The following is a 72089-nucleotide window of genomic DNA, read 5'->3' on the forward strand; positions in this document are numbered from 1 at the left end:
TAACTCAGGATCAGTAATGTATGTACACAGTGACTACACCAGCAGAATAGTGAGTGCAGCTCTGGGGTATAATACAGGAGGTAACTCAGGATCAGTAATGTATGTACACAGTGACTACACCAGCAGAATAGTGAGTGCAGCTCTGGGGTATAATACAGGATTTAACTCAGGATCAGTAATGTAATGTATGTACACAGTGACTGCACCAGCAGAATAGTGAGTGCAGCTCTGGAGTATAATACAGGATGTAACTCAGGATCAGTAATGTAATGTATGTACACAGTGACTGCACCAGCAAAATAGTGAGTGCAGCTCTGGAGTATAATACAGGATGTAACTCAGGATCAGTAATGTAATGTATGTACACAGTGACTGCACCAGCAGAATAGTGAGTGCAGCTCTGGAGTATAATACAGGATGTAACTCAGGATCAGTAATGTAATATATGTACACAGTGACTGCACCAGCAGAATAGTGAGTGCAGCTCTGAAGTATAATACAGGAGGTAACTCAGGATCAGTAATGTAATGTATGTACACAGTGACTACACCAGCAGAATAGTGAGTGCAGCTCTGGGGTATAATACAGGAGGTAACTCAGGATCAGTAATGTAATGTATGTACACAGTGACTGCACCAGCAGAATAGTGATTGCAGCTCTGGGGTATAATACAGGAGGTAACTCAGGATCAGTAATGTAATGTATGTACACAGTGACTGCACCAGCAGAAGAGTGAGTGCAGCTCTGGAGTATAATACAGGATGTAACTCAGGATCAGTAATGTATGTACACAGTGACTGCACCAGCAGAATAGTGAGTGCAGCTCTGGAGTATAATACAGGATGTAACTCAGGATCAGTAGTGTAATGTATGTACACAGTGACTGCACCAGCAGAATAGTGAGTGCTGCTCTGGAGTATAATACAGGATGTAACTCAGGATCAGTAATGTAATGTATGTACACAGTGACTGCACCAGCAGAATAGTGAGTGCAGCTCTGGAGTATAATACAGGATGTAACTCAGGATCAGTAATGTAATGTATGTACACAGTGACTGCACCAGCAGAATAGTGAGTGCAGCTCTGGAGTATAATACAGGAGGTAACTCAGGATCAGTAATATAGGATATACTCCATGACTGAGTCTGTGAAATGTTGTTTATTCCAAGTGTGAACATTAAATTACAAGTTTACTGATAGTTACTTTGTAGTATAAGGTTCATCTATGGGTCGTCATCTGAATCCTTGTATACAGATATATACAGATATCCGCAGCTTGCGGTCTATATCTTCTCACACATTAATTCTTTATTGTAATAACAGAGTCAACAATGGCTGAAGAATTTTGGCATTTATTGAAAGGTTTTTTTTTTTTGTTTGTTAACAAGAGATACAAAGTCCCACATCGTATGTATCAGGCGTCGGCCCGGGGGTATCTAGGTGGGATCGCTCAGCAATAGCACGCAGCCCCCCCGGACATCGGACATTATATAACACATACGCTTCTGTGGCTGTTGTAGTTTAGAATGAAAAAAAAAATGGAAAGAACATAATTCAAAAGGAAGAAATTCAACAATATCAGAACTGTACAAACACCAGACCCCACAATCTTACAAGTCCGTTCATAGGGGATACATCGTCCATTTGGGTTTAGGTGCGGTGACGCCCCCCCATACAGCCCCTTACGTCTGTCACTCCGCACATACCTGGTCGGTACCACTAATACACAGGACCTTGGACGCCTATTGCTACAATGAATTTTAGCTTAATCATCTCCGCCACTTTGTAGCAGATGCAAACTCAAAGACGGCCAAATGCATCAGATTAAGACTGAAGAGGAAAACTCTCCACAAAACAGATAAAGGTCTTACATTCTCCAGTGTCCGTCTACACAGATTGGATTTTACATCCAGATTTTTCACTTTTTTTTTTTGCAATACCACCGTATACACTAGGTGGCGCTGGTGCACGGTCAATGGGTTTTTCCTTCTATCCGAGAAGGAACATTCATCCGTCTGCAGGAAAAACGTCTCCAATATTAATACACATGGGGGATTCTTGTTCTAAATGTCTTATGGAAGTCACAGGAGCCAATGGCATCTATCCCCAGTCCTATCTTATTCCTATGCACCTTAGGCTTGTGAGTGCATGGGGGGGCTTGTTCCGTGCTCTTGGGGTCCTTAGCACCTCCCATCTCTGTGGTGTCATACAGGACATCCTCAGTCTCCGCAGTCCATCATGAGGAGCAGAGGACCCCACCAGCGCGGATCGATGCACCCACCCATTGTCTGGGCACAGACTCGCTGCTGAGTAACCATCTATAACTCCTTGGACATGGTTTACCTTGCGCCACCTCTGGTTTCCTAGTGAAATTACACCTGATTCCCTTGAAGAGTGAACGTTTTGATCTTATGGAGACGCAGCCGGGAGGAATACTGAACAAAATCGGATTTTAAAATTATTTATTTAATTTTTTTTTTTTTTTTTCCTTTTTAAAAAAAAAAGTTTTGTTAATAAAAATAGAATATACAGATATTTTAGTTTATAAATAGATACAATGAATCTCCCCAGACTACAGATACCCATCACATCCTCTTCTACTTCTTCTATAGCCAAAGCACTGCTCGTAGCATGCAAAATAAGACCCTCCGCCACCCAGACCCTATATATCCCCAGGAGGGGGGAGACCCAACATTAACCTCTAGAAATAGTGGGGATTTTTTTAAACAGACAAGTAATTCTTTCAGGGGGATACAAACTTAATGAAACTTTTAAAGGGGCACCAGTCACCCCTATAAGGCCTGGCGTCTATCCCCCCGGCGTCGGTGATTCCTGTGACTATTTTCTGACTCCATTGGTGCCAGTTCTGCCAGCCTTACTCATGACTGGGTCCCTTTAAATACATTTAAATCAAAACTTACTCATGACTGGGTCCCTTTAAATACATTTAAATCAAAACTATCACCAATATATAACTAATATGGCTGCGGTGCCGTCACCATGGGCGCCAACTGGCTTTAATAAAGTGCGCTACACCTATCGGAGCAAACTCAGCTTCTGATTGAAAGTCAGTAACCAGTCTTAAGGAATTGGTTATTTGCAATAAATACCCATTGGGATATTTCCCTTTTAAATAATAATAAAAAAAAAAAAAAAGTTTAGGCGGAAACTTTCGGGCCTATAATTAAGTTTTTATCGGCTTCACGTCTATCTGGCGTCCAACTCTTTAATTCTTTTTACGGTTGTCGGAAGAACCCATCCTGCCCCTATAAAAAAGTGTAATAAAACAGTCCTTACAATAGTCTATAAAATGTGTCAATGTGACACGACTATTCCGATAGGAAATACAAAAAGAAGTATATACATCTGCTGATACAGGAGAAGGTCTGCAGCATAATGACTCCTAACCCAGCAGGTATTTGGTACGACGAGGATCCCGGGGTAGGTAGAAAAGACGACACTGTATGTACAGAGGCGCGGTGTATATCAGAGCCTCCAGCAGGGGGCAGCGGAGTCATGATGCAATGCAACAACTCACCACCGGATGGCGCCGTCTCTACAGAACTAAATGCAGCTCTGGAGGAGATGAGAGGACGAGTGATAAAGGAGCATTAGATGTGATCTATATAGACAGAGCGCCGCTCGCAGGTCAGATCGCTGCACTGCGTCTTAACAGAAAATCGTCCTTCGCCTCCGGCAGCCGCGGACGGGCAGAACACAAAGGTGCGAAATACAAAGCTTCATTCTGTAATACTCGGTTATATCATCGGCAAAACTAAGGCAAATCCTAGAAAACAAGAAGGCCACCGAGGTAAGAATAAATTATAAGACGTGTCTATATACAGAAATATGCCACATAGCAGCTGTGAAGGGAGCGGGGACAGTCATAGGGCCAAACAGCACCCCGCTGTGCTGGGGTCATCCTGAACTCTGGCTTATCAGCTGCTGTGGAACCACAAGTCCCAGAAGAAGACTCGAGACGAGCGCATTACTGCTCCGGAGACATTGTGACAGCGCACCGGCCACTCCGGGGGATAAGTGACGTGTGGTCCCCAAAGAAGAGGTCTTCAAGTACAACCATCAGCATGGCAGGGGAGTGCTGGGAGTTGTAGTTTCACACCTCTACGCTACAGTAAATGGCGATGTATACAGTGATACAGACGGGCGGCCCCTCGTCAGGGCGAAAGGTTCATAGTATGACAACTATCGGCCCCCTCCAGCGTGCCAAGAAGGGTGGTCACCAGTGGAAAAATCAAAGGTGGAAACTCCAGACAAGAAAACATTCAGCCGATTCTGCAATAAACACGGGGAAGTCTGCTCCCCTGATGCACAGGCCAGGCTCTGTATGGTCTATAGCCCCCTGCCTAGTAAGTGATCTGCTCTCCCGATGCACCGGCCAGGCTCTGTATGGTCTATAGCCCCCGCTGCCCAGTAAGTGATCTGCTCCCCTGATGCACAGGCCAGGCTCTGTATGGTCTATAGCCCCCTGCCTAGTAAGTGATCTGCTCTCCCGATGCACAGGCCAGGTCCTGTATGGTCTATAGCCCCCTGCCTAGTAAGTGATCTGCTCTCCCGATGCACCGGCCAGGCTCTGTATGGTCTATAGCCCCCGCTGCCCAGTAAGTGATCTGCTCCCCTGATGCACAGGCCAGGCTCTGTATGGTCTATAGCCCCCGCTGCCCAGTAAGTGATCTGCTCCCCTGATGCACAGGCCAGGCTCTGTATGGTCTATAGCCCCCGCTGCCCAGTAAGTGATCTGCTCCCCTGATGCACCGGCCAGGCTCTGTATGGTCTATAGCCCCCGCTGCCTAGTAGGTGATCTGCTCTCCCGATGCACCGGCCAGGCTCTGTATGGTCTATAGCCCCCGCTGCCCAGTAAGTGATCTGCTCCCCTGATGCACAGGCCAGGCTCTTTATGGTCTATAGCCCCCGCTGCCCAGTAAGTGATCTGCTCCCCTGATGCACAGGCCAGGCTCTGTATGGTCTATAGCCCCCGCTGCCTAGTAAGTGATCTGCTCTCCCGATGCACCAGCCAGGCCCTTTATGGTCTATAGTCCCCCCTGCCCAGTAAGTGATCTGCTCCCCCAAAGCACCAACCAGGCTCTATATGGTCTATAGCCCCCCCTGCCCAGTAAGTTATCTGCTCTCCCGATGCACCGGCCAGGCCCTTTATGGTCTATAGCCCCCCCTGCCCAGTAAGTTATCTGCTCCCCCGATGCACCGGCCAGGCCCTTTATGGTCTATAGCCCCCCTGCCCAGTAAGTTATCTGCTCCCCCGATGCACCGGCCAGGCCCTTTATGGTCTATAGCCCCCCCTGCCCAGTAAGTGATCTGCTCCCCCCAATACACCGGCCAGGCTCTGTATGGTCTATAGCCCCCCCCCAGCCCAGTAAGTGATCTGCTCCCCCCAATACACCGGCCAGGCCCTGTATGGTCTATAGCCCCCCCTGCCCAGTAATTAATCTGCTCCCCCAATGCACCAGCCAGGCGCAGTAACATTCATTCTAAATAAGGCAAACTTATTGCATAGTCCCTCACACGGTGCCGCGTTCACCCCGGTGACTGTCCAGCCGCCATCTTCACCAGCGTTATAACTAATACGATTATTTTGGTTTGTTGCTCAATTTTAACAAGTGCTTTAAATTAATCCCTAGAGCTGAATGTAGTAAAGTCCGTGACTGCGGCTCCGGAGAGGGAACCGTGACCCTATTCATTTATTTGCTGCCGTAAGTGCTGTGAATCAAAGTGCACCTCAATCTCGACACAGGAGACGGCGGAGGGTCAGACGCCGGCCCCAGCGTGTGGGCAATGGGTGCAGCCAGGCCAGGATGCTTTATCCGTGGCATCATCCGGGCGGCTCAGAAGCGGGGAAGGCACATGTCATACAGCACGGGTGGTCGTTTTTTGTCTTCAAGAATTATTTTTTTTGTTCCTCTTCTAATTTACAGGGTTTTGTGTAGAAGAATAGACATTTACAGCACCAAATCATGAAGAAGGGGGGGGAGATCCGGAAGGGGGGGGGGGGGGGATCCGGAAGGGGCTATGGAACCCTCCCATCAAGGTCTCTGATTTTTCCAAATAAAAAAAAAAGGTCCATCTGCTGCCACTTATCAACTGATGGCGCTGTCTCCGTCTGCATCTTTCTCAAACTCGTCCGGCATCTCGTCCGAGTTCCCCGAGTCGCTGCTGGCCACGGAGCTGGTGGACGGAGAGTTCCTGCAAGAAACAAGGAGAGAATGGAGATCCGGGATAGGATACGGAGTTATCCAAAGACTTCTGACTTGTCTCGTCTCTCCGCAGCTCTGGCTTATTCTGAGCCCCCCAATCAGCGGAGGTAGGGATGACCCCTCCACTGCTAAACCGGCACAATATGTGGCAGCGGGTGAAATCCCTAATAAATGGACGAGCTGCGAATCTGCAGATATTGTACATGTAGCAATGGGGAATATATCAGCCCCCTCCAGTGACCCACCTGCCGGCCGACCCCTTTATGAGCCTTCGACACGTCTCCATCTGCACGTCCAGACCCCTCTTCATGCTGCACATCTCCATGTACTCGTGCAGATGCCGGTTCATGTCGCTCTTTGCATTCGCCAATTCCAACTGTAAAGGACGGAGATCAGGAGACGTCACACTGCTGATGTTTAGCCAGAAAAATTACATTTTGTGCATTTTTTTTTAATCAGATGCTACAGATTGTTTCAGAATTGCATGAAGACATCTATGAGCCTAGGTGCAGAGTGACATTCTCACAATGCAGAAAATAAGAGGCGTAAAAAGATGAAAAAAAACTCTGCAAAAAAAAACCCTGAAAGGTTGTAATTACCAGGTGGCGCTGTACACTACGGCTGAATCATCCTCCCTGCAGCAGGTGCTATACTGATATTATGGCCGGAGGAATGTCTGCGCTTTGCATTGGATAATTAATCAGAAAATTACGGCCGACTTCAATATTACAGACAAAGCGATTATTCCATTATAGACTGCAGTAAAGTGAATCTTCTGCTTGCTCTCAGGTTTACCATGGTAACAGCAGTGGGTGTGAATCTTCTGCTTGCTCTGGGGTTACCATGGTAACAGCAGTGGGATACCTCGATGCGTATTTGGTGCTGGATGTCCTTCATTGGGGAAGTCGAGGCCACAGCACAGGTAGTCCGTGGGGAGGATCCGACTGAAGCTACACGGTAACCCCGAGACACAGGAGAGCGAGGCGAGCGATGAGCGGCCATTACAGGGTCTCTTATGCAACATCCCAAAACCTCTCATTCGGACGAGAAGCAGACGTCCTCCTACCTCAATCTGGTCGATGGTTTCCTGATATTCTTTGTCTCTCGTCTTTAGAAAAGTTTCTGTCTCCTGGATCAAACTGCCCAAACTTTCCTCCTGTAAAAGACGGACAATGAGGGAGCGAGGAGGAGCGAGCGAGGGAGCGAGCGAGCGAGCTAGGGAGCGAGCGAGCTAGGAGCGAGCTAGGAGGGAGGGAGGGAGCGAGCGAGCTAGGAGGGAGGGAGGGAGCGAGCGAGCTAGGAGGGAGGGAGGGAGCGAGCGAGCTAGGAGGGAGGGAGGGAGCGAGCGAGCTAGGAGGGAGGGAGGGAGCGAGCGAGCTAGGAGGGAGGGAGGGAGCGAGCGAGCTAGGAGGGAGGGAGGGAGCGAGCGAGCTAGGAGGGAGGGAGGGAGCGAGCGAGCTAGGAGGGAGGGAGGGAGCGAGCGAGCTAGGAGGGAGGGAGGGAGCGAGCGAGCTAGGAGGGAGGGAGCGAGCGAGCTAGGAGGGAGGGAGCGAGCGAGCTAGGAGGGAGGGAGCGAGCGAGCTAGGAGGGAGGGAGCGAGCGAGCTAGGAGGGAGGGAGCGAGCGAGCTAGGAGGGAGGGAGCGAGCGAGCTAGGAGGGAGGGAGCGAGCGAGCTAGGAGGGAGGGAGCGAGCGAGCTAGGAGGGAGGGAGCGAGCGAGCTAGGAGGGAGGGAGCGAGCGAGCTAGGAGGGAGGGAGCGAGCGAGCTAGGAGGGAGGGAGCGAGCGAGCTAGGAGGGAGGGAGCGAGCGAGCTAGGAGGGAGGGAGCGAGCGAGCTAGGAGGGAGGGAGCGAGCGAGCTAGGAGGGAGGGAGCGAGCGAGCTAGGAGGGAGGGAGCGAGCGAGCGAGCTAGGAGGGAGGGAGCGAGCGAGCGAGCTAGGAGGGAGGGAGCGAGCGAGCGAGCTAGGAGGGAGGGAGCGAGCGAGCGAGCTAGGAGGGAGGGAGCGAGCGAGCGAGCTAGGAGGGAGGGAGGGAGCGAGCGAGCTAGGAGGGAGGGAGGGAGCGAGCGAGCTAGGAGGGAGGGAGGGAGCGAGCGAGCTAGGAGGGAGGGAGCGAGCGAGCTAGGAGGGAGGGAGCGAGCGAGCTAGGAGGGAGGGAGCGAGCGAGCTAGGAGGGAGGGAGCGAGCGAGCTAGGAGGGAGGGAGCGAGCGAGCTAGGAGGGAGGGAGCGAGCGAGCTAGGAGGGAGGGAGCGAGCGAGCTAGGAGGGAGGGAGCGAGCGAGCTAGGAGGGAGGGAGCGAGCGAGCTAGGAGGGAGGGAGCGAGCGAGCTAGGAGGGAGGGAGCGAGCGAGCTAGGAGGGAGGGAGCGAGCGAGCTAGGAGGGAGGGAGCGAGCGAGCTAGGAGGGAGGGAGCGAGCGAGCTAGGAGGGAGGGAGCGAGCGAGCTAGGAGGGAGGGAGCGAGCGAGCTAGGAGGGAGGGAGCGAGCGAGCTAGGAGGGAGGGAGCGAGCGAGCTAGGAGGGAGGGAGCGAGCGAGCTAGGAGGGAGGGAGCGAGCGAGCTAGGAGGGAGGGAGCGAGCGAGCTAGGAGGGAGGGAGCGAGCGAGCTAGGAGGGAGGGAGCGAGCGAGCTAGGAGGGAGGGAGCGAGCGAGCTAGGAGGGAGGGAGCGAGCGAGCTAGGAGGGAGGGAGCGAGCGAGCTAGGAGGGAGGGAGCGAGCGAGCTAGGAGGGAGGGAGCGAGCGAGCTAGGAGGGAGGGAGCGAGCGAGCTAGGAGGGAGGGAGCGAGCGAGCTAGGAGGGAGGGAGCGAGCGAGCTAGGAGGGAGGGAGCGAGCGAGCTAGGAGGGAGGGAGCGAGCGAGCTAGGAGGGAGGGAGCGAGCGAGCTAGGAGGGAGGGAGCGAGCGAGCTAGGAGGGAGGGAGCGAGCGAGCTAGGAGGGAGGGAGCGAGCGAGCTAGGAGGGAGGGAGCGAGCGAGCTAGGAGGGAGGGAGCGAGCGAGCTAGGAGGGAGGGAGCGAGCGAGCTAGGAGGGAGGGAGCGAGCGAGCTAGGAGGGAGGGAGCGAGCGAGCTAGGAGGGAGGGAGCGAGCGAGCTAGGAGGGAGGGAGCGAGCGAGCTAGGAGGGAGGGAGCGAGCGAGCTAGGAGGGAGGGAGCGAGCGAGCTAGGAGGGAGGGAGCGAGCGAGCTAGGAGGGAGGGAGCGAGCGAGCTGGGAGGGAGCGAGCGAGCTGGGAGGGAGCGAGCGAGCTGGGAGGGAGCGAGCGAGCTGGGAGGGAGCGAGCTAGGAGGGAGCGAGCTAGGAGGGAGCGAGCTAGGAGGGAGCGAGCTAGGAGGGAGCGAGCTAGGAGGGAGCGAGCTAGGAGGGAGCGAGCGAGCTAGGAGGGAGCGAGCGAGCTAGGAGGGAGGGAGCGAGCTAGGAGGGAGGGAGCGAGCTAGGAGGGAGGGAGCGAGCTAGGAGGGAGCGAGCTAGGAGGGAGCGAGCTAGGAGGGAGCGAGCTAGGAGGGAGCGAGCTAGGAGGGAGCGAGCTAGGAGGGAGCGAGCTAGGAGGGAGCGAGCTAGGAGGGAGCGAGCTAGGAGGGAGCCAGGAGGGAGCCAGGAGGGAGCCAGGAGGGAGCCAGGAGGGAGCCAGGAGGGATCAACGGAGGCAGGTGCGGCGGCAGCAACTGTGCAGAACATAACTCAATACTGGAAAAGGTGATCGCACCCGATGGGGGCCGGACTAGCAAACGCCGGACCTGACGGAGGGGGCCGGACTAGCAAACGCCGGACCTGACGGAGGGGGCTGGACTAGCAAACGCCGGACCTGACGGAGGGGGCCGGACTAGCAAACGCCGGACCTGACGGAGGGGGCCGGACTAGCAAACGCTGGACCTGACGGAGGGGGCCGGACTAGCAAACGCCAGACCTAACGGAGGGGGCCGGACTAGCAAACGCCGGACCTGACGGAGGGGGCCGGACTAGCAAACGCCAGACCCGACGGAGGAGGCTGGACTAAATGTCAATGCAGTCACGCTCGTACTGACCTCTCCGCCCTGGACCTCGATGGACGGGTTGCAGTTGGTGAAATCTTCCCACAGTAACAACGTGTCCTCGTTTTCTTCCCAGGTCAGACTGTCACAATCGTCGTCAAAGTCGTACGTCTCCCGCCTGTTCGAGACAACGAAGCAGAATGAAGGAAAAGATCTGTACAAGGATCACAGTCAGCAAGGTTTGAGAGTCCTCAGTGGTTGATACATCTTAAAGAATAATGCAATAGATGAGACAAGTGACGTAAAGCAGAACTATCAGTATGGGAGAGGGATAAACAGTTGTGGCCGTAAATATTGGAGCAGTTCATAGATAATTAGTAGGAAATCTTTATTGTCCCGTACAATAATATATATTTTTCCTGACTGCAAAGTGAAAAGCGTCTGACCTCTGCCTGCTCCTGATCTGGCCACCGGGTGGCGCTATAGCACTAATCCTGTACAAAAATGGAGGGCGATGTGTCCCCAGGAGAAATATCTGGGGGATTCTTGTGTTTTCTCAGCTAAAGTCGATGTGTCCTGGGTGGGATGTAACACGGAGGAGCCGGGAATGTGATGACTCCAGCGAGGAGCTCTGCATCCTGCTTTACGATGCTGACATTACAGTAATCTGCACGTTCCTCCTCCTGCTCACAGCAGATGTGGCGTTACAATGTCATCAGGCTCATCCATCTCCAGCGAGACACCCCTGCTCTGAGTTATCAGCATGAGACGACCGGTGACATCACAGCGTTACACCAGTGATGTCATCCGGGACCTGCCGTGCGGACCGTTGCTGGATGCACAGCGGGTTATTTTAGGTGGTCTTCCAGCTTTGCTCAGCGTACTTCATATTCGCCCCCTCCCCCTCCAGACTTGGCCCAGACCTCTAGGACGTCCGCCAGTCATATCCTTTTCCCAGGAAAACAATCTGACAGTCTGGGATTGTGCTAATCACAGGAAGCGGCGCTGCGTAACACGGGGAACGCAGGGGAGAATAGAGGACGCTCTCATCGCCGGACCTGATGACTATCTGGGGATTCGGGTCTATTTCGGACATCCCGGATTCTCAATATTAGGGCGCAGTCAGGCAGCCATATAATAATTCGGATTGCAGTGCACAGACTGGCCGGCAACTCTCCTGACCCGTGAGTGACAGTTGCATAGAAATCTATGATGACGCCCAGGTCATGAGAGCCACCGGCCAGTCCGTGCTCTGTGGTCTGATATATATATGGCCGCCTGAACGATACCAGAGCACCAATCCTGGTCAATGCAGACTGACGATAGGGGGCCACAGATATTGGGGAGGACATTATCACCCGCACACATATAACCCCCCCATCACACGCACACATATAACCCCCCCCATCACACGCACACATATAACCCCCCCCATCACACGCACACATATAACCCCCCCCATCACACGCACACATATAACCCCCCCCATCACACGCACACATATAACCCCCCCCATCACACGCACACATATAACCCCCCCCATCACACGCACACATATAACCCCCCCCCATCACACGCACACATATAACCCCCCCCCATCACACGCACACATATAACCCCCCCCCATCACACGCACACATAACCCCCCCCCCATCACACGCACACATAACCCCCCCCCCATCACACGCACACATAACCCCCCCCCCATCACACGCACACATAACCCCCCCCCCATCACACGCACACATAGCCCCCCCATCACACGCACACATAGCCCCCCCATCACACGCACACATAGCCCCCCCATCACACGCACACATAGCCCCCCCATCACACGCACACATAGCCCCCCCATCACACGCACACATAGCCCCCCCATCACACGCACACATAAAGCCCCCCCATCACATGCACACATAAAGCCCCCCATCACATGCACACATAGCCCCCCCATCACATGCACACATAGCCCCCCCATCACATGCACACATAGCCCCCCCATCACATGCACACATAAAGCCCCCCATCACATGCACACATAGCCCCCCCATCACATGCACACATAGCCCCCCCATCACATGCACACATAGCCCCCCCATCACATGCACACATAAATCCCCCCATCACACGCACATATAGCCCCCCCATCACATGCACATATAGCCCCCCGTGGGTGACCTTGGACTTACAGTTGGTTGAACATGCACATATAGCCCCCCCCCCCCATCACATGCACACATAGCCCCCCATCACATGCACACATAGCCCCCCATCACATGCACATATAAGCCCCCCCATCACATGCACACATAAACCCCCCATCACATGCACACACAGCCCCCCCCCCATCACACGCACATATAGCCCCCCCATCACATGCACACATAGCCCCCCCATCACATGCACACATAGCCCCCCCATCACATGCACACACAGCCCCCCCCCCCCCAATCACACGCACATATAGCCCCCCCATCACATGCACATATAGCCCCCCGTGGGTGACCTTGGACTTACAGTTGGTTGAACATGCACATATAGCCCCCCCCCCCCCATCACATGCACACATAAACCCCCCATCACATGCACACATAAACCCCCCATCACATGCACACATAAACCCCCCATCACATGCACATATAGCCCCCCCATCACATGCACACACAGCCCCCCCCCCCATCACACGCACATATAGCCCCCCCATCACACGCACACATAGCCCCCCCATCACACGCACACATAGCCCCCCCCCCATCACACGCACATATAGCCCCCCCCCCCATCACACGCACATATAGCCCCCCCCCCCCATCACACGCACATATAGCCCCCCCCCATCACACGCACATATAGCCCCCCCCCCCATCACACGCACATATAGCCCCCCCCCCCCATCACACGCACATATAGCCCCCCCCATCACACGCACATATAGCCCCCCCCCCATCACATGCACATATAGCCCCCCCATCACACGCACATATAGCCCCCCCCATCACACGCACATATAGCCCCCCCATCACATGCACACACAGCCCCCCCCCCCCCCAATCACACGCACATATAGCCCCCCCATCACATGCACATATAGCCCCCCGTGGGTGACCTTGGACTTACAGTTGGTTGAACATGCACATATAGCCCCCCCCCCCCCATCACATGCACACATAAACCCCCCATCACATGCACACATAAACCCCCCATCACATGCACACATAGCCCCCCCATCACATGCACACATAAACCCCCCATCACATGCACACACAGCCCCCCCCATCACATGCACACATAGCCCCCCCATCACATGCACACATAGCCCCCCCCCATCACACGCACATATAGCCCCCCCATCACATGCACACATAGCCCCCCCATCACATGCACACATAGCCCCCCCATCACACGCACATATAGCCCCCCCCCATCACACGCACATATAGCCCCCCCCCATCACACGCACATATAGCCCCCCCATCACACGCACATATAGCCCCCCCCCATCACACGCACATATAGCCCCCCCCCATCACATGCACACACAGCCCCCCCATCACACGCACATATAGCCCCCCCATCACATGCACACATAGCCCCCCCCATCACATGCACACATAGCCCCCCCCCATCACACGCACATATAGCCCCCCCCCCCATCACACGCACATATAGCCCCCCCATCACATGCACACATAGCCCCCCGTGGGTGACCTTGGACTTACAGTTGGTTGAACATGCACATATAGCCCCCCCCCCATCACATGCACACATAAACCCCCCCATCACATGCACACACAGCCCCCCCCCCAAAACACGCACATATAGCCCCCCCCATCACATGCACATATAGCCCCCCCATCACATGCACACACAGCCCCCCGTGGGTGACCTTGGACTTACAGTTGGTTGAACATGCACATATAGCTCCCCCATCACATGCACACATAGCCCCCCCATCACATGCACACATAAACCCCCCATCACATGCACACACAGCCCCCCCCCCATCACATGCACATATAGCCCCCCCATCACATGCACATATAGCTCCCCCATCACATGCACACATAGCCCCCCGTGGGTGGCCTTGGACTTAGTTGGTTGAACATGCACACATAGCCCCCCATCACATGCACATATAAGCCCCCCCATCACATGCACATATAGCCCCCCCCCCATCACATGCACACACAGCCCCCCCCCCCATCACATGCACATATAGCCCCCCCCCATCACATGCACATATAGCCCCCCGTGGGTGGCCTTGGACTTAGTTGGTTGAACATGCACATATAGCCCCCCCCCATCACATGCACACATAGCCCCCCCATCACATGCACACATAGCCCCCCCATCACATGCACACATAGCCCCCCCATCACATGCACACATAGCCCCCCCATCACATGCACACATAGCCCCCCCATCACATGCACACATAGCCCCCCCATCACATGCACACATAGCCCCCCCATCACATGCACATATAGCCCCCCCATCACATGCACATATAGCCCCCCGTGGGTGGCCTTGGACTTACAGTTGGTTGAACATGCACATATAGCCCCCATCACATGCACATATAGCCCCCCCATCACATGCACACATAGCCCCCCGTGGGTGGCCTTGGACTTACAGTTGGTTGAACATGCACATATAGCCCCCCCATCACATGCACATATAGCCCCCCCCATCACATGCACATATAGCTCCCCCATCACATGCACATATAGCCCCCCCATCACATGCACACATAGCCCCCCGTGGGTGACCTTGGACTTACAGTTGGTTGAACATGCACATATAGCCCCCCCCCCCATCACATGCACATATAGCCCCCCCATCACATGCACATATAGCCCCCCCATCACATGCACACATAGCCCCCCGTGGGTGACCTTGGACTTACAGTTGGTTGAACATGCACATATAGCCCCCCCATCACATGCACACATAGCCCCCCGTGGGTGACCTTGGACTTACAGTTGGTTGAACATGCACATATAGCCCCCCCCATCACATGCACATATAGCCCCCCCATCACATGCACACATAGCCCCCCGTGGGTGACCTTGGACTTACAGTTGGTTGAACATGCACATATAGCCCCCCCATCACATGCACACATAGCCCCCCGTGGGTGACCTTGGACTTACAGTTGGTTGAACATGCACATATAGCCCCCCCATCACATGCACACATAGCCCCCCGTGGGTGGCCTTGGACTTACAGTTGGTTGAACATGCGCATATAGCCCCCCCATCACATGCACACATAGCCCCCCGTGGGTGGCCTTGGACTTACAGTTGGTTGAACATGCGCATATAGCCCCCCATCACATGCACACATAGCCCCCCGTGGGTGGCCTTGGACTTACAGTTGGTTGAACATGCGCTTCATCTCATCCGTTATGTTGAGGGAGCAGCTGACTTCATCATCAGAGAATCGCCCGGCGTCCGCGTCCTGCTCGGAGAGCTCCTCGTCTGGCGTCAGCTTCCGCTCTCTCTTTTTGGACACCGTTCCCACCTTCAGGAGTAGAAAATGTAGGGTCTCACAGTTCATAATGAGCGACCTTGGTGTGGAGACCCCCCACATGTAACGGTGCAGCAGAATAATGCATGAAGCTGCGGGGGGGCACACAGCACATTCAGGGGCAGCCAGCAGCCTGGGCTATGCATGCAGTGTACAGCAGAATGCATGAGAGAGCAAGCCCTGCCTGCCGGGACCACCTGCCTGCCGGGACCACCACTACCCAAGAGACACAGACAAGGAGGACAGACGCCAGAAGAAGCAGCCCTAGAACAGAGGCCACAGAGAGCTCGCTGAAGAGAAGAGCGGAGTCCATCCACCACCATGAGGTCTGGGGTCATGTGCTATAAGAAGTATATGGGGGGCTGCATGAGAAGATCGGGGGGGATAGAGAAGCAGAGCCGAGGCTCGGTCACCTGAAACATCTTGGATACGTCTTCAGAATTGCGCTGCTGTGCTACATCACACAGCTTGGCAGTAATATCAATCCGCCGGCAGATATCCATGTCCACCTTCATGGCTTTTTCCTGGATCTTTGAGTCGAGATCAGTCATCGGCTGCGGGGGGGACATTGTACATTATCTTCTCCAGTAATAAAGGCATCATACACATCTCCCCCCTCATACTCTACAGACCCCAAAGCTTCTCCCGGATCAACCACCACCAGATATTCCTCTAGAATTAGGACCACTCATTCGTCACGGTTTATCATTCACATTCAGAGCTGCATTCAGAATTCTGCTGGGTTCCAGTTACCAGTGCAATTCAGTGGGGGTCCGACACCTGGCACCCCAACCAATCAGCTGACCAAGTACTGGATACAAAGGTGATCCAATGTCCAGGAGGTTCATCATAGAAGGGGACCCTGCTCCAAACGAGAGTGACTACTGGTCTGGTGGTCTCACGAAGGCCACCATGTAACACAACGGCTCCCTGGCAGGAGAAATGCCCGACTGACTGCAGCGAGCCGGAGCGATCCGCTATCTGCCCCTGAAGGGGTCTTCTGACTTATTTTAATGTCATTTTCTCCAATTTTTGAATACTGGAAGACGCTGATAAGTCCGGCTGTCGACCTGTCCTGCAGTGATGAGGCCACCAACTACCCATGTGACCAACGCAGCCAGTGATCGGCAGCAGCGGTCAGGCAGGTAATTGGGAGCATACACTGCAGAATGGACAGAAGGGAAGTATGAAGTCGTGTTTTTATGCAATTTTCCTGATTTTTAGAAATCCCCTTTGGAGACTTGATGTAGCTGACAGCTATGTCCCCCCCTGTACATGTGATACTGGAGCGATGCTCATATACCGGGGTCCGGCTAGGCTCCTTATACTCAGCGTTTCATCGACACGGGATGACGCCTGCTACCGGGGATGCAATGTAACGTGTCCATAAACACTCGCCCTTGATGGCCGGTGTCCGCTCCTGGGATCAGGCGCTCACCGCCCTTTTGTAATCACAAGACGATCATTCGATATGACCGAGCGTCTACAGCCCAGACCGACCTGGACCACCAATATATACTGGGACACATGGCGGGAGCGTGCGATCAGCCCTGCAGTGACCTCGCGCCCGTCCCACCAACACTTCTGTAACTGTGATCTGGTAATGGCCGGCACCGGAGGGGGGTGGGGGGGAAGCTCTACGCCCGCACTCGCCAGACAGCGGCGCAGCTTCACGCCCGCACTCGCCAGACAGCGGCGCAGCTTCACGCCCGCACTCGCCAGACAGCGGCGCAGCTTCACGCCCGCACTCGCCAGACAGCGGCGCAGCTTCACGCCCGCACTCGCCAGACAGCGGCGCAGCTTCACGCCCGCACTCGCCAGACAGCGGCGCAGCTTCACGCCCGCACTCGCCAGACAGCGGCGCAGCTTCACGCCCGCACTCGCCAGACAGCGGCGCAGCTTCACGCCCGCACTCGCCAGACAGCGGCGCAGCTTCACGCCCGCACTCGCCAGACAGCGGCGCAGCTTCACGCCCGCACTCGCCAGACAGCGGCGCAGCTTCACGCCCGCACTCGCCAGACAGCGGCGCAGCTTCACGCCCGCACTCGCCAGACAGCGGCGCAGCTTCACGCCCGCACTCGCCAGACAGCGGCGCAGCTTCACGCCCGCACTCGCCAGACAGCGGCGCAGCTTCACGTTGCATCTTATGCTCCGCTTGCCGGTAGGGAATAACGACACACACAATGTAACAATGGTTACAATGTATCAGTGCAGGGCGCCCATAATGGGGTGGAGAACGGGGTTGTCAGATTCACATTGATGACTTTTCCTTAGAAGGTAATCAATATTAGGAATTAGTCAATCGGGGGGCTGCTGGGCACTAAACCACCCCCCCCCCCCCCCAGCTCCGCACCTTGTATAATGGGGTCCTGCTTGAAGTCCGGAGCTGCGTTCTGTTCCGTCAATCAGCCGATGTTCGGGAGCTGGAGGTTGGGACTGATAAGTCCTGGAAAAAACCCTTTTACTTCTAAGGAATTACCCAGACTGCTACACAGTAACAGACCCTCAGCTGTGTAAGCAGGATGGGATCTAAGAATCTACCTCCCCTAGAGGTTTATTTCCTAGTAGCACGTTTGTAAATGCAGCTTTGGTTGGGACTGGAGCAGAAGGGATGATGGAAATGTAGTGACCCAGCATTACAAGACAATCGGAGAGGTTTTCCCAGGTAATCGGCCCCCCGCCTGCCGGTGTCTGAGCCTAATGACCCTCCAACTAAGGTTACATGGGTAAAAATAGAGGGGAGAGAACAGGAGGAACAGCCGGATTTGGAGACAATAGAACCTTGTTTAGGATAATCGGATAATTAACTCATTCAATCCCACAGGAGGCCCGACACCCCCTCCCCCCTATACAGAGAGAATCCGACTATTTCCCATAATCAGCTTGTAGGGAGATAACGCAGCAGACGGACATTTCCTGCCGGGTAACCGCACTCCGATTACAGCTCCGGAGCAGACGCATTATTCATGGTTTTGTTTCTCTTGGCGAGGACCTAATATGGCTGCAGCCATCATCTGGAGCTCGGCGCGGCCGCATCAGAACTGGTTAACTACATCGTGGCCAGAAGAGATTCCAGGAATACAGCACAATCCCTGAGGGGGCGATACTGAAACCGGAGGGATCAGCGATCCCAACACTGCAATATCTTCAGATGGGGGGGGGGGAGTAGAAACCCTTTTAATTAGCCACAAGACAGGTCGAAAGGGATAAGACAAAGCGATGATCTGCAGCCAGAGGCATCGGACTGTCTTATTCCCCTGTCCCCATTGAGAGCACATGAATGTAGACACCCGTCTACAGTCCATAGCGAGCTTTAGATACCGTTCAGCGAGTCCATAGACTCTCCGGTCTACTGTAAAAGAAAAATGTTCTACAAAAAGTTCTGCAACTTTCTAATGACTTTGTTTCAAGTGCAATTCCATCTTTAATCATGTGAAACAGAAACTTCTCACAGCTGAGGGATTGTTACCATATATCCAGTCTACACAATCCTCCGACTGATGCAATGTAAGAAGATATAAAACTGAATGAAACATCCCGCTGTCACATTCCGCTGTTCAGAACTACTTGCACCTGTTTCTATGGAGACTTAATTTAAAAAAAAGTGTGCTGGGAAACCCGTCTATCAAACATGACGTGGCAATTGCTCAACAAATTGGAGTTAATTAACATCTAAAAAAAACACCTGAACTCCCCTGATTCTGTCGCTCTTTTCCATTTTGTTTTGTGGTGCTCCATTGCAGAGATATTCACATTTGTTGTTTTGAGCGCAGCATGTGAAATCTCTGCTTGTCGTGCAACTGGGGCCATTCATCCATCCCTCTTAGATGCTGCCAATCACTTGAGAAATAGGCTGCTACATCAGCTGCCGAGCTGTGATTGGTAGCATCTGGGGGGGAGGGGCAGGGTTAAAGTGCACATCCCAGAAAAAAACTGAAGAAACGCCCAGTTGCACTGTAAGCAGAGATTTCACATACTGCATGCCAAAACAACAAATGCAAATATCTTTGCAGTGGAGCGACGCAGAGCAAAACGGAAAAAAGCAGCAGAATCAGGGGAGATCAGATTTTTTTTGTGACCAAAGACAAATCCTCTAAGAGAAACTGCAGTAATTGAGTATTGGATTCAGAAAACACGTGTAGAGAATTCAAGAGACGGAGACTTGTAGCAATTCAAGGTGATTCTGGAGGGGCAGTGCCAGATAATCCAGAAGACGACGCTCAGCTCAAATGCTCCAACCTGGTAACCAAACTACATGTCAGTTGGACGTGCAGACCCCTCATGCATGTGCCATCGGTTAGTCACAGACTGCAAACAGTGTTACTTCCCAGGATCTTCCACAGCAAACCTGAACCCAAGGTGCAATCAGCCGATCAATCAGGATTTTCACAAACAGCCCATTCATGTGCCGCACTGGCTGATGGAGAAGCGGGGAGAGTGGTCTTTACAACCTCTGCCGGGGGGGGGAGGGGGTGACCAGTACAGCCGCACGCACGGATCGGTGCTCAGTATCTCACACAGAGGAAGCGGTGAGGGTTAAACATTCCGCAGTGGTCGCATTGTGGGAAAAGCTTAATGTTGCCACTTACATCACTCATCAGACCCTTGAAGACCACCAGCTCTGACTTCAGCCTCTCAATCTTCTCGTTGAGTTCATCGTGGACATTATAAGCTTCTTGTGCCTCCTGAAAAAAAACAACAGAGCCGTAAAGATTGGCGCTCACCTGTCTGCAGGGAGGGCGTCTCAGCTGGGACCCCAAGATCTTACCTCCTGAAGGGTCTCCACCATTGATTCCAGACTTGTCCTCTTCGCCAGCTCTTCCTCCCACCTGCAAAAAGACAATCAAAACATCAGGAGACTGGAAGCAATGAAGTCATAGAAACCCCCCCCAGAAAGTATCAGGAGCGATTTACCATCCCAATACCCCTAGATAGAGATGAATGCCGCTGGCTCCCTGTTAGCTCCCAGGCGGGGACCCCTGATTGGCCAATATTACTCCCGAGGTCTCGGACTTGTTGGCGTCTCCACATCACTGCAAATAGATTGATTCCCATTCTGTAGAGAGTAACTTGGACCCCGACCAGTCATTAGTCAGTCTGCAGTTGTCACTCCATGGCCAAGACTGGAGAACTCTGTGACAAAGTCTAACTGCTGACCAAGCCGGAGACATGGACAACTGCTCCCAGCGGAGTTATGGGCTTCAAACCCTCATGGGCTTCAAACCCTCATGGGCTTCAAACCCTCATGGGCTTCAAACCCTCATGGGCTTCAAACCCTCATGGGCTTCAAACCCTCATGGGCTTCAAACCCTCATGGGCTTCAAACCCTCATGGGCTTCAAACCCTCATGGGCTTCAAACCCTCATGGGCTTCAAACCCTCATGGGCTTCAAACCCTCATGGGCTTCAAACCCTCATGGGCTTCAAACCCTCATGGGTTTTATATTCTGTCCGAACAAACACAGAATGGGAAGGGATCAGAAATAAACCGAGCGCCACTCCGAAGCCACCGAGAAGGAAAATGTATCCTTCTGACAACCAGATTGACCAAGATCCTGCACAAAGACCAGTGAAGGGTGGTGGAGGGGAAAGTTAGACATGTTGGATTTCAGCATGCCCAATCCTTTTGTTCTTAAGGGAGGCAGACCAAGGACAGATCACATGCAGAACAAAGCGGGGATGTGTCTGGGGAAAGAAGACAGTCGGCCAACAGCTATCTGGAGAAGCGCGCCAAGCCCCTGCCACTGCGGTCAGTGCGTCACGACTTATTAAAAGTGGAGTACCACAATAAAATAATGGTTCTATAGAAAATTATGAAACGTTTGCTTGCTTCATTTCCAGAAGAGAGTCACCTTTTTGTGCATCTGCTGTTCACACAAGGATGTAATACCTGCAACGGCCATGTACAAGAGGGGCGCCAGACTTACTTTTTACTTGCATATATAAAATATAATCGGCCATAAATACCTGGTTACATCAATTAGTGGAGCAAAACGACAATAACGGAGCAGATTTAACGCAGCAAAACCGTTAGATGAGACGGAGCAAACACTAATGTCACAATGTCTTCCCACAATACGTATCCAGGCCGGGTCCGTCTCCAGACCATCGATCGCGAGGTGCAGTGCTACCCAGATGGCGGTATAGGATTACACGAGACCCGAAGGAGCACACGTGTGGATCCATGAATGCCCATGGTTAAATCATGCTGGAGTCCTTTTATCCTTCTCATGAACCAGGAGGCTCAGGATGTACTAGGCTTAAGATCTGGCCTGCACCCGGTACGTGGAGTTGCATCGGGACCCAGGAGAGTAAGACCTGGGGTCATCTACACTATTGATGCGGTGATTGATAGGAGAGGGGGGTGTTCATGAAGGGTCGCCGGTCGCGGAGAACTATATACACCAACGTTTTCCGCTCTCCTATTCTGGTCCAGATTCGGTTTCAGAGAAAAGACTAAATTTAGAAAAGTCTTTCACTGACACGAAATAAGATGAAGAGATCTCTGGGCTCAGCTCTTGGATGGCGGCCAATGCCGGGGGGGCGGCAGTCTTCATATTGCGGCATCTGAAATATGTCTCTATTTTAGCTGCATTCCCGGCACTTTATGAGCAAATGATTTTAGCAGAGCGGAGATTGGTGCGATCATCACAGGAGGAAGAAAGCGCAGCTCGGATGAAGGCCGCCGTCCATGCATCATTGCACCGGCCCGCAGCCCCCTAGAGACTCCGAACGCGGCTCCGACCCGCAGCCCCCTAGAGGCTCCGAACGCGGCTCCGACCCGCAGCCCCCTAGAGGCTCCGACCCGCAGCCCCCTAGAAGCTCCGACCCGCAGCCCCCTAGAGGCTCCGAACGCGGCTCCGACCCGCGGCCCCCTAGAGGCTCCGAACGCGGCTCCGACCCGCGGCCCCCTAGAGACTCCGAACGCGGCTCCGACCCGCGGCCCCCTAGAGACTCCGAACGCGGCTCCGACCCGCGGCCCCCTAGAGACTCCGAACGCGGCTCCGACCCGCGGCCCCCTAGAGACTCCGAACGCGGCTCCGACCCGCGGCCCCCTAGAGACTCCGAACGCGGCTCCGACCCGCGGCCCCCTAGAGACTCCGAACGCGGCTCCGACCCGCGGCCCCCTAGAGACTCCGAACGCGGCTCCGACCCGCGGCCCCCTAGAGACTCCGAACGCGGCTCCGACCCGCGGCCCCCTAGAGACTCCGAACGCGGCTCCGACCCGCGGCCCCCTAGAGACTCCGAACGCGGCTCCGACCCGCGGCCCCCTAGAGACTCCGAACGCGGCTCCGACCCGCGGCCCCCTAGAGACTCCGAACGCGGCTCCGACCCGCAGCCCCCTAGAGACTCCGAACGCGGCTCCGACCCGCGGCCCCCTAGAGACTCCGAACGCGGCTCCGACCCGCGGCCCCCTAGAGACTCCGAACGCGGCTCCGACCCGCGGCCCCCTAGAGACTCCGAACGCGGCTCCGACCCGCGGCCCCCTAGAGACTCCGAACGCGGCTCCGACCCGCGGCCCCCTAGAGACTCCGAACGCGGCTCCGACCCGCGGCCCCCTAGAGACTCCGAACGCGGCTCCGACCCGCGGCCCCCTAGAGACTCCGAACGCGGCTCCGACCCGCGGCCCCCTAGAGACTCCGAACGCGGCTCCGACCCGCGGCCCCCTAGAGACTCCGAACGCGGCTCCGACCCGCAGCCCCCTAGAGACTCCGAACGCGGCTCCGACCCGCGGCCCCCTAGAGACTCCGAACGCGGCTCCGACCCGCAGCCCCCTAGAGACTCCGAACGCGGCTCCGACCCGCAGCCCCCTAGAGACTCCGAACGCGGCTCCGACCCGCAGCCCCCTAGAGACTTAGTGTCACGAGAACCAAGAACATGGCTCAGACCTGCAGAATCCAAAAATCTGACACTTTCCAATACCCAGTGTATACTGTTCTCCCTATAGATTAACAATAGACAATGTAGCCAAGCTGGAGCCCTAATGAGGCAAAGCTGCAGTGCAAAGCATGGAAAACATCCTTTGACTATAGAGCCTGCAGACACAAATGGCCACCGCCTCAGGTGAGCAGAGGCGACAGGTGCAAGAACCGGCACATAAACCGGATATTAAAATGTCAGCAGACTGCAAAGTTACCAGATACCACAACTTGCCAATCCCCACAAGGAGCGTCGCAGCCGCACAATGTCTCAGGTTCTAAATTCACTTTGAAAAATGACAAGAAGATTTCATTATGGTCGATAAAGGATGATGAGCGGCTCAGGTATGTGATGGGACATTCCTGCGCTCGTGACGAACCCCCAGCAAGATGCACCTTGTTCACATGTTACACAGTGTGCTGGAATGTAAGTGATCAGGACGAGCCCCGAGGATGACGAGCACGTCCCGAAAGACGAGCGGAGACACAAAGTAACAAGAAAGGAGACCGAGATCACACAACCACAACACTGCTGTAACCAGGAAACTACCGGCGGCAACAAACGCCAACACCGATATATAGATTATGTATCAACTAAACACACAACGTCCCGAGTCACTGCAGATACAGCACGCTAACTGATAGTACACTCCAGAGCTGCACTCACTATTCTGCTGCTGCAGTCACTGTGTAAATACATTACATTACTGATCCTGAGTTACATCCTGTATTATACTCCAGAGCTGCACTCACTATTCTGCTGGTGCAGTCACTGTATACATACATTACATTACTGATCCTGAGTTACCTCCTGTATTATCCTCCAGAGCTGCACTCACTATTCTGCAGGATCAGTAATGTAATGTATGTACACAGTGACTGCACCAGCAGAATAGTGAGTGCAGCTCTGGAGTATAATACAGGAGGCAACTCAGGATCAGTAATGTAATGTATGTACACAGTGACTGCACCAGCAGAATAGTGAGTGCAGCTCTGGAGTATAATACGGTGTCGTTCCTCGCTCTTCTATAGGCACCAGTAAGGTTTTGTGTCAGCACAGATAGTACTGTCACATGCGGGCAGTCTTTGTATGGCACTCGGGAGTCTTGTAATTACAGGCCGTCTGAGTGCTGAGCGGCCAGATGCCGAATTTTAATCCAAGCTGCATTTCTTGGCCTCGGTCCAAAGGAAGCATTAAACTGATAAATCAGCCCCCTCCGCCCTCCTCGCCCGCTGTAAATCACTGCTCAGCAAGTGCACCTGGCCTGACAATGGCGGACTGGGAATGTGACCTACCTGTGCAATCACAGCATAAGAGGGCCAGCGTGGCACGGGAGATTAACCACTTATATGCCATCCCACAAAAAATGCCCGGGTGATAGTCTATACTTGATCACTGCAGAGTTCAGGCTAGGATGATCTGGGGGAGGGGGTGTATATATTTTTATATATAATATAATATAATATATATTTGGAGATTTATTTATTTTTTTTAATTCCTTCAGTTTTGGTAAACAAGAAGACTTCTCAAAAGCAGAGGAGGAACTATAACCGGCATCCGGAGGAACCAGTCTGTATAAGGGTTGAGGCCTGGAATCTACTCACATTCCTGCCCCGGGATATTTACCAGACAGCTGCTGTTGGTGTCATCCAAGCCAGGATCCCAGCAGGAGAACAACAACAACAACCATGACGAGGGAAAGTAACTAAAGGGGGCGAAAGAAGCACAATGTGCCGTGGGATAAAGGGCCCGGGATAAAGGCCCCACCGTGGGATAAAGGGCCCGGGATAAAGGCCCCACCGTGGGATAAAGGGCCCGGGATAAAGGCCCCACCGTGGGATAAAGGGCCCGGGATAAAGGCCCCACCGTGGGATAAAGGGCCCGGGATAAAGGCCCCACCGTGGGATAAAGGGCCCGGGATAAAGGCCCCACCGTGGGATAAAGGGCCCGGGATAAAGGCCCCACCGTGGGATAAAGGGCCCGGGTTAAAGGCCCCACCGTGGGATAAAGGGCCCATAGTGCCCGAGCCTTCCTATTTTCTTATATGTAGGGGCCACAGTGGCAAGAAAGATTGCACATCACTGGATCATTTTGTGCCCTCCATCTGAGCAGTATCAGCAGCTTGCGTGCTCCTTCCCGTTGAATATACATGCACATTCAGCTGAATTGAGCATGCAGTACTCCTAATACTTTTCTGTACAGATTTACTCTCCACTTCGGTGTCATTATTACACAAAGCTCCGGGATAATGGAGACAAATGATGTAATCCATTAAGGAGGACGGAATGAATAGGGGTTTACACACGACTTCAAAGTTTGTCTGTGCCGAGAGCCGAGGAGATTACTGGGATTTGTAGCTGACAAGGTGTCGGTCGCACCCAATGTAACACACCCCGGTGATGTCAGCGCGGCGGAGGATTCCCAATCAGTCCCGGCTCCGGATCTCACTGTCCGTAATTATCACCTGACGTTTCCCAATGGCGGTCTCCTGCGGGCACAGATACTAACCGTTGCCCCCTTCCCCGTGATCCGACCTGTCACTCAGCATTACAATTCCTGTAGCGTGACGTCTGCTACAAGCGCCGCCGTCAGAGATCACATTTGGCAGCTCCCAATCAAACCATCACGCGTTCTCCGCTTGCTTTCAGTGAATAGGAACATTCAATATTTACATTCAAAAACTGTAAACAATGTATCAGTGCAGGTGAAATGTATCAGCGGTGAATACAATGCAGGAGGACGGCGGCGCCAGCTCCTTCCACCAATCAGCGTGAGAGACTGCGGACGCGAGGACGTCACTACATCGCGTCTGCTGTGCGGAGAGTCAGCGCAGCAAAGACTGGAGCGGAGCGCAGGGGAGCACGGGCTGGTGTTTAAATGTGTATGGGATGTATGCCTGTATATAGGGTCTGTGTGAGGGCTCATGCTGTATATAGGGCCTCATACTGTATACAGGGGGCCGCTGTGCAGGGCCTCATACCGTACACAGGGGGCCAGCTGCAGGGCCGCATACCGTACACAGGGGGCTGCTGCGTGGGGCCTCATACCGTACACAGGGGGCTGCTGCGTGGGGCCTCATACCGTACACAGGGGGCTGCTGCGTGGGGCCTCATACCGTACACAGGGGGCCAGCTGCAGGGCCGCATACTGTACACAGGGGGCCACATACCGTACACAGGGGGGCCAGCTGCGCGGGACCTCATACCGTACACAGGGCCGCTGCGTGGGGCCTCATACCGTACACAGGAGGCCGCTGCGGGGGGGGGGGGCCTCATACCGTACACAGGAGGCCGCTGCGGGGGGGGCCTCATACCATACACAGGAGGCCGCTGCGGGGGGGGCCTCATACCGTACACAGGAGGCCGCTGCGGGGGGGGGGGGCCTCATACCGTACACAGGAGGCCGCTGCGCGGGGGGCCTCATACCGTACACAGGAGGCCGCTGCGCGGGGGGCCTCATACCGTACACAGGAGGCCGCTGCGCGGGGGGCCTCATACCGTACACAGGAGGCCGCTGCGGGGGGGCCTCATACCGTACACAGGAGGCCGCTGCGGGGGGGCCTCATACCGTACACAGGAGGCCGCTGCGGGGGGGCCTCATACCGTACACAGGAGGCCGCTGCGGGGGGGCCTCATACCGTACACAGGGGGCCGCTGCGGGGAGGCCTCATACCGTACACAGGGGGCCGCTGCGGGGGGGCCTCATACCGTACACAGGTGGACTATTTAGGAGCTCATACTATACATAGGGGGATGTCAGCATACTTCTTTCTGCTAAATATTAAGTGATAATATTAATATCACAATATAAATTATAATTAATGTTAAGTATTAATTTCAGACTATTGTTTCGGCCTCCAGTACAGTCGCGGTCTCTTGTTGCCCACCCCACTGGATATTTGCATTGTACCCTCACAGCTGTGAGAAGCCTTCGGTCTCTTGTAGGTTTCTTTAGCAGAGATCCTGCATAAAAAGTCTACGACAAATTGCAGCTTTTTTTCTGATTAATCTCTAGAAGACAGAAGTGTTGGAGGATTTTCTCAGTTATAAATAAAATGGTGGCGAGGAGGGTACGACGACAGCCCCCCCACCTGCAGAAACCACTTCCTCCCAGTCCGCCATGCAGGAACCAGTCGTTTCCTCCCAGATGAGCGATCAGGCGTGCGCCCCCCACTGTGCGGAGAGCAGTATAGAGACCCCCCGCTGTGATAGGGAGACACCCCGAGATCTGGGCTGTACACTAGGCCTGCTCGCACAGCTGACGGAGCGTTACAGTGGGTCAGGAGAAGTAACCGGCTCATTAGTTACTGAAGAATTTGGATTATGACACCCAGGAGCCGATAGGAGTGCTGATCTCTGTACCGCGCGGTGGAATATGCCAGCGACATAACAGAATAATGTCATAGCCCACGTGATGCATTGTGACGAGTTTATCAGCCATGTTAGCAGGAAACAGGCTGTGCGTAGGCAGAAAATGTTTGACTTTCATGACAGCAAGCGGTGATCCTGAAAACAACAAGGAATTGAAAAATACATAAGAAAAACCATATATATACATAGATGTGGAAATCCTCTGGAGATTCTTCCATGAGGTGGATCCACAAATATGCAGCCGGCTGGTGTCTATGTGTGGGATTCGGGAAAAACACATGCCGTCAGCGGCTCTGGTTTACATACAGTGCCGGTACATTGTCCAGCTCCCCCCCGCGTGCGGTGTAAAGAGCTCTGCCTGGCAACAAGACCATCGAAAACACGGATCTGCCAACGTCAGACACAGCTACAAGCGGGATACCTAAAAGGACACCAGAGTACCACAGAGAGCCCAGGTGCCATACCTGGCGTAGCCTGCGGAGGCGCCGCTTCTGGTAGAAATCTGCATGTTTCTCTAATAAAATCCAACACTGATCATGTAGACACCGTCCCTTTAAGAAATCAATTTCCCTATATAATCTATAGTCCTATAATCGGCTCCAGGACCTGATGTCAGCGCAGACATGAGGCTCCTGACAGTTATAAGCATTGGGGTGTGTGCAGACCTGTCCCGCCGCCTCTCCTCGCCCGCAGGCCGTCTTACCAACTTTCTGCTAAATTGAAACATAAGTAATTGAGCCGCGATTATCACTAAGTGTCTGTAGCAGATTGTTCCATAAGTAACACAATCAACGTCTGGGATGATCCGGGGGCGGTGAGGTGACGTCCCAGGCAGGGGGGGGGGGGGGGGCGGTGAGGTGAGGTCCCAGGCAGGGGGGGGGGGGGGCGGTGAGGTGAGGTCCCAGGCAGGGGGGGGGGGGGGGGGGGGCGGTGAGGTGACGGTCCCAGGCAGGGGGGGGGGGGGGTGAGGTGACGGTCCCAGGCAGGGGGGGGGGGGGGGTGAGGTGACGGTCCCAGGCAGGGGGGGGGGGGGGGTGAGGTGACGGTCCCAGGCAGGGGGGGGGGGTGAGGTGACGGTCCCAGGCAGGGGGGGGGGGGCGGTGAGGTGAGGTCCCAGGCAGGGGGGGGGGGGGGTGAGGTGACGGTCCCAGGCAGGGGGGGGGGGGGGGGGGAGGTGACGGTCCCAGGCAGGGGGGGGGAGGTGAGGTGACGGTCCCAGGCAGGGGGGGGGGGGAGGTGAGGTGAGGTGACGGTCCCGGGCAGGGGGGGGGGGGTTGGGGGTGTGAGGTGACGTCCCAGGCAGGGGGGGGGTCGGTGAGGTGACGGTCCCAGGCAGGGGGGGAGGTGAGGTGACGTCCCAGGCAGGGGGGGGGGGGGGGGGGGGGTGTGAGGTGATGTCCAAGGCGGGGAGGGGGGGGGGGGTGCGAGGTGACGTCCCAGGCAGGGGCAGTACAAGGCTTTGGATGTGACAGGAGTATGACAACCCCTGCTGGGCTTCCGATTGTGGAAGATTAATGCTGCAGCTCTGGATGTGACTGGAGCAGAGGAGTCCAGGGAGGTCCGTGCACTATACGCAGGCGCTCGGGGCCTCAGCTGCAGCCCATGAATAATGCAGGATTGAGGATGGGGCTGCAGCTCTCCTGATCAATAACGGTTCGTCTTTGTGTAAAACCATTAGTGGTAGGTGCACAGGTCCGACGCTGCAGAAACCTCGGATATTCGGCCCCCGGCTTCATACCCAGAAGCACAATGTGCCACTGTCCAACGGCGGAACGAGAGGTAAAAGTATCCGGAAATAAGCAGATTTAATGCTAAGCAGACGAGCTCAACTAACTCCGAGCCATCATCAAAAGGAGCAAATCCCCCGGGAACACAAGGACACATCACCCCCTTCTGTCAGGGTGCCAGAAAGTTGGGTGACAACCCATGTGAATATTATTGCTTCTAGACGGGTTGTCATCCAGACTTTCCATAACAGAGGAACCTGCGCTCAGAGGGCGGACTCCGCTCTCCATTGGAGGTCCCCTTTAGCTATATGGCCTAATGAATGAATGAATTGGGTGGGGTCCTTCGCACGCACCCGAACAAGACTGGGCAGAGGATGAATTCTCTTCAGACCACCAGTGAAAGAGGAGCGGCCCCCCAAACATGATATCACATGTACACTACAAAGGGCGGAACGAGGAGCCCCCCCAGCCATACGACAAGCGCTTCATTTATTGCCACTAATAAAAAGAATAAAAGAGGGAGATCAAAAAAAAAAAAAAAATCCAGACCTCCCGCACCCACCTCAACTGGGGAAACCATTTATTTCCTCCAAATCCAGCAAGCAGCTGCACGCCCTACCGTCAGCGGGGGGATTACAGGGCGAGCGGCAGAAAGCTGCTCGGGATCTGCGGGGTATTAGGTTCATGGTTTAATGAAACGTTCCACAACATCTCTGCTAGATCTCAGTGAATGGCTTTATTTTTTGGGTTTCCATCCAGATACTGGTACATTATTCGCCCATCCATGTGACGCGTCCTATAGAGTTTCATTTATTTGTACATAAAAACGGATCAGCGTCTCTGGTCCGTGAGACTCGGCGCACGTCCTATTCGCACGAGCAGACGAGACCATTATAGTCTATGGGAGTCGGCAGAAAACAGAGAACATTTCATACATCATAACTGATATTTCTGGCGATTGCTACATTGTATCCAGTCTGGACAATCCTCGGAGATAAGCAGCCTCTGCACTCCAGACCGATACATTGTTGCTTTTTACCTACACACAATGTATCAGTACAGAAGGGAGTGTAGGTAAAAAGCAACAATGTATCAGTACAGAAGGGAATTTTTTTTTTTCCACTTTTAGGTCACCGACTGATGGAAATAAAGAGATTAATTGTCTGGATTCTTCAGTCACACAGAAAATTACTAGATGTGAATATCACATGATTGGCAGGTAATGCTGAAAAAACAAACAAAACGCAAATCTGGGAATTGTAGTCCCACAACAGGCGGAAAGTCGCAGCCGTCCATATAATGTAATGTGTTCACCTATTCCTTGGTTGAGATCAAATCCCACAAAATATCCAGGAAGCGCAGGAGCGACCCCGGAGCACTACACGAACCGCAGCCGCTGCGGAATAAACACAGGCCGCTGATCGCACGGATACGTGGTTTACGGAAAGTGATGACGACTGATCGCTCTCCAGGGTTCTTGCTGTGAGGCGACGTGTGATCACATCGGGGAGATACCGAGACCCTGCGATCATCAGGTCACATCGGGGAGATACAGAGACCCTGCAATCATCAGGTCACCGGACGTCTGATCACATCAGGGAGATACAGAGACCCTGCAATCATCAGATCACCGGACGTCTGATCACATCGGGGAGATACCGAGACCCTGCAATCATCAGATCACCGGACGTCTGATCACATCGGGGAGATACCGAGACCCTGCGATCATCAGGTCACCGGACGTCTGATCACATCGGGGAGATACAGAGATCCTGCAATCATCAGATCACCGGACGTCTGATCACATCGGGGAGATACCGAGATCCTGCGATCATCAGGTCACCGGACGTGTGATCACATCGGGGAGATACCGAGACCCTGCGATCATCAGGTCACCGGACGTCTGATCACATCGGGGAGATACCGAGACCCTGCGATCATCAGGTCACCGGACGTCTGATCACATCGGGGAGATACCGAGACCCTGCGATCATCAGGTCACCGGACGTCTGATCACATCGGGGAGATACCGAGACCCTGCGATCATCAGATCACCGGACGTCTGATCACATCGGGGAGATACCGAGACCCTGCAATCATCAGGTCACCGGACGTCTGATCACATCGGGGAGATACCGAGATCCTGCGATCATCAGGTCACCGGACGTCTGATCACATCGGGGAGATACAGAGACCCTGCAATCATCAGATCACCGGACGTGTGATCACATCGGGGAGATACAGAGATCCTGCGATCATCAGGTCACCGGACGTGTGATCACATCGGGGAGATACCGAGACCCTGCGATCATCAGGTCACCGGACGTCTGATCACATCGGGGAGATACCGAGACCCTGCGATCATCAGGTCACCGGACGTCTGATCACATCGGGGAGATACCGAGACCCTGCGATCATCAGGTCACCGGACGTGTGATCACATCGGGGAGATACCGAGACCCTGCGATCATCAGGTCACCGGACGTGTGATCACATCGGGGAGATACCGAGACCCTGCGATCATCAGGTCACCGGACGTCTGATCACATCGGGGAGATACAGAGACCCTGCGATCATCAGGTCACCGGACGTCTGATCACATCGGGGAGATACCGAGACCCTGCGATCATCAGGTCACCGGACGTCTGATCACATCGGGGAGATACCGAGACCCTGCGATCATCAGGTCACCGGACGTCTGATCACATCGGGGAGATACAGAGACCCTGCGATCATCAGGTCACCGGACGTCTGATCACATCGGGGAGATACCGAGACCCTGCGATCATCAGGTCACATCGGGGAGATACAGAGACCCTGCGATCATCAGGTCACATCGGGGAGATACAGAGACCCTGCGATCATCAGGTCACATCGGGGAGATACAGAGACCCTGCGATCATCAGGTCACATCGGGGAGATGCTGAGACCCTGCAATCATCAGGTCACCGGACGTCTGATCACCTCCTGACGATGCATCCAGATCTGATCAGACGCTTCTTCATTGTTCATCTCGGACTTTGAAGACCGCCATTCACATTAAATGGTTGGGCTGCAGCCATCTTGGCCGGGTCCCACATACACGGGACCGCTCCGGTGTCCTCCGAGCTGCTGCCAGACAGACATGGACTTCCCATCTATAGCAATGGACACATGTAATCAGAGGGGCACATAACACATCATGATATTGTGACTGTCTGCTAAAATGTGGATAAATCTGTAAGATTAGTCTTATTGTGATTCTGCAGGGCTTGTGCTTCACCACCGCAGCCAATCCCACCTAGCAGAGCTGCAGTGTAAAGCATGGAAGAGCAGCAGACCACCAATGAGACAGGAGATGGAGTTCAGACCACCTCAGACTCCCAGTAATCAATCCTATTGGAACCACGTAAAGCTGAGAAATAGATATAGCAAAGGAGGAACACCTGGGTCCTTACAAGGGATGTTCCCTTTAAGAATCACTGTGTGACATGAACACTTGCAGCATAATGTGATCACCATGAGACAACAGCTGAAGGTGCAGCTGACAACTCTGTATGCCGTGTGACTCAAAACCCGAAAACACCCCCCCCACCCATCGGAAATCTGATAAAAGCCTTAGTGAAAGCAAATCACAGGGACTGGCGGGGTCCGCCGCGGCCAGCCCCGCGGGAGGCATCCGCCGGCGCCGGCCAGTTATGGGCAGCACAGTGGCTCAGTGGTCAGCACTGTACAGAGGGCAGCACAGTGGCTCAGTGGTCAGCAATATACTGTACACAGGGCAGCACAGTGGCTCAGTGGTCAGCACTACTATATATAGGGCAGCACAGTGGCTCAGTGGTCAGCAATGTACAGAGGGCAGCACAGTGGCTCAGTGGTCAGCAATGTACAGAGGGCAGCACAGTGGCTCAGTGGTCAGCAATGTACAGAGGGCAGCACAGTGGCTCAGTGGTCAGCAATGTACTGTACAGAGGGCAGCACAGTGGCTCAGTGGTCAGCACTACTATATATAGGGCAGCACTGTGGCTCAGTGGTCAGCACTGTACTATATATAGGGCAGCACTGTGGCTCAGTGGTCAGCACTGTACTATATATAGGGCAGCACTGTACTGTACAGAGGGCAGCACTGTGGCTCAGTGGTCAGCACTGTACTATATATAGGGCAGCACTGTGGCTCAGTGGTCAGCACTGTACTATATATAGGGCAGCACTGTACTGTACAGAGGGCAGCACAGTGGCTCAGTGGTCAGCAATGTACAGAGGGCAGCACAGTGGCTCAGTGGTCAGCAATATACTGTACACAGGGCAGCACAGTGGCTCAGTGGTCAGCACTACTATATATAGGGCAGCACAGTGGCTCAGTGGTCAGCAATGTACAGAGGGCAGCACAGTGGCTCAGTGGTCAGCAATGTACAGAGGGCAGCACAGTGGCTCAGTGGTCAGCAATATACTGTACACAGGGCAGCACAGTGGCTCAGTGGTCAGCACTACTATATATAGGGCAGCACTGTGGCTCAGTGGTCAGCACTACTATATATAGGGCAGCACTGTACTGTACAGAGGGCAGCACAATGGCTCAGTGGTCAGCACTACTATATATAGGGCAGCACAGTGGCTCAGTGGTCAGCAATGTACAGAGGGCAGCACAGTGGCTCAGTGGTCAGCAATGTACAGAGGGCAGCACAGTGGCTCAGTGGTCAGCAATGTACAGAGGGCAGCACAGTGGCTCAGTGGTCAGCAATGTACTGTACAGAGGGCAGCACAGTGGCTCAGTGGTCAGCACTACTATATATAGGGCAGCACTGTGGCTCAGTGGTCAGCACTGTACTATATATAGGGCAGCACTGTGGCTCAGTGGTCAGCACTGTACTATATATAGGGCAGCACTGTGGCTCAGTGGTCAGCACTGTACTATATATAGGGCAGCACTGTACTGTACAGAGGGCAGCACAGTGGCTCAGTGGTCAGCAATGTACAGAGGGCAGCACAGTGGCTCAGTGGTCAGCAATATACTGTACACAGGGCAGCACAGTGGCTCAGTGGTCAGCACTACTATATATAGGGCAGCACAGTGGCTCAGTGGTCAGCAATGTACAGAGGGCAGCACAGTGGCTCAGTGGTCAGCAATGTACAGAGGGCAGCACAGTGGCTCAGTGGTCAGCAATATACTGTACACAGGGCAGCACAGTGGCTCAGTGGTCAGCACTACTATATATAGGGCAGCACTGTGGCTCAGTGGTCAGCACTACTATATATAGGGCAGCACTGTACTGTACAGAGGGCAGCACAGTGGCTCAGTGGTCAGCAATGTACAGAGGGCAGCACAGTGGCTCAGTGGTCAGCAATATACTGTACACAGGGCAGCACAGTGGCTCAGTGGTCAGCACTACTATATATAGGGCAGCACAGTGGCTCAGTGGTCAGCAATGTACAGAGGGCAGCACAGTGGCTCAGTGGTCAGCAATGTACAGAGGGCAGCACAGTGGCTCAGTGGTCAGCAATGTACAGAGGGCAGCACAGTGGCTCAGTGGTCAGCACTGTACTATATATAGGGCAGCACAGTGGCTCAGTGGTCAGCAATGTACAGAGGGCAGCACAGTGGCTCAGTGGTCAGCACTACTATATATAGGGCAGCACTGTGGCTCAGTGGTCAGCACTGTACTATATATAGGGCAGCACAGTGGCTCAGTGGTCAGCACTACTATATATAGGGCAGCACAGTGGCTCAGTGGTCAGCACTACTATATATAGGGCAGCACAATGGCTCAGTGGTCAGCACTGTACTATATATAGGGCAGCACAGTGGCTCAGTGGTCAACACTGTACTATATATAGGGCAGCACTGTACTGTACAGAGGGCAGCACAGTGGCTCAGTGGTCAGCACTGTACTATATATAGGGCAGCACAGTGGCTCAGTGGTCAGCACTGTACTGTATATAGGGCAGCACAATGGCTCAGTGGTCAGCACTGTACTATATATAGGGCAGCACACTGGCTCAGTGGTCAGCAATGTACAGAGGGCAGCACAGTGGCTCAGTGGTCAGCAATGTACAGAGGGCAGCACAGTGGCTCAGTGGTCAGCACTGTACAGAGGGCAGCACAGTGGCTCAGTGGTCAGCACTGTACAGAGGGCAGCACAGTGGCTCAGTGGTCAGCAATGTACAGAGGGCAGCACAGTGGCTCAGTGGTCAGCAATGTACAGAGGGCAGCACAGTGGCTCAGTGGTCAGCAATGTACAGAGGGCAGCACAGTGGCTCAGTGGTCAGCAATGTACAGAGGGCAGCACAGTGGCTCAGTGGTCAGCAATATACTGTACACAGGGCAGCACAGTGGCTCAGTGGTCAGCACTACTATATATAGGGCAGCACTGTGGCTCAGTGGTCAGCACTACTATATATAGGGCAGCACTGTACTGTACAGAGGGCAGCACAGTGGCTCAGTGGTCAGCAATGTACAGAGGGCAGCACAGTGGCTCAGTGGTCAGCAATATACTGTACACAGGGCAGCACAGTGGCTCAGTGGTCAGCACTACTATATATAGGGCAGCACAGTGGCTCAGTGGTCAGCAATGTACAGAGGGCAGCACAGTGGCTCAGTGGTCAGCAATGTACAGAGGGCAGCACAGTGGCTCAGTGGTCAGCACTGTACTATATATAGGGCAGCACAGTGGCTCAATGGTCAGCAATGTACAGAGGGCAGCACAGTGGCTCAGTGGTCAGCAATGTACAGAGGGCAGCACAGTGGCTCAGTGGTCAGCAATGTACAGAGGGCAGCACAGTGGCTCAGTGGTCAGCAATGTACAGAGGGCAGCACAGTGGCTCAGTGGTCAGCAATGTACAGAGGGCAGCACAGTGGCTCAGTGGTCAGCACTACTATATATAGGGCAGCACAGTGGCTCAGTGGTCAGCACTACTATATATAGGGCAGCACAGTGGCTCAGTGGTCAGCACTGTACTATATATAGGGCAGCACAGTGGCTCAGTGGTCAGCACTGTACTATATATAGGGCAGCACTGTACTGTACAGAGGGCAGCACTGTACTGTACAGAGGGCAGCACTGTACTGTACAGAGGGCAGCACAGTGGCTCAGTGGTCAGCACTGTACTATATATAGGGCAGCACAGTGGCTCAGTGGTCAGCACTGTACTGTATAGAGGGCAGCACAATGGCGCAGTGGTTAGCACTGCAGCATTGTAGCGCTGGGGTCCTGGGTTCAAATCCCACCAAGGACAACATCTGCAAGGAGTTTGTATGTTCCTCCAGTGTTTCTGTGAGTTTCCTTTGACATCCTGATAGGGAATTTAGTTAGTGAGCTCCGACCGATGGGGACAGGGGTGATTAAGTACGTAAAGCATATTCGTCATAATGTTATCTGAGGGTTGCACCTAGAACCTGCACCGATGACGAGAATGGGGTCCGAAAGCCCCTGTGTGAATAAAGAGTTAGTAAACTCGCCAGCACTGCATTCACTCCGGTTCTCCTGATCGGCGGAGGTTTCAACCCGTCGGCCTCAGCGATCACACACTGATGATCCCGAGGACACGTCTTAGAATAACCCTTTAAGGCGGCACATAATCGCCCCCTATAGATTTTGCAGACGTAGATTCATTCCGAGCTTTAAATATCAGGGTCTCTCCCCCTAGGACCACCCCCACCCGCGGCGACACTGCAGCTTTAAGACGCTCTGACCTGACTGCTAATTCCCGACAATCGCGCTGACACAGGAGAACCGCTCAGCCCGTGTCACTCTGCAATGCTGCAATCTCACCGCCGCCACCGCCTTATACACGGGGGGCTCCGTGCCAGCTCCAAGAACAACGTCCGGACTCCAGAAGAAAGAAACAAGGGCCAATTCCTTATTAATTACCCCAGAAGCGCAACCAAGGCCATAACGAGGGTCAGGACAGGCCCGGGAGGGTCGGACAGCGCGATATATCCACAGACTGGATAATAGGGAAGATTAACAATGATGGGGGGGGATTAGTCCATGGTAGCGGCTGCTGTAAACCGGACATACACGACTTGTGAACAAGGAGAGAAGCTGGAAACGCGGCACCACGGCAGATATTCCTTAGTGGTGGTGGGTTGGGAGACCCTCTCCTGTGACCCCTAAGCAGCAGAGCGAGGCGGCCCCCCGCCGCAGGACTTCACTCAGCGCTGTTTACTTATAGAAGGATATTTGGACTTTTCAGGGGCAACGGCCTCAAATACAATCCCCAGAATAAGGGAATGACCCAGAGGCGAAACGGCAAGAGAAACCTCCATAAAAAGCAAAGAAGGAGGATGTATAAGTATATAAAATACAAAGGTATAATCCTGCGCGATCACTGTAGATGGCAGAGGTGACCCCTGGACGCTGGTGGAGGATGCGCAGCCACAACGAGCCGCGGATCAGGTTACCACGTGACAGAGGAAAGCAGCAGCACAGCTGACAGTTCTCAGCGCCTGCGCCCGTCTAATAAAGCGGAACTGGACTTTTACTTAATAAATCTATAGTATATGTGAAAATAAGCAACTTTGCAATAAATCCTATCAGAGAAATCTGCTTTCATCCTTCTCCAGGACTGATCATTTATTCTCAAAATTCTCAATTTACAAGTAAAATCTGGATTCAGTGAAAGACATATTGTTACATTACTGAAAGGAGGTGACAGCTGGTGCTGATAAGATTCTATGCAGAAAGGAAGGGGGAGGAGCTCTGTCTCTAGCTCCTCCCTTCTACATAGAATCTTTGCACCAGCTGTCACCTCCTTTCAGTAATGCAACATTTGGTCTTCACCAAATACAGATTTTACCTGTAAACTGAGTATTATATTTATTATAATTTTTATTTTTATTTTATTTTTATTTATTTTTATTATTATTTATTTTTATTATTATTTATTTATTTTTATTATTTATTCATATTTATTTTTATTATTATTTATTTTTATTATTATTTATTTTTATTCATATTTATTTTCATTATTATTTTTATTATAATTTTTATTATAATTTTTATTATTATTAAATATCAGCCCTGGAGGAGAAAGGAGCAGATTTCTTTAATAAGATTAAAAAGCTGCTTATTTTCACATGTACTATAGATTTATGAAATAAAAAAAAACTATTATTACATTTTAAGTGTTCACAGCTGATCAGTCGCTGCCAAATTGTGGGTGCAGAGACATGTACAGACAACCCCCCAATATCCAGCAATCACGTCATCTCATCCACAAGCGACAGCTTGTCAGCACCCACAGAGGCATTCCTTCATCATGCCTCACAACCACAGGTGGGGGACGTGTGAACCCATCCCCTAAATGTAACATTGTTGTGTACTGTCCATTGCTAAACAAGTGATTGATACATTTGTGATAATCAGATGTTAAACCTGACGATAAAGAAACAAAACAGAAGAAGAATCAATACTATGGATGGAAAGAAGAACAAATCAAGCCAGGCATGTCCCCGGGAGCAAGGATCACCACGCCAGGCATGACCCCGGGAGCAAGGATCACCACGCCAGGCATGACCCCGGGAGCAAGGATCACCACGCCAGGCATGTCCCCGGGAGCAAGGATCACCACGCCAGGCATGACCCCGGGAGCAAGGATCACCACGCCAGGCATGACCCCGGGAGCAAGGATCACCACGCCAGGCATGACCCCGGGAGCAAGGATCACCACGCCAGGCATGACCCCGGGAGCAAGGATCACCACGCCAGGCATGACCCCGGGAGCAAGGATCACCACGCCAGGCATGTCCCCGGGAGCAAGGATCACCACGCCAGGCATGTCCCCGGGAGCAAGGATCACCACGCCAGGCATGACCCCGGGAGCAAGGATCACCACGCCAGGCATGACCCCGGGAGCAAGGATCACCACGCCAGGCATGACCCCGGGAGCAAGGATCACCACGCCAGGCATGACCCCGGGAGCAAGGATCACCACGCCAGGCATGACCCCGGGAGCAAGGATCACCACGCCAGGCATGTCCCCGGGAGCAAGGATCACCACGCCAGGCATGTCCCCGGGAGCAAGGATCACCACGCCAGGCATGTCCCCGGGAGCAAGGATCACCACGCCAGGCATGACCCCGGGAGCAAGGATCACCACGCCATGCATGACCCCGGGAGCAAGGATCACCACGCCAGGCATGACCCCGGGAGCAAGGATCACCACGCCAGGCATGACCCCGGGAGCAAGGATCACCACGCCAGGCATGACCCCGGGAGCAAGGATCACCACGCCAGGCATGTCCCCGGGAGCAAGGATCACCACGCCAGGCATGTCCCCGGGAGCAAGGATCACCACGCCAGGCATGACCCCGGGAGCAAGGATCACCACGCCAGGCATGTCCCCGGGAGCAAGGATCACCACGCCAGGCATGTCCCCGGGAGCAAGGATCACCATGCCAAACATGTCACTGGAAGGATCACCAAGCTACAACTTGTGGACACATCATACAAGGAGAGCGATCACTGGAGAAGAACATCATGGTAGGTAGAAGGATCAAGGCGAAGAGGAAGACCGGCAACCTGATGGCCTGATACTATGAAGATAACGGTGGAGAAGACCCTGGTGACCTCTCCAGGCTGCACAAGATCCATCTTCCTACAGAGCGTTCATCCATCAAGTTGCCAAGTCTCGAAATTGAGCTGAAGGCCATTAAGAAAAAAAAAAAAAGCGATACATTGTAACAATCAGAATTCTACAACGTAATCACTGATTGTGTCGCTCTGATCGCACCATATACAGGAGTCTCCATAGTGCGAAGCAGTAACATGGCGACGTCTGCGCCAGTAAAAACATCAGTTCCCTGGAAGAATCAGTTGTTCCCCTCCACGTCACAGTAATAAATCAGGTGTGGGAGTGGAGGGGTACAGAGGACGCCGTCACCTGCTCAACCTGTTCAGGGTCAGACAATGCAACATTTCTGTAAAGTCCCGGAGTCTCCGGCGCTGTTGGCTTTATAGTCTTCACATTTAGCCTGATACCGAGCGCCAAACCCCCTGCGTAGACTTAAGGTGCATTTACACTGGCCAAAAGTCAGGTGCAAGAGCTCCTAGGAACGCCACTAGGGGGAGCTCAGGATCTTATGCAGACAAGGGGGAGCAAAGAATGACCCAATCCAGGGGCTGGAATCCAACACAGTGATCTTCTATGAGACATGGGATTTGGACCCATGGTCCTTTTGTCTATGGTGCACGCGGCTGATTCTCAGTTTGCAGGAGCGGTCGCCAGATGCATCAGTGTTCACAGTGTTGGGGGCCGCACTGATCAAAATCACAGGTCGTATGGTAGGTTGTGAACCTGTATACAGCTGGCAGCTGAGCGCCCTCTAGTGGTGGCTGCAGAGAGTCCCAGTGTTATCAAGTTACAGCTATGGAGATTTACCAAATACTCATTGCAGAATATGGGAACCCTGCAGACAAACCGCCCGGAGCAGCATCTCCTACAGGAGCAGAACTCGCTATATACAGGAAATGGAGACACCAGAGCTGTCATTCACCGGCAGCAAACATGGAAAATCAAGGTCTCTTCTCATCAGCTGCACAAACCTCTGCTGCTGATACAATGTATCAGTGCAGAGATATCAGCTGCATTCACAATTCTGCAGCTTCACAGCTGAAATCATCATTCCCTGCAAGGTGCTAATTCTGGAGATTTGTATTTTGGGAAGAGTCAGTATGAAGTGACTGCACCCCTGCATTATACATCCCGTGGGGTTATTTCCTCCACCGCCCCACAATGTATACCTCCGCCTGGGGACATCTCCACCAGCTGTGACACTACAACCCCCAGCAGCAGTGTGTCTGGGTATGCTGAGACCTGTAGTAGATAGACGTGAGATCCAGACAGACGTACAAGTCCGTTCTCAGGAAGCAGCGGGGAATGTTGTGAATGGGAGTGATGGTCTGACGGCAGCGCGCTGGCATTTACAGGCGTGGAGCAGCCCCATGTAAGGGCCGGCCCCGGATCAGCAGCTTTACAGCGAGTCCCTGCAGCTAAATTACAGGGAAGGGAGATTTACCGGCTGCTGAAAGCCCAATAAACTCCATCAGCCAGAAAGGAACAACTTCTGAGAAATCATCATCCTCCACACGACCAACAGGTGAATAAAGGGCTCAAAAGCTCTGGTGCCAAGGGCGAAGCGGGCACAGGCAGGATGTCCTGCCGAAAATAAGGGGACGCTCAGCAATTCTAGCATCACCCTCCTCAGCAACCTACAGAGGTCACATGTACAGACCAGAGCAGCGGTATACTACATCACTGCAGAGCTGAAATCTCCCAGCATTCCCCACTTGTTCAGTCACTGCACAGAGCTTTGCATTCTGGGAAGTATTATCTTTATCGCAGGGGCTGTATAGTCATAATGCAAGAGGACTGTCTCTCCGCAGTCCCAATAAAAGTCAGCAGAATAGTGAGTGCAGCTCTGGAGTATAATACAGGATGTAACTCAGGATCAGTAATGTAATGTATGTACACAGTGACTGCACCAGCAGAATAGTGAGTGCAGCTCTGGAGTATAATACAGGATGTAACTCAGGATCAGTAATGTAATGTATGTACACAGTGACTGCACCAGCAGAATAGTGAGTGCAGCTCTGGAGCATAATACAGGATGTAACTCAGGATCAGTAATGTAATGTATATACACAGTGACTGCACCAGCAGAATAGTGAGTGCAGCTCTGGGGTATAATACAGGATGTAACTCCGGATCAGTAATGTAATGTATGTACACAGTGACTGCACCAGCAGAATAGTGAGTGCAGCTCTGGAGTATAATACAGGAGGTAACTCAGGATCAGTGATGTAATGTATGTACACAGTGACTGCACCAGCAGAATAGTGAGTGCAGATCTGGAGTATACTACAGGAGGTAACTCAGGATCAGTGATGTAATGTATGTACACAGTGACTCCACCAGCAGAATAGTGAGTGCAGCTCTGGAGTATAATACAGGATGTAACTCAGGATCAGTAATGTAATGTATATACACAGTGACTGCACCAGCAGAATAGTGAGTGCAGCTCTGGAGTATAATACAGGATGTAACTCAGGATCAGTAATGTAATGTATGTACACAGTGACTGCACCAGCAGAATAGTGAGTGCAGCTATGGAGTATACTACAGGAGGTAACTCAGGATCAGTGATGTAATGTATGTACACAGTGACTGCACCAGCAGAATAGTGAGTGCAGCTCTGCGGTATAATACAGGATGTAACTCAGGATCAGTGATGTAATGTATGTACACAGTGACTGCACCAGCAGAATAGTGAGTGCAGCTCTGGAGTATAATACAGGAGGTAACTCAGGATCAGTAATGTAATGTATGTACACAGTGACTGCACCAGCAGAATAGTGAGTGCAGCTCTGGAGTATAATACAGGAGGTAACTCCGGATCAGTAATGTAATGTATGTACACAGTGACTGCACCAGCAGAATAGTGAGTGCAGCTCTGGAGTATAATACAGGATGTAACTCCGGATCAGTAATGTATGTACACAGTGACTGCACCAGCAGAATAGTGAGTGCAGCTCTGGAGTATAATACAGGATGTAACTCCGGATCAGTAATGTAATGTATGTACACAGTGACTGCACCAGCAGAATAGTGAGTGCAGCTATGGAGTATACTACAGGAGGTAACTCAGGATCAGTGATGTAATGTATGTACACAGCGACTGCACCAGCAGAATAGTGAGTGCAGCTCTGGAGTATAATACAGGATGTAACTCAGGATCAGTAATGTAATGTATGTACACAGTGACTACACCAGCAGAATAGTGAGTGCAGCTCTGGAGTATAATACAGGATGTAACTCAGGATCAGTAATGTAATGTATGTACACAGTGACTGCACCAGCAGAATAGCGAGTGCAGCTCTGGAGTATACTACAGGAGGTAACTCAGGATCAGTGATGTAATGTATGTACACAGTGACTGCACCAGCAGAATAGTGAGTGCAGCTCTGGAGTATAATACAGGATGTAACTCAGGATCAGTAATGTAATGTATGTACACAGTGACTGCACCAGCAGAATAGTGAGTGCAGCTCTGGAGTATAATACAGGAGGTAACTCAGGATCAGTAATGTAATGTATGTACACAGTGACTGCACCAGCAGAATAGTGAGTGCAGCTCTGGAGTATAATACAGGATGTAACTCCGGATCAGTAATGTATGTACACAGTGACTACACCAGCAGAATAGTGAGTGCAGCTCTGGAGTATAATACAGGATGTAACTCCGGATCAGTAATGTATGTACACAGTGACTGCACCAGCAGAATAGTGAGTGCAGCTCTGGAGTATAATACAGGAGGTAACTCAGGATCAGTAATGTAATGTATGTACACAGTGACTGCACCAGCAGAATAGTGAATGCAGCTCTGGAGTATATTACAGGATGTAACTCCGGATCAGTAATGTATGTACACAGTGACTGCACCAGCAGAATAGTGAGTGCAGCTCTGGAGTATAATACAGGATGTAACTCCGGATCAGTAATGTATGTACACAGTGACTGCACCAGCAGAATAGTGAGCGCAGCTCTGGAGTATAATGCAGAGTGTAGTACAGGATCAACACAATGTAATTATCCATGTGATTAAGTGATTGAAGCACTTTCCTTCAGTCATCATACAGACTGTACATGTAATCCAGAGACGAGGACAGGCAGAGCTTCTTACCACGCACATCTATTACAGAAGGAAATGGCTGACCGTTTGGCCAGGAGAGCTTTGTGCTGCTGAGATCAGATCTTAGGGGACGGTCTACACTTTATACACTGTAACAAACCCTCAGCTGTGTTTTTCAGTTACACCAACAGATAGCTGAAATATTCTGGCTTCGGATTTACCTTTAGGGGAAGAAGCTGATCATATTTGCAGGGCTCCTGTGAGGGTAAATCCTCCTCTGTATAGGGGTCATTGTCAGCGCAGGAAGTATTGAACGCTGTGCATTTCCCCCTGTACAGATCCGGTTATAGGCACGCAGCTATTGTTCTCTGCTGTCAGCCGATGTGAGTCAGGCAGCGCAGCTTTCCCAGCACACAGCTCAGACGTTGAGGTCAGACAGTGACGCATGGCTGTGATCCTATAGAGATCGTGCTGGTGGGGTGGACGCTGCACAAACATCCCCCCCTGAAATTCTGCAGCGAGGAAAAGCCGGGGGCAGGAATGGGGTGAGGGGGCAAGAATGAACTTCTGGTCCGCTGACCCTTTTAACTGGCCACCATTGGTTTCTATGGGGAAACTGCCCAGACGAGGGTCCCAGAGGACTGGCACTTTGTGGGGGGGATCACTATTTGGGCTGGCAGCTCTCGGCTTATGGATCGGCCACGACATAAAACCTCAGAGATTACATCAGGGCCGGTAAATTAAAGTCCTGATGCTGCGAGATCCCACCGAATCCATTTTATATTAACAATGTGGTGTCAGATTGTAGCAAGTTCTGCGATAAGCACTCTGCACGGACGAGCCGGCGACTGCCCCCATTAAATGGTCTCCATCCTAGCGGAGGCTGCTGTACGGCCCAGGTAGTTTCCTGCTGCGGACCCTCTATTACCATGTCTGTAGGTAAATATCCCCCTATACTTCTAGCTGGCGGTTTGTTACAATGTATCAGTGTAAACAATGCTCAGAGCTGAACACTTCTCCTGTTTGTTACAATGTATCCGTGTAAACAACGCTCAGAGCTGAACACTCCCCTCCGGTTTGTTACAATGTATCAGTCTGCGTTTTGCTCGCTCTGTGCAGTTTCTGGAGCTCTTCTACTTAGAAGGGAGCAAATTAATAACATTCATTTCTTCTTACAGACCAGCCATTAATACACGGCCCCCCAGACGTCACCCGATACGAGTGCCACTTATTCACGAGGCTTCATTATTAGGGCGCTTATTCAGCACGTTACAGACGTCTCCCACATACAGGAGCGCGGCGGTTATGTCACCAGACGGGATTAACGCAGCGCACGTGATCCAGGACTGGTCGGTGCACGTCTGCAGACGCTGACGTCACGTCATCACCTCCGCGCAGCGTCGGTCCGAGGACGCATTCATATATACATTGTTCCCAGCACTTATATTCCCTGCTCTGCTGATCCACGTCTGGTCCTATATAATCCACAGTGACCACACGACCTTCCCGGCACGCCAAGGTCACATTGACGGGGTCAGGTTACCTTTATGGATCACGTAGGATGAGACGCCGACATTGAGCAGAGGCAGGAAATATTACAAGGCCGGTTTATAGTCTATGGTGGTTTGTGGCCCCAATTCAGATTAATGAACCAGGTAGGACGTGAGGAAAGGTGGGCGATAACCACGAGCCAGATCCGTCTTGTTCATGGCGAGTCCCCTGACCGAAGCCGGCAGGGTGATCGCCGCGCAGCCAGCCCTCATGACGGTGACCCTGGAGGCGGCAGAGTGATCGTCGCGCAGCCAGCCCTCATGACGGTGACCCCGGAGGCGGCAGTGATCGCCGCGCAGCCAGCCCTCATGACGGTGACCCCGGAGGCGGCAGGGTGATCACCGCGCAGCCAGCCCTCATGACGGTGACCCTGGAGGCGGCAGAGTGATCGTCGCGCAGCCAGCCCTCATGACGGTGACCCCGGAGGCGGCAGAGTGATCGCCGCGCAGCCAGCCCTCATGACGGTGACCCCGGAGGCGGCAGGGTGATCACCGCGCAGCCAGCCCTCATGATGGTGACCCTGGAGGCGGCAGGGTGATCGCCGCGCAGCCAGGCCTCACGACGGTGACCCCGGAGCCGGCAGGGTGATCGCCGCGCAGCCAGGCCTCACGGTGGTGACCCCGGAGGCGGCAGAGTGATCGTCGCGCAGCCAGCCCTCATGACGGTGACCCTGGAGCCGGCAGGGTGATCGCCGCGCAGCCAGGCCTCATGACGGTGACCCTGGAGGCGGCAGAGTGATCGCCGCGCAGCCAGGCCTCACGACGGTGACCCCGGAGGCGGCAGGGTGATCGCCGCGCAGCCAGGCCTCACGGTGGTGACCCCGGAGGCGGCAGAGTGATCGTCGCGCAGCCAGGCCTCACGGCGGTGACCCCGGAGCCGGCAGGGTGATCGCCGCGCAGCCAGGCCTCACGGCGGTGACCCCGGAGCTGTCAGCAACGCTGCTGTTTGCACAAGGCATTAAGTCTCTTTATACTGAAGCCACAACATGAGGCCATCAGCCCCCCAATCCAGAGCCCAAACAGAGTCGTCACCTCCCTGCTAGGACCATGAGGCCTCTGGATGACCCCCTTCTACAACCTCCAATGACAAGGGGGAGGGGCGCTGCCAATCAAGGCCCCCCATTAGTGCCGACAGACTGAGCTTTACATGGACACCTATGACAACGGTCTGATGTCCACGGAAGCCGGGGGGGCGACCGGTGCCAACCGTGAGTCATGGGACAAGTTACTCACGAGAGGCCATATCGGCTGAAGGTTAGGGGGGCACTTATTCCACGCATCGGGTCAGGGATTGCATACAGTAACAGACTGAACTTTACCCCCAACTTCAAAACCTCTGACCCCCTCTGGGACAACGACCTCCCCAGGCTAAGTACAGGAGGGGGCGCCCACTATCCCAAGTGCAGCCTGGCCCGTGATATCCCACCACTAGTGTGACAACCCCCGATAACTCCACCACAGCAGCTCCCGGGATGCAGGATATGAGTCAGGGAGTGGGAGACGTTTCCTGTACATCCCTGGGATGAGTCTGGCAGAGGGAGCACCACATTTATCTGCACCGTCACTTTAAATATTTACTCCACAGCGGACTACGCATCCCTGGCCGAAGGCAAATATCAGGCCATGAAGGGTTAACAGAAACCATGGAGAAAGTGTGGAAACAGCAGCTGAGCTGTAAACCCAGAACAGGAGCTACAGGCAGGAGATCCAGGAACAGCCGAGTGCACAGCGCCAGGAGGATCCCGGGAAAGCCACAGAAACTACAAGGTGTCAGGACGGATCCGTCTCCAGGTGGACGAGGATCTGACGGATTATTCCAGAGACCGTGGATGCGGGATCGTCTCGTCCGGAGGATCGGGGTCTGTGGCTCTACAGCTCCTATAATAACCGCAGCCGATGCATAGAGCCGGGGGCCACTCCGCACAATCCGGCAGCCCCCTCCATACTGACAGCAAGGAGAAGACCACACAGCAGTGGTGCAACTCACAGGGGCCCGGAGGTCGGGGGCCACATCCAGGTGTACAGCAGACACAGGGGGCCCACATATTCTAGTACAAGGGCCCTCTCCTGTGTGCCCACCCCACTAAGCAGGGGGTACAGGCTGATTCTGTTGGACCCCCCTCACTAAACATTTAATTCATTTTTACAGTTTTGCAGCTTCAACCCATTTAATATCACACATGATGCCGAGAGAATACCGCCACATCCCCTATATAAAAAAATACCACCTATATAATACCGCCACACACCCTATATAACAACACCAACGCAGTGCTAAAGTAACAGCACCCAAATACTCCGCTATAGAGCCCACATACCGCCGCACACCCCTAGATATAATAAAGCTACACCCCTACAGAACACCGCCACATCACCTATATAATACCTATATATTACATCCCTATATAAAAGAAATACCACCTATATAATACCACCACACCCCCTATATAACACCAGCGTATAGAGCTAAAGTAACAGCATCCAAATAATACTCCACTAGAGAGGCCGCATACCGCCAAACATCCCTAGATAAAATACCGCCACACACCCCTAGATAATACCACCACCTATATAATACCGCTGTATACAGCTAAAGTAATAATACTCCGCTATAGAGGCCGCATACCGCCAAACATCCAAAGATAATACCACCACCTATATAATACCGCTGTATACAGCTAAAGTAATAATACTCCACTATAGAGGCCGCATACCGCCATAGAGCACTATATAACACCGCCATACACAACCCAGGTAACATAGTAACCAAATGACACTCCATTACCGGCCACATCACAGGGGACAGGTGACATTGGGGACCTGGACTCTGACTCCCAATAAAACAAGACCCTCTGTCACCCCCAAACACTGATAGATAGATATATATCGTACATCTCTGTACACCTGCTCCTCCATACTGACGGCATCCACCTCGCCATCTGCGGCGGGTTGCCCTGGCCCCCCGCAGCGGGGACCCCACCTGAGCAGTAATAAGCTGGGGGGGCACTTACTTTCTCCGGTACTCGTCCCGCTCCCTCTTCACCTTGGCCAACACGTTGTACAGGGCGCGGATCTCGGGGGTGATGGTGTCGATCTGGACGCCCACCCCGTCCGGATGAGTCCAGGTGACCCCCGGGCCCTGCAGGGTCTCCAGGCCGCCGCCGGTGCGCCGCACGTGGGTGTAGCTCCAGATGGTGCCGGGCAGGCGGCTGTAGCGCAGCTGGTTGGCGTTGAGCGGCTCGGTCTGCACCGCCTGCTCCCGGTAGAAGCTCTTGCGCTGCTGCTGCAGCCGCCGCTCCTGTTGCTGCTGCTGCTGGCTGTGCTGCAGCTGTTTCTCCAGCAGCCGGTTGCGCCGCTCCAGCTCGTGCACTTTGGCCAGGAAGCAGCGGAACCGCACGTTCAGGGTCTTCAGGACGTGGATGTTGGAGCCCAGGTCATTGCGGAGCGCCAGGGTGACGGCGGCGCCCGGAGAGGAGGAGGAGGCTGCCGGGGACAGCGGCGGCTCCAGCTCCCGCATCATGTCCCCGAACACGGACGAGTTCATCATCCTGCCGCTCATCGAGGCTCCTATGCGGCATAAAGCGGTGAAGGCACGGCCATGGCGAGCGGCGGCGGCGGCGGATCCTGCGCTTTGTACGGACGCCCCCGACGCCAGGCACGCCCTATAGCGCAGAGCGGCCGCCCCCTGCCGGGTGACATCAGCACCTGCCGGCCGAGCACAGCCCGACCGCTGAGGAGGAGCATGAGGTGTACGGGGGGTGCAGCATATAGTATAGGGGGCTGCAAGATACAGTGCAGAGGTGCAATCTATAGGGGGCTGCAAGATACAGTATAGGGTGCAATCTATAGGGGGCTGCAAGATACAGTACAGAGGTGCAATCTATAGGGGGCTGCAAGATACAGTGCAGAGGTGCAATCTATAGGGGACTGCAAGATACACTGCAGGGTGCAATCTATAGGGGCTGCAAGATACAGTATAGGGTGCAATCTATAGGGGGCTGCAAGATACAGTACAGAGGTGCAATCTATAGGGGGCTGCAAGATACACTGCAGGGTGCAATCTATAGGGGCTGCAAGATACAATATAGGGTGCAATCTATAGGGGGCTGCAAGATACAATATAGGGTTTGCAATCTAGGGGCTGCAAGATACAGTATAGGGTGTAATATATAGGGGCTGCAATATACAGTATAAGGGTGTACAGGGGATGTAATCTATAGGGGGCTGCAAGATACAGTATAGGGGTGTACAGGGGATGTAATCTATAGGGGGCTGCAATATACAGTACAGGGATGTAATCTATAGGGGCTGCAAGATACAGTATATGAATGTAATCTCTAGGGGCTGCAAGATACAGCATACGGGTGTAATCTATAGGGGCTGCAAGATACAGCGTATGGGTGTAATCTATAGGGGCTGCAAGATACAGCATACAGATGTAATCTATAGGGCTGCAAGATACAGCGTACGGGTGTAATCTATAGGGGGCTGCAATATACAGTACAGGGATGTAATCTATAGGGCTGCAAGATACAGCGTACGGGTGTAATCTATAGGGGGCTGCAATATACAGTATATGAATGTAATCTCTAGGGGCTGCAAGATACAGCGTATGGGTGTAATCTATAGGGGGCTGCAAGATACAGCATACGGATGTAATCTATAGGGGCTGCAAGATACAGTATAGTGTGTAATCTATAGGGGGCTGCAAGATACAGTATAGTGTGTAATCTATAGGGGCTTCAAGATACAGTATATTGTGTAATCTATAGGGGGCTGCAAGATACAGCGTACGGGTGTAATCTATAGGGGCTGCAAAATACAGTACAGGATGAAATCTATAGGGGATGCAAGATACAGCATATGGGTGTAATCTATAGGGGCTGCAAGATACAGCGTACGGGTGTAATCTATAGGGGGATGCAAGATACAGCATACGGGTGTAATCTATAGGGGCTGCAAGATACCGTATATTGAATGTAGTATATAGGGGCTGCAAGATACCGTATATTGAATGTAGTATATAGGGGCTGCAACATACAGTATACTGTGTAATATATAGGGGCTGCAAGATAAAGTATAGGGTGCAAGCTATAGAGGCTGCACAATACCGTATAAGGTATAATCTATAGGGGCTGCAAAAAAAAACCAGTATACGGGTGTAATCTATAGGGGGCTGCAAGATACAGTAACTGTATAGGGTGTAATCTATAGGGGCTTCAATATACAGTATATGAGTGTAATCTATAGGGTCGGAAAGATGCCATATAGGGAAAAACCAAAAACAAGCAAAATACCCAAATAACTGGAAGTAAATGGATAAATCGCACAGTGCAAAAATAATGATGCCATATAGGGTGTAATATATAGGGGCTGCAATATTCAGTATAGGGTGCAATCTATAGGGGCTGCATGATGCCGTATAGTGTGTAATCTATAGGGGCTGTAAGATGCCATATAGTGTGTAAGCTATAGTGGCTGCAACATACATTATATTGAATGTAATATATAGGGACTGCAAAACACAGTATAAGTATGTAATATACAAGGGCTGCAAGATACAGTATAGTGTGTAATCTATAGGGGCTGAACTATTCAATTTAGGGTCTGTAATCTATAGGGGCTGCAACATACAGTATAGGGTCTGTAATCTATATTGAATGCAACATACAGTATAGGGTTGTAATCTATATTGAATGCAGCATACATTATAGGGTGTAATCCACAGGAGGCTGCAACATACAGCATAGGAGATGTAAGCTACAGGGGCTGCAATATACAGTATAGTGGATGTAATTTATAGCAGACTGCTACATATACAGTATAGGGTGTAATCTATAGGGGACTGCAAGATGCAGTGTATGGATGTAATCTATAAGGGGCTACAACATACAGTATTGGAACATGTAATCAATAGATGCTGCAAGATACAATATATACATATGTAATCTCTAAGGGCTGCAAGATACAGTATAGGAAATATGTAAACTATAGGGCTACACATTCAGTATAGTATGAAATCTATAGGCGCTTGAAAGATACAATGTAGATAAAATCTATAGGGCTGCAACACTTTATATGTATAATCTATAGGTCTTCAACATACAGTATATGCTAAATAATGTGTAGGAGAATGCAATATACAGTATATGATCAATAGAGAACTACAATATATAGGAGACTGCAGTATATAATCTGTAGGGGCTGCACTATATAGACTAGAGCTGACTGCGCTGTACAGTGTGTGATCTATAGGGGACTGCGCTGTACAGTGTGCTATCTATAGGGGACTGCACTGTACAGTGTGCTATCTATAGGGGACTGCACTGTACAGTGCGCGATCTATAGGGGACTGCTCTGTACAGTGTGCGATCTATAGGGGACTGCACTGTACAGTGTGCGATCTATAGGGGACTGCTCATTACAGTGTGTGATCTATAGGGGACTGCACTGTACAGTGTGCGATCTATAGGGGACTGCACTGTACAGTGTGCGCTCTATAGGGGACTGCACTGTACAGTGTGCGATCTATAGGGGACTGCACTGTACAGTGTTATCTATAGGGGACTGCTCTGTACAGTGTGCGATCTATAGGAGACTGCTCTGTACAATGTACGATCTATAGGGTACTGCGCTGTACAGTGTGCGATCTATAGGGGACTACGCTGTACAGTGTGCGATCTATGGGGGACTACGCTGTACCGTGTGCGATCTATAGGGGACTGCACTGTACAGTGTGCGATCTATAGGGGACCGCGCTGTACAGTGTGTGATCTATAGGGGACTGCGCTGTACAGTGTGCGATCTATAGGAGACTGCGCTGTACAGTGTGCGATCTATAGGAGACTGCTCTGTACAATGTGCGATCTATAGGGGACTGCGCTGTACAATGTGCGATCTATAGGGGACTGCGCTGTACAGTGTGCGTTCTATAGGGGACTGCACTGTACAGTGTGCGATCTATAGGGGACTGCGCTGTGCAGTGTGCGTTCTATAGGGGACTGCGCTGTGCAGTGTGCGATCTATAGGGGACTGCGCTGTACAGTGTGCTATCTATAGGGGACTGCACTGTACAGTGTGCGATCTATAAGGGACTGCACTGTACAGTGTGCGATCTATAAGGGACTGCGCTGTACAGTGTGCGATCTATAGGGGACTGTGCCGCACAGTGTGCAATCTATAGGAGACTGCACTGTATAATGTGTGATCTATAGGAGACTGCTCTGTACAGTGTGTGATCTATAGGAGACTGCACTGTATAATGTGTGATCTATAGGAGACTGCTCTGTACAGTGTGTGATCTATAGGAGACTGCTCTGTATAATGTGTGATCTATAGGAGACTGCTCTGTATAATGTGTGATCTATAGGAGACTGCTCTGTACAGTGTGTGATCTATAGGAGACTGCTCTGTATAATGTGTGATCTATAGGAGACTGCTCTGTATAATGCGTGATCTATAGAAGACTGCTCTGTACAGTGTGCGATCTATAGGAGACTGCTCTGTACAGTGTGCTTTCTATAGGGGACTGCTCTGTACGGTGTGCTTTCTATAGGGGACTGCGCTGTACAGTGTGCGATCTATAGGAGACTGCTCTGTACAGTGTGCTATCTATAGGGGACTGCACTGTACAGTGTGCTATCTATAGGGGACTGCGCTGTACAATGTGCGATCTATAGGGGACTACGCTGTACAATGGGCAGGCTATAGGGGACTACGCTGTACAATGTGATCTATAGGGGACTACGCTGTACAATGTGTGTGCTATGGGGGACTACGCTGTACAATGTGATCTATAGGGGACTACGCTGTACAATGTGTGGGCTATAGGGGACTACGCTGTACAATGTGCGGGCTATAGGGGACTACGCTGCACAATGTGATCTATAGGGGACTACGCTGTACATTGTGTGTGCTATAGGGGACTACGCTGTACAATGTGATCTATAGGGGACTACGCTGTACAATGTGTGGGCTATAGGGGACTACGCTGTACAATGTGATCTATAGGGGACTACGCTGTACAATGTGTGGGCTATAGGGGACTACGCTGTACAATGTGCTGGCTATAGGGGACTACGCTGTACAATGTGCGGGCTATAGGGGACTACGCTGTACAATGTGTAATCTATAGCAGACTTGTACATCATGTGATCTATAGGGGGCTGTGCTGTGCAATGTAATAATGGTATAGGCATAAGTATAATGCACCATATGAGTCCATGTAAAAGTTGCACCCTGTGATAGAGGTTCTGCTACTTTGTGATATTCTTTGCTTCATTTTTTCACCATTTTCTTCTTGTTTTCAGTGATTGCAAACATTCTTCCCCCCCCCCTCCCCCTGATCACAAAGCGACAAGATGGTAACAAACCCTCAGCTGTGAGCAGTTTTAGGCCAGGAATGTTTCTATTTCCTGACAGCAAGCAGAAAACATCTTAGAGAGCTGGTAGGATACTGCTTGCTGCAATGATGGGACCTGTCGGCTGCAGGGTGGGAGGGGGGAGGGCTGGCGAATATTGGGACAGAACGTACCTTGGTGCCAGTACTAGGTGGGTACAGGGAGCCGCTGGCACCTGCCTTCATTGCTTTGTGTTAATGAGGCGTCTATATAAACTGTTCCCTGTATAACGCGGGAATCTGATCAGTAATTATGTAACGTCCCGTTCATTTATCATAATTATTTCCTCATGACTTCACACACAAGGTGCCAACCCTGGTGCCCAAACAGGAGATACCAGGGCGGAGGCGTAACCTGCAGCACACTCCGGGCAAATGCTTTCACTAAAGGGGTTCTCTACCTACACAGTGGAAGGAGGTCCTGACCAGCCGCCTCTTCTCTGCCCTGAGACGGCCTGGTTCCTGGGGAATTACTGACACATTAAGCTTCTTACAGTTATTTATTATACTTATATAGCGCCATCATATTCCGCAGCACTTTACAACATATCTCTAGCGACCACAGACAGCTGGATGGGACTGGACGATCCCAATGCTGACAGCAGAGACTAGTCCCAATCACACGTCCACACATTTCCTCGGAGCGCCCCTTTAATTCTATTCTTTATGGATATGGAGTTGTGAAAAGGAGAACGTCCTGGCGCCATTGACGGCTGGTGGGACGGAGCCGATCCGGCTCTGAACGGAGTCCTGGTTGCCGGAGATACATTGTAAAAAGCTCACTTGTCAGGCCGAGGATTCCTAGCAACCAGTCAGTCTCAGAAGACTCCGGGGCCCCCCCGCTCAGGGCAGGGGAACAATCAGAGAAAAGGTATAATAGAAACAAGTTCACCAATTCTGCATTTATCACCCACTCCTGAGAAAAAACACTGACCGAATACTGACCAAATACTGATAGTGGGGCCGTGGCATAATTTGATTTCTATGCAGTTGAAGACTAGTGTGCAACATTTAAATCGATCCTGTGATTTTTAGCCATAAAAAAAACCCAAAAAGGCAAAAGACAAAAAAAAGCTATTTTATATTTGTGCAAAATTCATCAACCCGCATGCACAATATTAAAGAATTTGGTGCAAAAAATGGCAACGTATTCCACAAGACAAAAAGAAACTTAAAAAAACTGACAAGTGATGGATCAGGGCCTTTGGTTTTCAATTCATTTGTCATTTTTAAGATTTGGGATCAGAAGAAATAATTGAATAGAGTGTAGACAACTTGTTCTGCAGCAAACCTGCTGCCGAATGTCACGGGTATTTTGCTACAATGGATCAGACCAGTTATGATAAATTGCAGGATTGCAGACAAACGAGAGAGATCTCATTTGGTGACTGCTAGCTGAGAACTTAGAAAAGTGAATTGAAACTTAAGTCAGAAATCTGTAAAACTTTTTCTAATGTCATGAGAAAAATCATTTTAGTGTCCCCCCCCCCACCCTGGCCACAGGCAAAGGGTTACTTAATGTAAAAAGTGTCTTCTTCCTTCTCCAATCATGCAAATAAAGCTTAATCATCCAGAAGCTGAAAACCTGTCTTGCACACACAGCTGAGGGGTTGCCACAATGTTTCCAGTCTATACAATCCTCTGTGAGATAAACATAGCAGCAGCATAAATCTCCTGTCCTGATAGTTTCTTATAATGTATCAGTCTGGAGAGCAGGCAGTTTGGCTCATTGAGGATTGCCTAGAGTGGATACATTGTAACAAACACATGTAACTATTTACACATTTGCTGATTTGTGTAATGGACAGTACTGGTGTATGGTCGCCCCCGGACTCTTCCCTTCCATCTTGTTTACAAATTTACCTATGGCCGCTGATACTAAACCCTGCACCATATTCCCCGTTTGCCCCGGAGGGGACATGTGCCATTACTGGGGGCAAATCCTGAGGAATGGATGCAGCTGAGTCAGCACGATGACATAATATTATGTTAGTCTCATCTGTTATCACACTGCAGGATATCTGATGCTCAGCGGCAATGAATCTATCATCTGCGATGTAGGAAGGAATCCGCCCATCATCATGTGCACCGAGCAGACACCGCCAGGTCACCACTGCACCTCCATCATCATGTGCACAGGGCAGACACCGCCAGGTCACCACTGCACCTCCATCATCATGTGCACCGAGCAGACACCGCCAGGTCACCACTGCACCTCCATCATCATGTGCACAGGGCGGACACCGCCAGGTCACCACTGCACCTCCATCATCATGTGCACCGAGCAGACACCGCCAGGTCACCACTGCACCTCCATCATCATGTGCACAGGGCGGACACCGCCAGGTCACCACTGCACCTCCATCATCATGTGCACCGAGCAGACACCGCCAGGTCACCACTGCACCTCCGTCATCATGTGCACAGAGCAGACACCATCAGGTCACCACTGCACCTCCGTCATCATGTGCACCGAGCAGACACCGCCAGGTCACCACTGCACCTCCGTCATCATGTGCACAGAGCAGACACCAACAGGTCACCACTGCACCTCCGTCATCATGTGCACAGAGCAGACACCGCCAGGTCACCACTGCACCTCCATCATCATGTGCACAGAGCAGACACCATCAGGTCACCACTGCACCTCCGTCATCATGTGCACAGAGCAGACACCACCAGGTCACCACTGCACCTCCGTCATCATGTGCACAGAGCAGACACCGCCAGGTCACCACTGCACCTCCATCATCATGTGCACAGAGCAGACACCGCCAGGTCACCACTGCACCTCCGTCATCATGTGCACCGAGCAGACACCGCCAGGTCACCACTGCACCTCCATCATCATGTGCACAGAGCAGACACCGCCAGGTCACCACTGCACCTCCATCATCATGTGCACAGAGCAGACACCGCGAGGTCACCACTGCACCTCCGTCATCATGTGCACCGAGCAGACACCGCCAGGTCACCACTGCACCTCCATCAACATGTGCACAGAGCAGACACCGCCAGGTCACCACTGCACCTCCATCATCATGTGCACCGAGCAGACACCGCCAGGTCAACACTGCACCTCCGTCATCATGTGCACAGGGCGGACACCGCCAGGTCACCACTGCACCTCCGTCATCATGTGTAGAGAGCAGACTCCGCCAGGTCACCACTGCACCTCCATCATCATGAGCACAGAGCAGACCCCGACAGGTCACCACTGCACCTCCGTCATCATGTGCACAGGGCAGACACCGCCAGGTCACCACTGCACCTCCGTCATCATGTGCACCGAGCAGACACCGCCAGGTCACCACTGCACCTCCATCATCATGTGCACAGAGCAGACACCGCCAGGTCACCACTGCACCTCCATCATCATGTGCACAGAGCAGACACCGCGAGGTCACCACTGCACCTCCGTCATCATGTGCACCGAGCAGACACCGCCAGGTCACCACTGCACCTCCATCAACATGTGCACAGAGCAGACACCGCCAGGTCACCACTGCACCTCCATCATCATGTGCACCGAGCAGACACCGCCAGGTCAACACTGCACCTCCGTCATCATGTGCACAGGGCGGACACCGCCAGGTCACCACTGCACCTCCGTCATCATGTGTAGAGAGCAGACTCCGCCAGGTCACCACTGCACCTCCATCATCATGAGCACAGAGCAGACCCCGACAGGTCACCACTGCACCTCCGTCATCATGTGCACAGGGCGGACACCGCCAGGTCACCACTGCACCTCCATCATCATGTGCACAGAGCAGACACCGCCAGGTCACCACTGCACCTCCGTCATCATGAGCACAGGGCAGACACCGCCAGGTCACCACTGCATCTCCATCATCATGAGCACAGGGCGGACACCGCCAGGTCACCACTGCACCTCCGTCATCATGTGCTCAGGGCAGACACCGCCAGGTCACCACTGCACCTCCGTCATCATGTGCACAGAGCAGACACCGCCAGGTCACCACTGCACCTCCATCATCATGAGCACAGGGCGGACACCGCCAGGTCACCACTGCACCTCCATCATCATGTGCACAGGGCAGACACCGCCAGGTCACCACTGCACCTCCGTCATCATGTGCACAGGGCGGACACCGCCAGGTCACCACTGCACCTCCGTCATCATGTGCACAGGGCGGACACCGCCAGGTCACCACTGCACCTCCGTCATCATGTGCACAGGGCAGACACCGCCAGGTCACCACTGCACCTCCGTCATCATGAGCACAGGGCGGACACCGCCAGGTCACCACTGCACCTCCATCATCATGAGCACAGGGCGGACACCGCCAGGTCACCACTGCACCTCCGTCATCATGTGCACAGGGCAGACACCGCCAGATCGCCACTGCACCTCCGTCATCATGTGCACAGGGCGGACACCGCCAGGTCACCACTGCACCTCCGTCATCATGTGCACAGGGCGGACACCGCCAGGTCACCACTGCACCTCCGTCATCATGTGCACAGGGCAGACACCGCCAGGTCACCACTGCACCTCCGTCATCATGTGCACAGGGCAGACACCGCCAGGTCACCACTGCACCTCCGTCATCATGAGCACAGGGCAGACACCACCAGGTCACCACTGCACCTCCGTCATCATGAGCACAGGGCAGACACCACCAGGTCACCACTGCACCTCCGTCATCATGTGCACAGGACGGACACCGCCAGGTCACCACTGCACCTCCGTCATCATGTGCACAGGGCAGACACCGCCAGGTCACCACTGCACCTCCGTCATCATGTGCACAGGGCGGACACCGCCAGGTCACCACTGCACCTCCGTCATCATGAGCACAGGGCGGACACCGCCAGGTCACCACTGCACCTCCATCATCATGAGCACAGGGCGGACACCGCCAGGTCACCACTGCACCTCCGTCATCATGTGCACAGGGCAGACACCGCCAGATCACCACTGCACCTCCGTCATCATGTGCACAGGGCGGACACCGCCAGGTCACCACTGCACCTCCGTCATCATGTGCACAGGGCGGACACCGCCAGGTCACCACTGCACCTCCGTCATGTGCACAGGGCAGACACCGCCAGGTCACCACTGCACCTCCGTCATCGTGCACAGGGCAGACACCGCCAGGTCACCACTGCACCTCCGTCATCATGAGCACAGGGCAGACACCACCAGGTCACCACTGCACCTCCATCATCATGAGCACAGGGCGGACACCGCCAGGTCACCACTGCACCTCCGTCATCATGTGCACAGGGCGGACACCGCCAGGTCACCACTGCACCTCCGTCATCATGTGCACAGGGCGGACACCGCCAGGTCACCACTGCACCTCCGTCATCATGTGCACAGAGCAGACACCGCCAGGTCACCACTGCACCTCCATCATCATGTGCACAGAGCAGACACCGCGAGGTCACCACTGCACCTCCGTCATCATGTGCACCGAGCAGACACCGCCAGGTCACCACTGCACCTCCATCAACATGTGCACAGAGCAGACACCGCCAGGTCACCACTGCACCTCCATCATCATGTGCACCGAGCAGACACCGCCAGGTCAACACTGCACCTCCGTCATCATGTGCACAGGGCGGACACCGCCAGGTCACCACTGCACCTCCGTCATCATGTGTAGAGAGCAGACTCCGCCAGGTCACCACTGCACCTCCATCATCATGAGCACAGAGCAGACCCCGACAGGTCACCACTGCACCTCCGTCATCATGTGCACAGGGCAGACACCGCCAGGTCACCACTGCACCTCCGTCATCATGTGCACCGAGCAGACACCGCCAGGTCACCACTGCACCTCCATCATCATGTGCACAGAGCAGACACCGCCAGGTCACCACTGCACCTCCATCATCATGTGCACAGAGCAGACACCGCGAGGTCACCACTGCACCTCCGTCATCATGTGCACCGAGCAGACACCGCCAGGTCACCACTGCACCTCCATCAACATGTGCACAGAGCAGACACCGCCAGGTCACCACTGCACCTCCATCATCATGTGCACCGAGCAGACACCGCCAGGTCAACACTGCACCTCCGTCATCATGTGCACAGGGCGGACACCGCCAGGTCACCACTGCACCTCCGTCATCATGTGCACAGGGCAGACACCGCCAGGTCACCACTGCACCTCCGTCATCATGTGCACAGGGCGGACACCGCCAGGTCACCACTGCACCTCCGTCATCATGAGCACAGGGCGGACACCGCCAGGTCACCACTGCACCTCCATCATCATGAGCACAGGGCGGACACCGCCAGGTCACCACTGCACCTCCGTCATCATGTGCACAGGGCAGACACCGCCAGATCACCACTGCACCTCCGTCATCATGTGCACAGGGCGGACACCGCCAGGTCACCACTGCACCTCCGTCATCATGTGCACAGGGCGGACACCGCCAGGTCACCACTGCACCTCCGTCATGTGCACAGGGCAGACACCGCCAGGTCACCACTGCACCTCCGTCATCGTGCACAGGGCAGACACCGCCAGGTCACCACTGCACCTCCGTCATCATGAGCACAGGGCAGACACCACCAGGTCACCACTGCACCTCCATCATCATGAGCACAGGGCGGACACCGCCAGGTCACCACTGCACCTCCGTCATCATGTGCACAGGGCGGACACCGCCAGGTCACCACTGCACCTCCGTCATCATGTGCACAGGGCGGACACCGCCAGGTCACCACTGCACCTCCGTCATCATGTGCACAGAGCAGACACCGCCAGGTCACCACTGCACCTCCATCATCATGTGCACAGAGCAGACACCGCGAGGTCACCACTGCACCTCCGTCATCATGTGCACCGAGCAGACACCGCCAGGTCACCACTGCACCTCCATCAACATGTGCACAGAGCAGACACCGCCAGGTCACCACTGCACCTCCATCATCATGTGCACCGAGCAGACACCGCCAGGTCAACACTGCACCTCCGTCATCATGTGCACAGGGCGGACACCGCCAGGTCACCACTGCACCTCCGTCATCATGTGTAGAGAGCAGACTCCGCCAGGTCACCACTGCACCTCCATCATCATGAGCACAGAGCAGACCCCGACAGGTCACCACTGCACCTCCGTCATCATGTGCACAGGGCAGACACCGCCAGGTCACCACTGCACCTCCGTCATCATGTGCACCGAGCAGACACCGCCAGGTCACCACTGCACCTCCATCATCATGTGCACAGAGCAGACACCGCCAGGTCACCACTGCACCTCCATCATCATGTGCACAGAGCAGACACCGCGAGGTCACCACTGCACCTCCGTCATCATGTGCACCGAGCAGACACCGCCAGGTCACCACTGCACCTCCATCAACATGTGCACAGAGCAGACACCGCCAGGTCACCACTGCACCTCCATCATCATGTGCACCGAGCAGACACCGCCAGGTCAACACTGCACCTCCGTCATCATGTGCACAGGGCGGACACCGCCAGGTCACCACTGCACCTCCGTCATCATGTGTAGAGAGCAGACTCCGCCAGGTCACCACTGCACCTCCATCATCATGAGCACAGAGCAGACCCCGACAGGTCACCACTGCACCTCCGTCATCATGTGCACAGGGCAGACACCGCCAGGTCACCACTGCACCTCCGTCATCATGTGCACCGAGCAGACACCGCCAGGTCACCACTGCACCTCCATCATCATGTGCACAGAGCAGACACCGCCAGGTCACCACTGCACCTCCATCATCATGTGCACAGAGCAGACACCGCAAGGTCACCACTGCACCTCCGTCATCATGTGCACCGAGCAGACACCGCCAGGTCACCACTGCACCTCCATCAACATGTGCACAGAGCAGACACCGCCAGGTCACCACTGCACCTCCATCATCATGTGCACCGAGCAGACACCGCCAGGTCAACACTGCACCTCCGTCATCATGTGCACAGGGCGGACACCGCCAGGTCACCACTGCACCTCCGTCATCATGTGTAGAGAGCAGACTCCGCCAGGTCACCACTGCACCTCCATCATCATGAGCACAGAGCAGACCCCGACAGGTCACCACTGCACCTCCGTCATCATGTGCACAGGGCAGACACCGCCAGGTCACCACTACACCTCCGTCATCATGTGCACAGGGCGGACACCGCCAGGTCACCACTGCACCTCCATCATCATGTGCACAGAGCAGACACCGCCAGGTCACCACTGCACCTCCGTCATCATGAGCACAGGGCAGACACCGCCAGGTCACCACTGCATCTCCATCATCATGAGCACAGGGCGGACACCGCCAGGTCACCACTGCACCTCCGTCATCATGTGCTCAGGGCAGACACCGCCAGGTCACCACTGCACCTCCGTCATCATGTGCACAGAGCAGACACCGCCAGGTCACCACTGCACCTCCATCATCATGAGCACAGGGCGGACACTGCCAGGTCACCACTGCACCTCCATCATCATGTGCACAGGGCAGACACCGCCAGGTCACCACTGCACCTCCGTCATCATGTGCACAGGGCGGACACCGCCAGGTCACCACTGCACCTCCGTCATCATGTGCACAGGGCGGACACCGCCAGGTCACCACTGCACCTCCGTCATCATGTGCACAGGGCAGACACCGCCAGGTCACCACTGCACCTCCGTCATCATGAGCACAGGGCGGACACCGCAGGTCACCACTGCACCTCCATCATCATGAGCACAGGGCGGACACCGCCAGGTCACCACTGCACCTCCGTCATCATGTGCACAGGGCAGACACCGCCAGATCGCCACTGCACCTCCGTCATCATGTGCACAGGGCGGACACCGCCAGGTCACCACTGCACCTCCGTCATCATGTGCACAGGGCGGACACCGCCAGGTCACCACTGCACCTCCGTCATCATGTGCACAGGGCAGACACCGCCAGGTCACCACTGCACCTCCGTCATCATGTGCACAGGGCAGACACCGCCAGGTCACCACTGCACTTCCGTCATCATGAGCACAGGGCAGACACCACCAGGTCACCACTGCACCTCCGTCATCATGAGCACAGGGCAGACACCACCAGGTCACCACTGCACCTCCGTCATCATGTGCACAGGACGGACACCGCCAGGTCACCACTGCACCTCCGTCATCATGTGCACAGGGCAGACACCGCCAGGTCACCACTGCACCTCCGTCATCATGTGCACAGGGCGGACACCGCCAGGTCACCACTGCACCTCCGTCATCATGAGCACAGGGCGGACACCGCCAGGTCACCACTGCACCTCCATCATCATGAGCACAGGGCGGACACCGCCAGGTCACCACTGCACCTCCGTCATCATGTGCACAGGGCAGACACCGCCAGATCACCACTGCACCTCCGTCATCATGTGCACAGGGCGGACACCGCCAGGTCACCACTGCACCTCCGTCATCATGTGCACAGGGCGGACACCGCCAGGTCACCACTGCACCTCCGTCATGTGCACAGGGCAGACACCGCCAGGTCACCACTGCACCTCCGTCATCGTGCACAGGGCAGACACCGCCAGGTCACCACTGCACCTCCGTCATCATGAGCACAGGGCAGACACCACCAGGTCACCACTGCACCTCCATCATCATGAGCACAGGGCGGACACCGCCAGGTCACCACTGCACCTCCGTCATCATGTGCACAGGGCGGACACCGCCAGGTCACCACTGCACCTCCGCCATCATGTGCACAGGGCGGACACCGCCAGGTCACCACTGCACCTCCGTCATCATGTGCACAGAGCAGACACCGCCAGGTCACCACTGCACCTCCATCATCATGTGCACAGAGCAGACACCGCGAGGTCACCACTGCACCTCCGTCATCATGTGCACCGAGCAGACACCGCCAGGTCACCACTGCACCTCCATCAACATGTGCACAGAGCAGACACCGCCAGGTCACCACTGCACCTCCATCATCATGTGCACCGAGGAGACACCGCCAGGTCAACACTGCACCTCCGTCATCATGTGCACAGGGCGGACACCACCAGGTCACCACTGCACCTCCGTCATCATGTGTAGAGAGCAGACTCCGCCAGGTCACCACTGCACCTCCATCATCATGAGCACAGAGCAGACCCCGACAGGTCACCACTGCACCTCCGTCATCATGTGCACAGGGCAGATACCGCCAGGTCACCACTGCACCTCCGTCATCATGTGCACCGAGCAGACACCGCCAGGTCACCACTGCACCTCCATCATCATGTGCACAGAGCAGACACCGCCAGGTCACCACTGCACCTCCATCATCATGTGCACAGAGCAGACACCGCGAGGTCACCACTGCACCTCCGTCATCATGTGCACCGAGCAGACACCGCCAGGTCACCACTGCACCTCCATCAACATGTGCACAGAGCAGACACCGCCAGGTCACCACTGCACCTCCATCATCATGTGCACCGAGCAGACACCGCCAGGTCAACACTGCACCTCCGTCATCATGTGCACAGGGCGGACACCGCCAGGTCACCACTGCACCTCCGTCATCATGTGTAGAGAGCAGACTCCGCCAGGTCACCACTGCACCTCCATCATCATGAGCACAGATAAGACCCCGACAGGTCACCACTGCACCTCCGTCATCATGTGCACAGGGCAGACACCGCCAGGTCACCACTGCACCTCCGTCATCATGTGCACAGGGCGGACACCGCCAGGTCACCACTGCACCTCCATCATCATGTGCACAGAGCAGACACCGCCAGGTCACCACTGCACCTCCGTCATCATGAGCACAGAGCAGACACCGCCAGGTCACCACTGCATCTCCATCATCATGAGCACAGGGCGGACACCGCCAGGTCACCACTGCACCTCCGTCATCATGTGCTCAGGGCAGACACCGCCAGGTCACCACTGCACCTCCGTCATCATGTGCACAGAGCAGACACCGCCAGGTCACCACTGCACCTCCATCATCATGAGCACAGGGCGGACACTGCCAGGTCACCACTGCACCTCCATCATCATGTGCACAGGGCAGACACCGCCAGGTCACCACTGCAGCTCCGTCATCATGTGCACAGGGCGGACACCGCCAGGTCACCACTGCACCTCCGTCATCATGTGCACAGGGCGGACACCGCCAGGTCACCACTGCACCTCCGTCATCATGTGCACAGGGCAGACACCGCCAGGTCACCACTGCACCTCCGTCATCATGAGCACAGGGCGGACACCGCCAGGTCACCACTGCACCTCCATCATCATGAGCACAGGGCGGACACCGCCAGGTCACCACTGCACCTCCGTCATCATGTGCACAGGGCAGACACCGCCAGATCGCCACTGCACCTCCGTCATCATGTGCACAGGGCGGACACCGCCAGGTCACCACTGCACCTCCGTCATCATGTGCACAAGGCGGACACCGCCAGGTCACCACTGCACCTGCGTCATCATGTGCACAGGGCAGACACCGCCAGGTCACCACTGCACCTCCGTCATCATGTGCACAGGGCAGACACCGCCAGGTCACCACTGCACCTCCGTCATCATGAGCACAGGGCAGACACCACCAGGTCACTACTGCACCTCCGTCATCATGAGCACAGGGCAGACACCACCAGGTCACCACTGCACCTCCGTCATCATGTGCACAGGACGGACACCGCCAGGTCACCACTGCACCTCCGTCATCATGTGCACAGGGCAGACACCGCCAGGTCACCACTGCACCTCCGTCATCATGTGCACAGGGCGGACACCGCCAGGTCACCACTGCACCTCCGTCATCATGAGCACAGGGCGGACACCGCCAGGTCACCACTGCACCTCCATCATCATGAGCACAGGGCGGACACCGCCAGGTCACCACTGCACCTCCGTCATCATGTGCACAGGACAGACACCGCCAGATCACCACTACACCTCCGTCATCATGTGCACAGGGCGGACACCGCCAGGTCACCACTGCACCTCCGTCATCATGTGCACAGGGCGGACACCGCCAGGTCACCACTGCACCTCCGTCATGTGCACAGGGCAGACACCGCCAGGTCACCACTGCACCTCCGTCATCATGCACAGGGCAGACACCGCCAGGTCACCACTGCACCTCCGTCATCATGAGCACAGGGCAGACACCACCAGGTCACCACTGCACCTCCATCATCATGAGCACAGGGCGGACACCGCCAGGTCACCACTGCACCTCCGTCATCATGTGCACAGGGCGGACACCGCCAGGTCACCACTGCACCTCCGTCATCATGTGCACAGGGCGGACACCGCCAGGTCACCACTGCACCTCCGTCATCATGTGCACAGAGCAGACACCGCCAGGTCACCACTGCACCTCCATCATCATGTGCACAGAGCAGACACCGCGAGGTCACCACTGCACCTCCGTCATCATGTGCACCGAGCAGACACCGCCAGGTCACCACTGCACCTCCATCAACATGTGCACAGAGCAGACACCGCCAGGTCACCACTGCACCTCCATCATCATGTGCACCGAGCAGACACCGCCAGGTCAACACTGCACCTCCGTCATCATGTGCACAGGGCGGACACCGCCAGGTCACCACTGCACCTCCGTCATCATGTGTAGAGAGCAGACTCCGCCAGGTCACCACTGCACCTCCATCATCATGAGCACAGAGCAGACCCCGACAGGTCACCACTGCACCTCCGTCATCATGTGCACAGGGCAGACACCGCCAGGTCACCACTGCACCTCCGTCATCATGTGCACCGAGCAGACACCGCCAGGTCACCACTGCACCTCCATCATCATGTGCACAGAGCAGACACCGCCAGGTCACCACTGCACCTCCATCATCATGTGCACAGAGCAGACACCGCGAGGTCACCACTGCACCTCCGTCATCATGTGCACCGAGCAGACACCGCCAGGTCACCACTGCACCTCCATCAACATGTGCACTGAGCAGACACCGCCAGGTCACCACTGCACCTCCATCATCATGTGCACCGAGCAGACACCGCCAGGTCAACACTGCACCTCCGTCATCATGTGCACAGGGCGGACACCGCCAGGTCACCACTGCACCTCCGTCATCATGTGTAGAGAGCAGACTCCGCCAGGTCACCACTGCACCTCCATCATCATGAGCACAGAGCAGACCCCGACAGGTCACCACTGCACCTCCGTCATCATGTGCACAGGGCAGACACCGCCAGGTCACCACTGCACCTCCGTCATCATGTGCACAGGGCGGACACCGCCAGGTCACCACTGCACCTCCATCATCATGTGCACAGAGCAGACACCGCCAGGTCACCACTGCACCTCCGTCATCATGAGCACAGAGCAGACACCGCCAGGTCACCACTGCATCTCCATCATCATGAGCACAGGGCGGACACCGCCAGGTCACCACTGCACCTCCGTCATCATGTGCTCAGGGCAGACACCGCCAGGTCACCACTGCACCTCCGTCATCATGTGAACAGAGCAGACACCGCCAGGTCACCACTGCACCTCCATCATCATGAGCACAGGGCGGACACTGCCAGGTCACCACTGCACCTCCATCATCATGTGCACAGGGCAGACACCGCCAGGTCACCACTGCACCTCCGTCATCATGTGCACAGGGCGGACACCGCCAGGTCACCACTGCACCTCCGTCATCATGTGCACAGGGCGGACACCGCCAGGTCACCACTGCACCTCCGTCATCATGTGCACAGGGCAGACACCGCCAGGTCACCACTGCACCTCCGTCATCATGAGCACAGGGCGGACACCGCCAGGTCACCACTGCACCTCCATCATCATGAGCACAGGGCGGACACCGCCAGGTCACCACTGCACCTCCGTCATCATGTGCACAGGGCAGACACCGCCAGATCGCCACTGCACCTCCGTCATCATGTGCACAGGGCGGACACCGCCAGGTCACCACTGCACCTCCGTCATCATGTGCACAGGGCGGACACCGCCAGGTCACCACTGCACCTCCGTCATCATGTGCACAGGGCAGACACCGCCAGGTCACCACTGCACCTCCGTCATCATGTGCACAGGGCAGACACCGCCAGGTCACCACTGCACCTCCGTCATCATGAGCACAGGGCAGACACCACCAGGTCACCACTGCACCTCCGTCATCATGAGCACAGGGAAGACACCACCAGGTCACCACTGCACCTCCGTCATCATGTGCACAGGACGGACACCGCCAGGTCACCACTGCACCTCCGTCATCATGTGCACAGGGCAGACACCGCCAGGTCACCACTGCACCTCCGTCATCATGTGCACAGGGCGGACACCGCCAGGTCACCACTGCACCTCCGTCATCATGAGCACAGGGCGGACACCGCCAGGTCACCACTGCACCTCCATCATCATGAGCACAGGGCGGACACCGCCAGGTCACCACTGCACCTCCGTCATCATGTGCACAGGGCAGACACCGCCAGATCACCACTGCACCTCCGTCATCATGTGCACAGGGCGGACACCGCCAGGTCACCACTGCACCTCCGTCATCATGTGCACAGGGCGGACACCGCCAGGTCACCACTTCACCTCCGTCATGTGCACAGGGCAGACACCGCCAGGTCACCACTGCACCTCCGTCATCGTGCACAGGGCAGACACCGCCAGGTCACCACTGCACCTCCGTCATCATGAGCACAGGGCAGACACCACCAGGTCACCACTGCACCTCCATCATCATGAGCACAGGGCGGACACCGCCAGGTCACCACTGCACCTCCGTCATCATGTGCACAGGGCGGACACCGCCAGGTCACCACTGCACCTCCGTCATCATGTGCACAGGGCGGACACCGCCAGGTCACCACTGCACCTCCGTCATCATGTGCACAGAGCAGACACCGCCAGGTCACCACTGCACCTCCGTCATCATGTGCACAGAGCAGACACCGCCAGGTCACCACTGAACCTCCGTCATCATGTGCACAGGGCGGACACCGCCAGGTCACCACTGCACCTCCATCATCATGTCCACAGGGCGGACACCGCCAGGTCACCACTGCAACTCCGTCATCATGTGCACCGAGCAGACACCGCCAGGTCACCACTGCACCTCCGTCATCATGTGCACAGGGCAGACACCGCCAGGTCACCACTGCACCTCCATCATCATGTGCACAGAGCAGACCCCGTCAGGTCACCACTGCACCTCCGTCATCATGTGCACAGGGCAGACACCGCCAGGTCACCACTGCACCTCCGTCATCATGTGCACAGGGCGGACACCGCCAGGTCACCACTGCACCTCCATCATCATGTGCACAGAGCAGACACCGGCAGGTCACCACTGCACCTCCGTCATCATGTGCACAGGGCGGACACCGCCAGGTCACTACTGCACCTCCGTCATCATGTGCACCGAGCAGACACCGCCAGTTCACCACTGCACCTCCATCATCATGTGCACAGGGCGGACACCGCCAGGTCACCACTGCACCTCCATCATCATGTGCACATGGCGGACACCGCCAGGTCACCACTGCACCTCCATCATCATGTGCACAGGGCGGACACCGCCAGGTCACCACTGCAGCTCCATCATCATGAGCACAGGGCGGACACCACCAGGTCACCACTGCACCTCCGTCATCATGTGCACAGAGCAGACACCGCCAGGTCACCACTGCACCTCCATCATCATGAGCACAGAGCAGACCCCGACAGGTCACCACTGCACCTCCGTCATCATGTGCACAGGGCAGACACCGCCAGGTCACCACTGCACCTCCATCATCATGAGCACAGGGCGGACACCGCCAGGTCACCACTGCACCTCCGTCATCATGTGCACAGGGCGGACACCGCCAGGTCACCACTGCACCTCCGTCATCATGTGCACAGGGCGGACACTGCCAGGTCACCACTGCACCTCCGTCATCATGTGCACAGGGCAGACACCGCCAGGTCACCACTGCACCACCGTAATCATGAGCACAGGGCGGACACCGCCAGGTCACCACTGCACCTCCATCATCATGAGCACAGGGCGGACACCGCCAGTTTACCACTGCACCTCCGTCATCATGTGCACAGGGCAGACACCGCCAGATCGCCACTGCACCTCCGTCATCATGTGCACAGGGCGGACACCGCCAGGTCACCACTGCACCTCCGTCATCATGTGCACAGGGCGGACACCGCCAGGTCACCACTGCACCTCCGTCATCATGTGCACAGGGCAGACACCGCCAGGTCACCACTGCACCTTCGTCATCATGTGCACAGGGCAGACACCACCAGGTCACCACTGCACCTCCGTCATCATGAGCACAGGGCAGACACCACCAGGTCACCACTGCACCTCCGTCATCATGAGCACAGGGCAGACACCACCAGGTCACCACTGCACCTCCGTCATCATGTGCACAGGGCGGACACCGCCACGTCACCACTGCACCTCCGTCATCATGTGCACAGGGCGGACACCGCCAGGTCACCACTGCACCTCCGTCATCATGTGCACAGGGCAGACACCGCCAGGTTACCACTGCACCTCCGTCATCATGTGCACAGGGCGGACACCGCCAGGTCACCACTGCACCTCCGTCATCATGTGCACAGGGCGGACACCGCCAGGTCACCACTGCACCTCCGTCATCATGTGCACAGGGCAGACACCGCCAGGTCACCACTGCACCTCCGTCATCATGAGCACAGGGCGGACACCGCCAGGTCACCACTGCACCTCCATCATCATGAGCACAGGGCGGACACCGCCAGTTCACCACTGCACCTCCGTCATCATGTGCACAGGGCAGACACCGCCATATCACCACTGCACCTCCGTCATCATGTGCACAGGGCGGACACCGCCAGGTCACCACTGCACCTCCGTCATCATGTGCACAGGGCGTACACCGCCAGGTCACCACTGCACCTCCGTCATCAAGTGCACAGGGCAGACACCGCCAGGTTACCACTGCACCTCCGTCATCATGTGCACAGGGCAGACACCGCCAGGTCACCACTGCACCTCCGTCATCATGAGCACAGGGCAGACACCACCAGGTCACCACTGCACCTCCATCATCATGAGCACAGGGCGGACACCGCCAGGTCACCACTGCACCTCCGTCATCATGTGCACAGGGCAGACACCGCCAGGTCACCACTGCACCTCCGTCATCATGTGCACAGGGCGGACACCGCCAGGTCACCACTGCACCTCCGTCATCATGTGCACAGAGCAGACACCGCCAGGTCACCACTGCACCTCCGTCATCATGTGCACAGAGCAGACACCGCCAGGTCACCACTGAACCTCCGTCATCATGTGCACAGGGCGGACACCGCCAGGTCACCACTGCACCTCCATCATCATGTGCACAGGGCGGACACCGCCAGGTCACCACTGCACCTCCGTCATCATGTGCACCGAGCAGACACCGCCAGGTCACCACTGCACCTCCGTCATCATGTGCACAGGGCAGACACCGCCAGGTCACCACTGCACCTCCATCATCATGTGCACAGAGCAGACCCCGACAGGTCACCACTGCACCTCCGTCATCATGTGCACAGGGCAGACACCGCCAGGTCACCACTGCACCTCCGTCATCATGTGCACAGGGCGGACACCGCCAGGTCACCACTGCACCTCCATCATCATGTGCACAGAGCAGACACCGCCAGGTCACCACTGCACCTCCGTCATCATGTGCACAGGGCGGACACCGCCAGGTCACCACTGCACCTCCGTCATCATGTGCACCGAGCAGACACCGCCAGTTCACCACTGCACCTCCATCATCATGTGCATATGGCAGACACCGCCAGGTCACCACTGCACCTCCATCATC

At 54.4% G+C, this 72089-nt stretch overlaps 1 protein-coding gene across 2 annotated transcripts; it reads right to left on the reverse strand.

Moving 5' to 3' along the window:
• Window positions 1-1140: 1140 nt before the first annotated feature.
• IFFO2 (intermediate filament family orphan 2) lies at window positions 1141-49558 on the reverse strand. Of its 2 annotated transcripts, XM_073656179.1 has the most exons (9): window positions 48904-49557; window positions 20486-20546; window positions 20307-20402; window positions 16131-16271; window positions 15563-15711; window positions 10243-10366; window positions 7294-7383; window positions 6473-6603; window positions 1141-6216 (listed from the first exon to the last, which is right to left on the reverse strand). In XM_073656179.1, exons 1-9 carry the CDS (start codon window positions 49449-49451, stop codon window positions 6111-6113), a joined length of 1446 nt encoding a protein of 481 aa, XP_073512280.1. In that variant the 5' UTR covers window positions 49452-49557; the 3' UTR covers window positions 1141-6110. The 2 variants fall into 2 exon arrangements, with proteins under 2 accessions (XP_073512280.1, XP_073512281.1); XM_073656180.1 differs by lacking the exon at window positions 16131-16271 and having other exon boundaries at window positions 48904-49558.
• Window positions 49559-72089: the final 22531 nt, after the last annotated feature.

Source organism: Phyllobates terribilis, unplaced genomic scaffold (assembly GCF_046119375.1).
Source record: "Phyllobates terribilis strain yellow unplaced genomic scaffold, ASM4611937v1 Scaffold_12__6_contigs__length_324123572, whole genome shotgun sequence".
In the NCBI taxonomy this organism is placed as follows: domain Eukaryota; kingdom Metazoa; phylum Chordata; class Amphibia; order Anura; family Dendrobatidae; genus Phyllobates; species Phyllobates terribilis.

Coding starts and splice junctions, on each gene's coding strand:
- IFFO2 (XM_073656179.1), bottom strand. CDS start 49,451: ATGAGCGGCAGGATGATGAACTCGTCCGTGTTCGGGGACATGATGCGG. Junction 20,403..20,485: donor TGGTGGAGACCCTTCAGGAG/GTAAGATCTTGG, acceptor GTTTTTTTTCAG/GAGGCACAAGAAGCTTATAA. Junction 15,712..16,130: donor ACGTATCCAAGATGTTTCAG/GTGACCGAGCCT, acceptor CTACTCCTGAAG/GTGGGAACGGTGTCCAAAAA.